Source organism: Ammospiza caudacuta, chromosome Z (genome assembly GCF_027887145.1).
Source record: "Ammospiza caudacuta isolate bAmmCau1 chromosome Z, bAmmCau1.pri, whole genome shotgun sequence".
In the NCBI taxonomy this organism is placed as follows: domain Eukaryota; kingdom Metazoa; phylum Chordata; class Aves; order Passeriformes; family Passerellidae; genus Ammospiza; species Ammospiza caudacuta.
This window is the reverse complement of record NC_080632.1, coordinates 12,928,577-12,993,387: the sequence shown is the minus strand read 5'-3', so window position 1 is coordinate 12,993,387 and position 64,811 is coordinate 12,928,577. Positions and strand designations below refer to the sequence as shown.

The following is a 64,811-nucleotide window of genomic DNA, read 5'->3' as shown; positions in this document are numbered from 1 at the left end:
GGAACTTTTGACTGTGCATCAGCCAAGAGGAACAAGGAAGATTACATGGTGAGCTGAATTCAAATACGTCAATATGTTTTGGAATGTTAAATACTTAATTTACACAATATATCATCATTAGTTGGCTAATCTTTAAAGTTACATCTGAAGAAAGAAAAAGGATTTCTTCCCATGGCTGGCTGGCCAAGATTGTCTTTCTGTCTAACACATCGAAGATCAAAAATTTAAGAAACAGTAGTTCATAGAATGCTATCAAAGTGTGTTCAAAACCATCCAGGTCTTTAAAAGCTAACTGCACAGATATTACAATAATTCTTCCCACAAAACACAAAGCAAGGTGGAAATACTTCAAATGTAGCTTGACTTGAACTGGCATAACGTGCATTAAAATTATGTTAGTAATCCTAAAAGTGAAACTGTAAAATGGTTGAACTCTACTGCTACCAGTGACATAGACTGTCTTCAAATTCATCTGTTGAGCAGACTCTCAAAAGTACTCTAGGAGGTGTTGGTCTTCAGTGCTGGGTGTTGTGGCACCTATCAATATCTTGGGTTTTATTCTTAAATTACCTTGATCCAGAATATAAAATTAATTCATAATATACTGTAACTCCAGCTGTAACTATTCCCTGTCATCCGATTCTACCTAACCGTCCATAATTACAGAACTTAGGAACCATCAATCTGCCCCTTTACTGGCCACTTCTGTGTTTATTTTATTTCCAAAAGAATCACTATGCAATTCCTCATACAGGGAGGGGGAACTTAGCATCCATCATGTTAGAATGATTCACAGGAGAGAAAAAGGAATAATTACAGGCAAATTTGAAAGAGCACTTTCCACTAATTCTCATGATTCAAGGACTTTCTGAATGGCTAATTTCCAGAATAGAAGTAGGCAAAGAAACCCATACAAAAATTCTAATCTAAGTGATAAGTAAAATACACATCAAAACAAGAGGCCAGATCAAAAAACAGTCCTTAATTAGATCACAAGCTAAGTTTGTCAATTTTTCAATCGCTAAAAAACTAATTTTACGTCAACTCACAAAATTCAATCACAGATAAATTGTTTATCTCTAGTCTTTTCTTGCCCTTCCATTTCCATTGCCTATTTCTTTAATTTTAGCTCGCATATGAATATCCTAGGATAGGTCTGCCTACACTGCTTTGTGTACTCTTCTTTCTTAATAAGAGAAAAAAAAATTTGGATTATTTTATACACCTCTCCTTTGTTAATCATTTCCTCACTGATCTGGGATGGGAGAGGGGGAAGGGAAGGAATGACTTCACCCGTAAAGTCCAAAGATTACTAACAAGTTACAATTTGCAATTACTATCATTGATTCAACTATGGAAGACAAGAATTTAAAAAAAAGGAAGAATTGTTCTAGCAGGTAACAAGTAACATTCTGAACAACCTGAAAATTTAGCTTCTAACCAGTTAAAATATTAGCTTTTTTCCCCCACATTTGTAATAGACTCATATTTTGCCACAAATTAAGATTATTACATAGCCTGTTGTACTCTAAAGTGAAAGGAGAGAAAAAAATTTAACCCCAATGGGGTTTTTTTTCTTTTTTTTTTCCTTGAGACAATAATTTCACTGTACACATAAATTTAGTAGATGTTGCCTGTTCTCTTAGATGTACAAGACCTACCAGCCAGCAGCTCATCTCCACAGTTTGAAAGAAACTGACATATTTGGGGCATGAACTCCACAGAAGCTGAAACAAACTCCCATATGAGGCTTTCAGATGGAAATAACCTAGGAGAGGTAGAACAAAGAATAATTGATAGGAAAGCAGAATATTCTGTTTTAAAAGGGATAGTGATGAAAGAATTACAGACTTACTGTACACTGAACATCAGCTTAAGAAAGAAATAACAATGTCTTCAATTTGAGTCACTTTATGTTATTTACACTTAATTTAAAAAGGATGATGGACATGATGAATAGAAGAATTTGTTGCAAATATCTGCATTCTATTTTAACCTAAAAGGTAAACGAGAATTCAGTAGCATCTTGTCTTTCATACAGTATTCCAAATGCAGTTCATCATTTTGCAAACATTTACTTTTTGCTTATGCTAGTGATTCTTCAGCGGTACATTGGCTTGTAGTTTTAATGAAATGCAAGCTTAAATCTAGTACAATAGCTAGTAGTGAGGTCAACAGAGGAAAGAGTTCAGTAATACCTCCATTCACTCGGGTTGAGAAATTTTTCTGCTAATATGGATGTTAATCACATGAGGAAAGACGGTAACCAGATCTCCAATCTTCACAACGCAGGGGAAGAAAAACAAAATAAATTTCCATATCACAGGATATTTTGAGTTGAAAGAGACCCACAAAGATCATGAAGTCCAAGTCTTAAATGAATCACCCATCTGGAACTTGAACCCAGAGCCTTGGCATTATCAGATAATTGAGCCAATCTCAGGATCATTAACGGCTTCTTGAAACAGCAAGAGTTTTATGCTAGCCAAATGTAACAGCTGATCTGGATATTCTCCTCAAGCTAACCTTGTGATGGAAAAAAACCCCTAGAATCTTTTGTATTAGCAATCAACCCTGTGTGACAGTGAACTCCAGATATGCCATTATCCTTTTGTTCCCCAAAAGGCTTCTGGTTTTGAGAAAAACTTGCACAACTCATTCTTGTTTTCAGTTGACTGGTATGGACGGCCAAACTAATCCTGGCTAGCAGACTTGCTTATTCTCTTGTCACAAGAGAAGAAAAGTGATCCATCATTCAAATGAATTCTAACCCTGATGGAAGCAAAAAGATATCAACAGCTAAGAAAGCTGGACACTTAGAGAAAAAAGAAAAATTAAAGAAAAAAGAAAAGAAAATCATGAAAGGATATGTTTACCTATTTTGACCTTGCCATGTCCAAACTGAGTCTTTTAGTTGTGGAAATATCAATTTCAGTGTAAGCAGTATATATTGTGAGCAGTAAGTTTAATACTGAGCTGTTGGTCAATTTTAATGAGCAGCAAGTAAGCCAGCATTAAGTACACTGTAACACTTTACAGTCTTATGCCTAGATCAGTTTCTTCGTCATAGATCTCCTGCATACTTGAGCTCTTCAAAAGGCAGTTTTAAGATCAATGACAGAACAAACACTGATGCATAAGGTATTATTCACTTAAGGCTTTGGCATTTAACCGTTTAAAAAGAAGCTTAATTTAGGCTTGATAAATTTTGGTGAGGGTTTTTGTGTTCTAGTTCCCTTGAAAACTCCTTGAAATACTGAGTTAAGAGAGGTAAGTAGAGAAACAATAGCAAATACTAATCAAGTTTACACTAACTTTATTGTAAAAATAGAGTATGACCTTCCAGTCGAATCGAGGTTTCCATTCTGTTCAGAAATGGTATTATGTGCTTTTATATTTGACCCCAAACAATACAAATTCATGTGTTCATCCTGCAGTCTTATGATTAGCTGAAAGTAACTGCTTCTCATGCTTTTTTATGTGAGTATATTTGCCTAAAATTTGTTAACATTAATACTAATATATCAACAAGCTCAGTATGTCATTAAAATGACAGGACATCACATCTTACATTAATATTGTGTATTTCAGAAAAATGTTTACGTGCTCTGATTTCATGCAAAAGGTATAACCAGTCCCTTCAAATATATTTTCTACTGAAGAAAATCCAAACAGAATACTAGCTCTTACAACTATCAAACAGTCAGCTAAATTACTCACTTTTTTCCCTCAACTATTACCAGAATTACTGCAAGATGTTTTTTTTCATTTTTGTATCCTGAGATGACAACTGAATACAGCTGATGCAGTGTGTCAGTCCAGTAAGATCAAAATCAGTATTTGACCAAGCAGGTGATTTTAATTCTGCAGAAGCTTTGTAAAAACTTGAAGAAGATTTCAGTTTACATGTCTGTTGCCCAAGCATGTCTTTTGACCCTCTGAATACTAACACAGTAGAATTCGCCAAGGCAGTGATAACTTCAAGTGAAAAGAACATCGAAGAGATTTAGAATTAAAAACCGGAACAGTTTACCATGGGTAATTGTTTGTGCATCTTTAATACCTTCTCCATCACTCTTTGCAAAATGCTGGGTTTGCGCTGGATACATCTTAATTTGCTCTAGACAGTACTCCTAAGAACACCAGCAAGTATCAACAGACACAAGCACACAGTGTTTAACATTTCACAAGGTACATCCCTTTATTATTGTAATCACAAAAACATGATTTTGTACAGGAATGTTTAAGTGAACATTAACCAATGCAATTAAATTTGTTTCATAAAGATCAGGTAAACATACTACAGAACATTGTGTTGTAGAGAACAAAAATATCAGCTTTCTGGCCTTGCAGTGCACGTTTTAGTGCAAGGATTAAGACACAATAGTGTTCAATTCAGCAATGTATTGCAGAACATCATGCCACAGTCCACTTCAAAGAGGGTCAGGACATGCAGCTTGTTAATAAAATGCTGTGGTATATAAAAAAAGCCACATGTTAATTCATAAAATATATAGTGGTTTATTTAGATGATTTAAAGTGATTTCACTGTGGAATTTAGTTTTAGCCAGGACAAACATCCAGAGTGTCTTCTCATTTGGAATATTCTTCTTTTACGCAATGGCTTTGGCTTCAGGTAGGAATGCCTCCCAGTATTTTATTAGCTTGAAGGAAAGGGAAAATCACTCATTAGGTACTAAATGTTGAAAACCACAATGCATACCTACCTCCTCTTGCAGTAAACTTGCCTCCACGAGACAAAGTTAGAATGTAGGTACTTATTCATTAATATTTTTACATAGTGCAAGAAAAAACACAAGTATTAGGTACACAAATCTCCTCATAACTATGGATATGTTGCCACATGTTGAACACAATGTTATAGAATAAAATGCTACAGATTTTTTTGAAAGATCAGCCACTTCTTCTTACCACTGAAGACACTGTTTTTCAGGTTTTTTAAATTAAACAAAGCTGGAGGGTTCTATTCCTGCCATGAGCAGAAAAAAGAGCCTGGACTTTTTCTAGTAACAAGACCCACTTCTCAGACACTGAAAACTGTTTTAATACTTTCCGATATTCAATATTTAATACTTTCCAATATTCAATATCCAATAATATTTTATATTTTTAAAAAAGAGCAATAAACATTTAAGAATCCAAGTCTCTTCAGTAAGTGTAAGTACATATTGACTACAATTTACTCCAATCTCAAAGTAAAAGTACTAATTCAGTTTGAAAAGATAACATGATAACCCTCTGCTTGCCCATATCCCTAAGGGAACTTCTCTGTTGCTTCATGGAATTACAGTTCTGCATGGGTTGGGAAACTGCAATCATTCACCAATACAGCACAGACTAGTAGCTCTTAATGTTTTAGAAACAGCTGAGCTTAAAGCCCATATTTTTCTAACTAAAATAATACAGCATGTATTATTTATTAACTTGTACAAAGCTTAAAATTTATCTTACCTGCTGTTGTGTTTGCACTAACGACTCTAAGTACTCGATAATAACAGTTTTAAAGTCTTTCACTCGTTCCTTCTGTTAATAAATAAATTATGGTGTATTAACTTCTTAACAAATTTTACTTATATTGTTAATATTATGTACAGTAGAACTGTCATTTACTTGGAAAAAATTATACATGCCTCAAATCTTCCCACTTCCTTGCGAATGGTTTTGGAGATCTGTTCAAAATCTTTTTCCCCTTGCTGAACTTTTGTCTCCCACTGGCAAAGGAAAGACATACAGAGGTAAGATTTTGTGTTGTCCATTCAGTCTACCTGTAATTTTTTTAGCACACTGATAGTCACTTAAGAGCTAAAAGGACCTATTTGATTGTTTTGGCCTATTTAAAAGAAAATCTTACAGTAACAATTTCAGCTTTGTGTTTTAGAATGTCATCAGATCAGTTACAACAAAGGTATCTTTAAGCCAATGCTATCTTGTAGATAAAATGTTAAAATATCTTAGTACAGCTATTAAGAACATTTAAAAAATATTACTTAGAAAACAAAATGGATCTGGAAGGCTTTACTTACTATTCCCTTTATAAACTTCATACAAAGGAACCTAAACCTGTCCAATCAAGCTTGAAAGAGTCTCAAGTTAGTTCCCCATACTTTCCTAATTCCAGAAGAGATGAGTAAACCTTCATCTCTGCCTCTGGTCAGGTATTTGATTATTGCTATCATATTTCTGTTGCAAATGACAAGCCTCTGAGGATGTGCTCATCTGCTTTCCAAAGCACAAGCCATCTTTTTCAGTGGCAACTGTTTTCACAGAAAGCTGGACTAGAAACATTACTGCAGGTAAGAAGATCACTAGAGGAAAATTCAGAAGAAGAGATGTTTGTTATGGGTTTATGCCATATTGGGAACATTGTATTCCTGTAACAATATATGACACCAGATTGCTTCTCCTGGTTTCTGTGAAAAGAACCCAGCTAGACAAGAAGAATCAACAGCATCTATGTGGCCCTGTAACTGCTTTTACACATCTATTTGCATTGTTAAGTTGGTTGCGTAGATAAACGGAGAGCCCCACGGCAGGCGAGCAGTTCTTTGAAATGCAACTGTATCTGTTCATCTCAACATATTAACTGAGAACAAATACATTCAGTAACATTCATCATCATCAGAAAAAAGTAGCAGGGAAGCAACATGCTTCCATGTATCATCTGGCTGTTAGCAATCCAGGGGTGCTACTTATTTCACAAAAACATTTTGTGATGCAGTGTCAAGTTTCTACTGTGGTATGAGATAAACATCATCTATGTTCCAATAAACATCTCCATATTTATATTTTTAGTATATATTTATTCACAGTTCCCTGACTGCCCTTTTAGATATACATTATGAAGCTTTTTAGTAAGTCATAATAAGTATCTTCTTGGAAGATCAGCCTGAACAGTTAGCTAGTAACTAAATAGTATAAAACACAGTTAAGGATTGCCCATACCTTCCTACCACTTCAAACAGAGGTGCCTGAGATTTCTGTGAAGGCTTCCATAGGCCTAATGAATTCTACATTTCAGTTTCATCATGCCCAGGTCCTATGTGAATTTTTACTGGGTAACAGTTTGCCATTTTATAGTATCTGACCCGAGAAATTTCTCATTCAATAAGGTATCTCTAGGACCATCCATTGTCCTTTTACCCACAAAAACCAACTGAGTCATGGATGATGCTCAAGCTGCTTAGGCTTCCACTTTGCAATTCTTCTGCCAGAGGGTCTACTATTACAGAATTCAGCAATTCTCAACACATTTCAGTTCCAGTGAGATTTTCAACTGGCACACTCAAACTGTGGGTTTACTAAAAATGTTCTCTAGTTATCCAATAATGCAGGAAAAATAATTCCTTGAGAAGAAAGTAATTGCTTTAATATCGGGACTGGGAAACAACCACTATTTCCCACTGCTACCAGTAATCAGGAAATTTACTGTGCATCAGTAGAGGCAATCAACAAGAATGTGGTCACGCAAGAGTAATTGCAGGTTTTCTCAGTAAACAAAGGACTTCTTTAAGGAAAAGAAAATCAAGTTAATAAGTAATTTAAATACTGTATGTGAAATATATCAAAGGGCAAAAAGAACAAAGGAGCATGTGGTTAGTGACCAATGACGAAGCCAAACAAAGCAACTGTGTAAAAGAGCTTGAAATCTGCAATAACATTCTTCCATTATTTAATGGGAGAGCACTAGAGCATACTCAGAATGCATTAGTGTTAAATAATTAAGTTGTCCTACCTCTTCAATTTCCTTAGTGAAGCATGATAGAAAAAGTGTATAAATTATGACACTTCAACATGTTAGATTTATTTTTTACTGAAATTACACCATATATACATGCACATATATATGGGTAGAAAAGCTGCATATTTAAGCAATCATAGGAATAGCTCTCTATTAGCTGTCTTTGCTGGATTTACCCAGTCAGCTTAGAAACCAAGAAATGCTCCTCTGCCTATCCAAGTGAGCTCTTAGCAGTTAAAAGCATCAACTTGTCCATGTTCCCTCCCTCCCATCTCCCAGACTGTAGAGACAGTATTAACTGTCTTACAGATCTTATAATGAGTAAAAATTGCACACATTTAGTGTTTTAAGTAAATTATTTTTTAAAATTTCAGTAAATATGGGAAACAGCAAGTAAGTGAATTGTAAACAAAAATGGCATAAAGCAGCATTAATGCAGAATGAATGAGCTGATGCAGAAAGTCTGACCTCCAAAATAATTGATAACATTACCTCTTTTATCTCATCTTTAGCTTGCTGTAATTTATCAGGTTTGTTGGCTAGTTGGAGCTTTGCTTCAGCTTCACGTTTTTTTTGTAAAGTGACCTGAGCATCTTGCCACTTCTGCCAGCATTTCATTCGATGGTCAAACACACCCTGTGAGAATAGACAAACTTCTTGAACAACTGGAATTGTTAGGCCTATCTAAATTCTCAGTAGGAAAAAAATAATTCTAGCATAAAGCTGAAACAAGTAGTATACTCAAAGAAACCTTAGCGTGTCTACCATGTATTGCATTTCACTTGACATCATGCTTGCACAGTTCAATACCTTCCACAAATGACAGGCTGTTCAAGAACCCTTTTCAGAGCAGACACTTCAGTGCTCCAAATCATTTTATTTCCCTCATTTTATCAAAGCACTACCAAAACAACCACTATAAAGTGCTCTATCATGCAAACAATTCTCTAACTGCAGATACTAGCAAACTGTTCATGCGTATGTATTACATGCATTTTTAGCAACACGTTTATGTTAGCACAGACTAAGGCAGCAGAAGTGAAGTACGCATATAAAAAAAAAAAAAAAAGAGAGAAACAAAGTCAAAAGAAAAACATATACTTCCAACAACGTGGTAAGTTCAAAGGTATTTCTGGAAGGAATTCACAGATACCTGTTCTTATGTCTAAACATAATCATGCTGTGCAGCATAGCTTACACTTAAATTGAATATTTTTTAAAATGAAATGTAGATCCACAAATTGAGGTTTTTTCTCATTTAAAGACATTACTGGCTATCTGTTAAATATAGAACACTAAATTATGTTCTCCTGTATTTATGTATGCTTACTGTAACACTAAGTCATCTGAAATAAACAGGTGCTGTAGGCTTAGACACAGTATACAGTAAAGTATCCCCAAATACTGTACAAAATCAGTATTGCTCAAAGTAGATTTCCATTTTTTCTGGATCTAACCACTTCATTCACTTCTTTGATCACAGCCATTTTTATCACTGGAATAACTCCTGAATGCTTTCACTTTACCCTGCTAGAACACCAGGCAAAAACTTAAGTGTGTTACATGAGCAAATGCACACATTAATTTACCCTAAAACTATATGCCGAGGAATGTGACTTTAAATGCTAAATCAGTATTTTTCCTAGTAGTACTCACTTTTACTGCAGCAATCAGACGAATGTAATCACCAAGCAGTTCTGAGAACACATAGAAATCAGCAAAAGCTTGTTCTTGATGCAACTGATCTATCTTTTCCTCAACCTCTGCAAGCTGAGACAAAGCTCTAGACAGAGCAGTGTGGTCCTCCGAGTTACCTAACATGGCAGCACTTTTAGCAAAGGCAGCGGTGTTGGCTGAAAGCTCTGAAACACAGAAGTAATGTTCAGCATGATTTAGTTAATTTATTATATTACTCTGCAGCATATATCAGTGGAGCAGAGGTTTACTTGACCAACTGAAATTAAGGTAAAGATCACAGTAAGATACACAAGGACATCACAATGAAACCACAATGAGGAGAAGTCACTTCAGTATTATCCAATTGCCTACTTCAGAGAAAATGCAAACTGACAAAACAAAAGCTAAGTCACCCACAGAGCAAATTTTCAGAACAATTTTAACACGTTTACAGCACAAATTTTCCATTTAGTTCAGCACAGAAACAAAACCAACCCTTTCACAAAATCACCACTCCCATGAGTGGAATTTACTTCTGTTGGGCTGTTTATTGACTTTAAGTAACTTTTACATGTGCATACTGTAATGCATTGTCACATTCTGACATGCCTTAAAATAAAAAACAACCAAAGCTCACATACTATCAGCATCTGTGGAAGTGAAGTTTTGGGCTTATTTATTAACAAATACTGGTGCAATTGTCTCAAATCCCATGTAAGTAATCCTGTACAAAGTTTAGTTCCATGAAAGACTTTTGAACAAATGTTTGGTCCAAATTACTTCAGGTTAGTTTGCAATTTTGCTGCTCCTGCAGAACCATCAGAACACCAGAAGTGATTGCAGAAGGAAGCTATCTTCAGATATTAAAAAACCTTTACAATTTGAACACAACTCTTAGAAAAAACACAATGATCCAACACTTCTCCAAATCTATAAGGTGTCAAATTAACCGTAAATAAAGATTTCCATTTTCCATTACTTCTTAAATACTCCTTAGCCTTGAAGATAGGTGGCTAAAGATATTCTTACTGCAGAGAGCAATTCTTGATTAGAATTATGAGAAAGCAACTTATGACATTTTCAAATATTTTGGAAGTATTCAAAGGTAGCAGCATATTTTAACATACTAAAATATTATCAGAAAGCACACTTAGGGTCTTCTTGAGCTACAGATTCATAACTGTGGTATGTTTAGGGTTTTTTCTCGTTTGGTTTGGTTTTTATTATGTTTGGGTTTTTTTAATAACCTGATAGAAATCCATCTCTGTCAAAGAGCAGCACAGGTTATTGCAACATAAGCTTACACGTTTTGCTTCTATCAAAAATGAGCAAACAAAAAGCTGATATTCTATGACTACTTATCTTCCCAGAAAAAGTCTACCTTAACAGTAGCTTGAGGGTATATCATTATGCAGACTAAATCAAGAATAAGATATTCCTGTGTAAGCACTTAAACTCAGTTAACAGAGCAATACTGAACCAAAAGATGTTTAAATGGATTTATGCAGCCACTTTTTGTTCAGAAAGAAATTACTCTTGCCATGAGACCTAAAGATAAATTTATGGATGTCTACTGTAGTAGAATCATTTGCTAGGTCTAATAATGACACTGTGCAAGGGAAAAAAATATGCTAGATCATTAGAGTGACTCTAGGAATGACAGATACCCTGGTTAAATTTAAAATTAAAGGCAGGTATACAAAAATACTAGAGCAGTTTAAAATAAAAGATACAAGTAGAAAATTTTTGTACTAAAATACATTGTGTAACTATTTTAGTTAAGAGTTCTGACATGCTCAGCTCTTGTTTCATCACCATTTCCTAAGGTTCATGTAAAAGTAAAGTTACCTTTTCTGTGGCAGACTAATGCTTCAACACTGGCATGAAGCTTCCTAAGTTGCTGATCCAGATTCTCAAATTGCTGCTGTTTTTCTTCAAACCACTGACAAAAGATGAAAGAGTCAAGCATTACAAATTAGATTACCAAAAATATTTCTGGTTCTAAAGAAGCAAATTATCCAGGTACTTCCAGGGTGGTCAACTGATACAGCTAAGAATTCAAGCCAATAAGGAAATTAATAACCCATTTTCTACTTCTACAGCTTTAAAATGCAATTGTTGAGGCTCATTAATTCATCTCATTATTCAAGCCGAAAAATCAGCTCTTACTGCATCCGATTCATTCATCTTGATTGTCATTTTGTTGACAGCGTCGGCAGCCTTGTTCACCATTCTCAATATTCCTGCTCCACTCAGAGCCTGGGTGTTAACTGCTCTCGGCAGCTGGAATTGAATGACAAATAAGGGCAAAGAGACTGGTTAAAAGGATGGAGGTTTAACTGGGCACAGGGGGGAAAGAAAAGGATATAGTGTTTTCTTTAGTCCTATGTGTTTCAATATAGTGGAATCTAATTTCTCAAATTTACTACTTCTACATTCTCAAGAGGAAAACTTAAAAATATAGACTATTTACTTTTCTTCTACATCTTTACATTTAAATGGAACAAACAAACCACTTGTCCAAAGCTGTTATGAACTAGCCAAATGTCCTAAATGGCCACCTATATGTTACAATAAACAAACTGCCACTACAGGAACAGAAAAGCTGAGATTTATAACAAATTAGACAAAGGAAATTCTGTTACACATTTAATTGTAATGCAGCACATGCACTTCATGCTGATAATAAAAGGTTGATGACTTTTTGCTTTTCAATATAAAGCTATAAACGTACCTCAAATATGTTATCTTCTTTGGTACTGAGACACACTCAGAATTAAATTAACAAACTTTAAATTTAATTGATATTATTATTCAGGCTAGATTGTATATGCTATACAAGGTGGTCCCTATGTCAGACCATTTACCCTTCATGTGATGTTTTGTCTGTCAGCAGCATTGACAAACCCACTGTAAGTTATCTATTGATGCTTTTGTCAGTAGGGAGGCCTCTGTGACTTATTAATATAACTAAGATACTGACATTAGCCAAAACACAGTTCAGTATTAGAGTGAAAACACTATGCACATTTATAAAGATATACATTGTATCTTTAACAATGTATTTAATATTGTGAAAGGTACCAGATGAATAGTACAGGCAACTGAAATCCTTATTTACAAAAATACCTAGCCTGGTGAGCAGTACTGCCAGCATTTTCACATTATCCTACCAATATACCTCAAGCTGAATTCCTAGATGTGAGAGAGCTGCTTCCAAGCCAGCTTGGAAGTTTAATTTTGGATCTTACTTAAAAAGCATCAGAACTGATAAGACTGAATCATTTGAGAAGTCACTATACAGCAAATCGCATTTTGTCACTAGCCTGTAGGTTTTACCAGAGCCTGAGGCACACCATTACCTAAGTAGCCTCTGCCATTCTAGTCATGAAGGGTATGGTCCAATTTGATTTCATATTAATTTAGAGGATTAGGTCTCAATATAAAGTGAATATATTGCTTGGTAGGATACCATATCTAGAAATAAATAAGAGAAGTTAAAGGAACTTTAATATAAAGTTCTAAAATACCTCCGAACTTTCCAAGAATTGTCTCAAATCTGGATCCTGTAGCAAGGTTGGGTGCTTTACTGTACGTTGTAGATACCTATGATTTTAAAAATTAAAACATCAGGTAGCAGAACAGATCTAATGTGCCTGACTGAATCTAATACAGTGCCATGCACTCCATACCACAATGTAACATACTAAAAGTTGGGTAGTGTTTCACAACACAGTTTGTTTACACCAGAAACTCCTTAAAGTGGGGCCTGTCATATCTATGTTGCACAGTGGGAAAACAATATGCTTCTTATTTTAAACAGCTGAGTGAGGACTCCTTTATTAACCTGCTTATTCCAGAAAAAAAAAAGAACTTGTTTAAACATTTTTGTGCACTGCAGTGGATAGTCTTTTTGATACAGGTAATTCTGGCTGATTTACTTTAGAATTATAGGGAATATTGGACAAGTTAGTTGATTCTAGTCTACATATAAACTATCTATGTGCTGGATAGACAAAAGTCTTCAATCCATTTAGTTCTCATACACGCACAAATACAATTCAATGTAACTCATTCCTTTTTTTCTTCCGCATATCTGCTTAGACCTCAAGCGTAATTTTTATCCACCCTCCACTAGGTATGTTTACCAGATCCTTATCTGTTTTTTTTCCTGAAGAAGGTAAGGATTGCAGTTAAACTATTTTACACATCAGATTGCTCAACATTTTTCCCTTGTTCCATACTCTGTATGAAGTACAAGTTAAGGTTAAGGTGGCAGTATACCAGGGACAGGACCCCTTCCTGACAAAGATACTTTGACAGTATCAGCTATATATCAGTGCTGGGTGACAGAGATGCAGTATCTCTTATGCCAAAATTCAGCAAGTCACATCAATCTCATCAATGCACATCATCAGAAGCCCATTTGACTTTCAAGTGATTGAAGGCCTCTTCACCTGCCTTTCTGCCCAACAGCTGATTTGCTATGGGATAAATACATTACTCTAAGTGTCTTAATTCTTTCAACCCAAAATGTCTATATAAGATTCTAATGGTAGTTTTATTTATGTACCTCTGCCATCTTAATTTTAAGCCTGAAACATGTCAGCTATAATCTTTTCTATGAATAGAGCTACTCTTCCTGTTATTAATGGGAATTAGTCAATTTCTACTAAAAAATTTGACAGTTCTATACAGTCCCCAGGATTCACTTAAGTACAGATCACCAGTGTTGCAATTACAGAACCCATGTAGTATACTGCAAGTAATTCTGAGCCTAAATAAATTTTAGTTAGACACACATTACCTTTCTAGAGCTGCTCTTCTTTTCTCCACAAATTCAGTAGATGAAGAATCTTCTTTGCCTACTTTAACCTTGGTCATGCCTTGAAGGAAACAGCATCATATTGATTTTATTTTATCACAGATAAATCATTAACATAACTGATGTGATTAGAATATAAGGCTCATCTAGCTTTACACATTTAAATCAAATTACAGTGAAAAACACTACATAGTGTGTTGATTAAAAAAATGAACTGCAAGGTGCACGGTTTTGTGAAAATAGCTCTGTGAAATACTCAATTTCCTGTGACATATTAGTTGCGACTAATAGTTAAGTAAAACTAGGTTAACTTGCATTTATGAAAACAATGTAAATGCTGCTCAGAGTTGTACTGGCAACTCACATCCAGAAAAAGAAAACAGTTAGCTATATAAAGCAGAATACAAAAATGTTCTCAGATTATAAGCCTATTCACTGGTAAGCTTGGTACCATTATTTTCCTTTACTATTTTTTCTTTTAAGTTCTAAAACTAATAGTTTTTTAATTAACTAATGCAAACTAACAAGTTCTGAAAATTCTGAACTGAATTGCAAGGAGAACAGAATCAGCAGAATAAAATGTATATAGCCTTACAGCGCTTTCTCTGATCAAGACAAGAGTGGCAACTAGTTATTGATGTGTCATGCCATAGGAAATAAATTCAACCTCAGCAACAGAAGAACTAAAACAGTCAGACTGAACTCACTATTTGTCATGCTAAAGATCTAAACTTGGAGTTTAGCAACCTGAGTCCAATCAAAAACACAGGACGTCAATAATTATTATTTTCTGAAAAACAAGGTATTTTATTATACAAATAATAAAAGGTATTTTAAGAAAAGGTATTGTATTATACAACCAAGATGTCTGTTTTCTAGCTCTAGTATTTTTCTTATCTGTTACTTTTGTGTCTCTTTAGCTAAAAGTTTTGAGATTCTGATGATGTACTCACTGTCAACAGTTCTCTAAGTTTCTCACCCAATCTCCCTTCTGGACACAAAAGTTTCACACAGTAACCCCTGGAGGAGATAAGCAGTAAAGGCCTTACAGGAACAAGACTGAACTCTTAACCTCTCAGCCTTAGTTTTTCCCTCCTCTGCAACATGATGAAAATAAATCTGATAAAGATTTTTTCCCAAAATTATTCTACACAGCATAATGTAATTAAATCCATACGTTTGTCAGTAAAATTGAGTATGTCTTCAAATAGAAGTGATTTAAGTATTCAAGGGAAGTTCGGGTAATTCACATGTCTCATCTTTTTACATTACAGTATTACTATACAATAATATTTTACTGCAGAAAGAAGGAAATCCTGGGGCTTAATAAAAAAGAGCCTTCATAGATGAACTTTGAACAGAAGTTCCTAGGGAGAAACTGAATACACAAACAAATGGCACAAATGAGGAATTCCTACCCTGTAAAAATGTCAGTTATTTCCAAATGTCTTGCCACATTTCTTTCTCTACTAATATAAGCCTATTTAAACACCAGTGCAAAGACTGTTTCTGTAGACCAAGCACTCTTCCTTCACAGGAAAAGATCCATGACATAACAGATTACTTTCTTCAAAAATGAAAATGTGATTTTCATACACTTATCTAAATAGTGAAGTACCTTAATGAATGCTAATTCCAGTTCACAATTGACCCATTTTTACCCTTTTGTTCCACAGTCAGTAATTGATGGACTTGAATTTGTAGCTAAGATCTAAAACTCCAGTCTCTACCACTCATCAGCACAATAAAACCAGAGCTTTAAACTCCAGGTGTTACCGACAGTGTAGCAGAATTAACAGACAAGGGACTTCTTCACAACACACACTGCTTAACACTGAATGTATGACATTATGTATTAAGACTTTAAACATAAACATGCATAATGTAAAGACTATAATCTTACTTTCAGTTGTTTCCTCAGCTCTCTGCTTTAAGATGCATTATTTCAAAACAGACCAGAATCAACTCCTCCTTTTCTCCAGAACTGGAAATGTACTGACTACATGAAGTTCAGCTTTAAAGAGGGAGTTTTATGATCTTTTGGAAATATTCTACAGCATCTGAGTTTTTCCAACCTACCTGTAGGTTAAAGTCTCTACACAAGGCTTTGAAGCAGCAGCCAGTGCTCGCTTGCACTGCAGTATGTCCCGCCATTTTACTGTCTTCCAGGTGCATCAATTTTTATGCTGTTTGGTTCAAGTGGTAGCTGAAATCCAGTCTAAGCTGAATTTGACTGTGATGCAAGCACTACGTTTTCATGTAAATGCGCACTGTCATAAATGCCTTAAATTTTGTATCATCCAAAAGACATGATCAGAAACCTCATAAGCCCTGTTAGCATTTGGAATTAAACTTATTTTTGTTACAGGAAAAACTGATTATTACAGAATTACCCATAAACTTGAAGAATTACCAAAAATTCAGGTCACACTTTCAGTCTCACAGGCTTAAAAACACAGTGCTTTTCTATAGAAGTAACATAACGAATTTTCCAAGCCTCTTGCTGCCTACATCTACTCAATCTGCCCACTCCTGCTTACATGAAAAACTGTTGCTCTGATTATCTTTACAGACTAAATTACTGAAAAGAAGTTCTGTCATTACCTACATATCAAACAACATTCTAGATTCGAGTCACTTATTTATATGAGTAACGCAAAATTCTTTAACAAGCTTTACTGTTTTAAATATTTACCTACTTTGAAAGAACCTCTCCTACTTAGAGATCACAAAACTGAAGACTCTTAATGCACCAGGCATGCTTCTTAGCTCATGGAGAAAGGATTTAAGGTGTTCAACTCAAAAGTAATTTTTTGCATTAAAACCCTGCAAAATTTATGAGAGGTTTTGCATTCACCACGACCAAAGAAACAAAAAGAAGTATCAGAGATCTGAAGCATGTATGAACCTCTATATATTGCAAGCAATCGATAACAGCTTAACTTAAAAATAAACTCTCTTTCATTCTTGTTTTGGTAGACTAATCAGCTCTTGAAGGCATCAGCAAAGAAAGAATCACAGGTAAGAAACACAAGGCCATGCATTAGGATATCCTTCTCATTATCAACACTACTCTGAATTTGGAAGAGGCCATTACATATCTTTCCAATTTAACATGAACTTTTAGAAAATACAGAACATGAAGAATATTTGGACCACCTGAGAAGTAAGCAGTATTTATGCAGAAGAGTATTTTGTATTCAGTACTTAAGTGTCACCTTATTGGAATTGCACTTACCTACAATACTTTTTTCTGGAGCTGGAGGCACAATATAACCAATATGCATGTATTTTGTTGCTAATTTGCTGTGCAGGCCAAGAAAATCACTGAATCTTCTTTTAACAGAGAATTCATTTTTGTGGAATATTGAAAGTGATGTCTTAAAAAAAAAATGTTGTAAATTACTGATTCATCTCAGCTACAATACAAAGTATTGACAAAAGTTTGTTGCACTACCTACCTTTGTTGTTACTCTGTATGCCATATAAGCATTCATGCCATCCCCTGTAAGAAAATTAAAATACTTAGGTAGTGTAATCCTGCCATATACTTTTCAGTCCAAAAAAATACATTAAAAGAGATTTCCATTTAGATACTAAAAATTGCCAAAGAAAAACTAAAGAGGAAATCATGCTTATATCTAGGAATAGTCTTCAAGGAATAAGACAGTCTACAATCTGAAGTTTTAGGCTCAAGGAACTTACCAACTTTCTCTGGGTCTGATACATTGATTTCTATATCAAACAAATCTCCATTTGCTTCCTCTTCAATCTAGGACAAAGACAGACCACATTTAACAAGGTAATGAACACCCATATTATCTATGGATACAAGGATAAGAATATAGAGGAAGGAGGAGAAAAAGTCTATGTTTGTGTAATTATGAAACATTTCCAGTTAATATACTTTCTAATGTTGATATACTTTCCAATGTTAATAAACTTTCTAACACTGACTGTGACTGCAACCAAAGTTTTTGGGGTAAACTTGGTAGTGCTAAGTTTACAGTTGGACTCAAATGATCCTAAGGGGGTTTTTTCCAAACTAAATGGTACTGTGATTTCAGTTTTAAGACCTACTGCAAAAGCTTTCAGTACAAGAGATTTAGGGGTCTGTTCATTGTATCACCTACAATGCCAGCAGACACTGTGGTTCACAACCACTCTCATTTACAATGCTTCCATGTGCCTGTAATCGAAGAACAGACATTCCTTTTCGGTAACAGTATCTGTAGCAGAAGAGCTTGGGAAGGAAAAAGCATCAGATAAAAAATTCTCTGATACTCGTCTGAGTTCCAGAATTTCATAATCCTTCATGTACTATACCTAAGTTTGATAAAAACAGATATCTTAAGAAATGCCATGGCAGAAGGGACAGAACCAGGGCTGAAGGGGGCAAAATCTGAATCAAATGCCATCATGTGGTATCTGGGGAAGCAGGCATCATTGAGTCATGGGTAGGGTCTTATATGCAAAGTTACTGTCTGGTAAGAGAACTCTTTAGAATGAATGGCACTCAGCAATGTTCATGCTTTGACTGGAACACCAAATGTAAACAGAAATGTTAAGAATGAGATTACCCTCAGCTGTTTGTTTGCATGCAGGATAACTCTAAAAACTGCTTGTTCAATTTCCCTGTTAGGAACAGCTTCAGAAATACAAGTTGAAACTGTAACAAGCTAGTTAGAATTATTTTAATTAACAACATTTCTTATGTATCAAGTTCACATCTTACTCCTACACACACTTTAAAAGTATCTGTTCTGAAGGAATAGAACTTCTTATTCCTAATAGTACATATCTCAAACGTAATCACCTCAAGAATGAATTCTCACAGTATTTCCATAAGTCAAATTCACACTAAACTCTTTTTGCAAAATAAACAGCAAGGTATAATGCCATGCACCAATATTTAGGAGCTGGCATTTTAAAACAAGGCAAAACTTAAAAATCCAAATGAAACATTCACATAGTTTAGAGTTTACAGCATACCTCTTCTCTGGATCTATCAAAAATCACTGGGGCTGTTACACTTTTCGATTCCATTCTGGGAGCTATTAATGCGGTAGGTGTTACAGGAGTGACTGCAGGAGTAGGTTCTGGTGAAAGTATTGGATCTCTCTCCGGACTGTCCAATGAAACTTCTTCTGTTGCTTCTAGATAAACGTATTGAGTTAGCAATAAATTTCCTGTGCAACACAGATGGATATGCATCACAAAGACAACAAACATGCATGATGACAAAATAAATAGCACCAATTTGTGCATGATAACGTTTTTCAATATCTAGCTAAAACCAGATATGGTTTTTGAACTTGTAGTACAGAATGGGTTAAATTAAGACCAGTATTGCCTTTTTTTTGAACACTGTTCAGTAAAGAGTATTTTAAAGCAGTCACAAGCTACAAATAATTTATTTCCATATGACATATTGTTATTTTTTTTATCACAGGAGCAAAGCTTTTTCATCACTTGTTTTGCACTCTGAACAATAGCTGATTTAGTCATATAGGATGGTAATTAAGCAGACTAAGCCATATAACAAATTTGGGAGTATAACAAACTCCCACCCCTGCCAAATACTCCACAAACTGTAAAGTAGCAGTATGAGCCAGTGAGGATTAAGATTATCTTTAGTCTACCTCCATGCTCTTTGGAGCTTAAAACAGCTCACTAGAAACTGAGTACTCCTTTAAACTATGGACAGTTCACCTACCTTTAAAGACAACACAAACCCCTGCTCTACAAATCTCACCGGCGACTGTGAGATTCTGGCCACTGACAAACTACACATTTTCTGGGTATACAGAAGTTCCTGTTCTAGCTCAAATAAACAAACAATGTTGTGTTCTCACTAGACATGCATATTCAAGAATTCCAGTTTCTTACAAGATAACATGGACCACAGAATAGTCATTTGATACCAAAACTGACTTTCCAATAGACCTCAAGTCCTTTCACAAACTAGACTTTTGTGGGTAGTACTTACCTAACAGGTAAAAAGGCAATAAACCAAAGCAGACACTCATTCTGCCTTGAGGCTAACAAAGTTTACTGTCATCATTTTATTTTGGAGCATATCACACAGAATTGCTGAGTTTGGAAAGGACTTTTGAAATCATCTAACCTCCCTGTTCAAGCAGGGCTCTAGCTAGAGCAGGCTCAAATGGATCACATGAGCATCTCCAAGGAGAAGAATCCACCCCTTCCTTGGATAACCTGTGCCAGTGTTTGACCACCCTAACCAACAAGAGGAAAAAAACCCAAAGCCAGCATCATCCCCTCACGCCCCTCAAAGACAAACAAACAAAACCGTAAGATTTGTCTTATATATTATCTGGTTTTCAGTGTGTAGCCATTGCCTCCTGTTCTGGCAGCAGGCACTACTGAGAAGTCCGGCTCCCCTTTCTCCATTCCCTACTATAGAGTACTCATACTCAATATATGATCCTCCCCACCCCAAGACCCTATTCCAGGATGAACAGCACTAGCTTTCTCAATCTCATCTCTTATGCCATAAATTTTGTCCTCAATCATCTTCATGGCCCTGCACTGGACTCCCTCCCATCTGTCCATGTCTCCCTCGTACTGGATAGCTCAAACCTGGACTCAGCACCCCAGGTGTGGCTTCAGCAGGGCTGAGCCAAGTGGAACGATCAATTCCCCCAGCCTGCTGGCATTGCCTTTCCTAATTTCAAATTACATAGTATTTTCACAGTATTTTCAAACTAAAGTAAAACCCAAGCACCTCATTATATTTTCCATTTTTAATATGAATGAAGAATCTACAGCCATTCTTTGAAAACAATTATTTTCATAGCATTGCTTTATTCTTACTGCTAAATCTTAAAAAACATAAGTATCTGCTAATGCTTCCTTTCCTCAAATGCCACAGGAAGGACACTGAGTCTTAATTTAATAAGGAATTTTAATTCAGAACCTAAGATCAGGTGGGAAGTCATACTGAGGCAGTTGCAAAAGAGCTTTTAGATTGGCAGAATAGGAACATTTCAACAAGAGGCAGTTCTCTCCTTTGGTAGCTAACAGCATGCAACATACATGTTATATAAATGAATATTTCACAGAAACATTTCTTGGAAAAATATGCACATACATACGTAACAATGTATACTATATACATGATGAAATGTAAAATACAAAATATTTCTAAAATAAAGCAATTGCACTTCAGTTCTTCCTTTTTTCTATCACTAGCTGTATTTCAGCACATTCAGGAAACAAATCATTAACCACCACTTTCTACTTCTCTATATCTTCAAATTTTAGGTTAATAAAACAAGTCATTAAACAATTCAATCATTAGCTGAGAACACAATCCTCTTACTGTAAAGTATAACTTCCTGAAAAAACTAAATTTAATGTAAGAAAGCAGCAGTGCTATCAGATTAATCAGAAGCACACTTCTTCTCCAGGCTTTTTCAGACTTGCATCCACATACCCTCAGTATCACAAAGTGATCTAGGTTGTGCATCAAATTAATTCCAAGCAGGATTAGCAAATTTTTAAAGCTGCTGCCTGGTGCTTCTTTTTTATTTTCCTGAAGGTATTTACCCACAGAAAATAGTATCTGTTTGTTTGATAGCAGTAAGTCAGTTATTTAAGGAAGAATTGGGAATTTATGCCTTTCTCCCTCTTGTTACTTCTCACCCCAGGTTTGGCACGCCACCAGACACTATGCAAATCTAGAAGCGTGACATGGAAAAGATATGGGGAGGGGCATGATGGGACTCAGTTGGACAGGGAGAAAGTTTTTTTAAAACAAAAATATTTAAGGATTCTGAAAGGAAAAAGAAGCATTAGCTTTATATAAAACAGCAGGCTCTTCAAGCTATTTTACCCCCCTCAGAAAAGCAGTCTTAGAGTACATGAGCTGAAGATCTATTTCTCATGAAATAGAGATGAACTCTGGCATTTATGCTTCTTACATGTCCCTTTACTTTGAGTAATCAGGTGACGAAGTCTGATTAAAAGGTTTTACTGAATAATTCTTCTGCTTGTTTTACGGGTGTGCTTTTTCTCCCCATGGAAACATTAATATGGTAGGCTTCACAGTAGAAACTATGGCACTTCCAGAAACAGTTGTTTAATCTATTAATTTTAGATCTTCACCTGAAAACTTAGTATGAAGTTGTGTTTTTGTGGTGTAGTTTATTGTTGGTTTTCGGTTTGAGAGGTTTTGTGCGCTTGTGTGGGGTTTGTTTGATTTTTAAAATATTCAGTATCTTTATTAGCATGAAAAATGAAATCTAGATGTCTTCTTTTCCAGGACAGTTCTCAGGAGCTTAAGTTCCCACTTAAAGAGGCAAGCAACTGCTCTGTCCAACTTTGGGGAGGAAAATAATGAGATCCAACACTTAATATCAGTTATGGGAGTTACCAGAACATATTAGGAACTCCCACCAACCTAATAGTGTAGACTGCTAGACATAAATACATGCTTTACAATCTATAAACAGTCTTTGTTAGGGATCACTGTCAAGTTGCTTAGCTCCAAAAGAACATGAAAGCATTCTGCTGTAGGACACAACTACATATGCTTAATTAACGTTTTACAGCCAACCACAAGTTTCTATCAAAACTCAAGCACAGGCCTTAATCTCAGCATTATACAGAGCTCATTTCTTTATTTTTCACCAGCAGGTTTTGTGAAATACCGTCTTAGAAAATGCAAGTTTGCAATTCTTCACTAGCAGCTACCTTTGGCCACATGTTATTTTCACTAGTCACACTTTCAAATGTCAGATCATTCTGATATAGCTTGAACAATTAAACTGGTTTATTATCTTTGAAAGTTTGTCCATGTTAACATATAAATCTGGAAGTAAACTTAAGCAGAAGCTGTTATGTAGAACAGAGGACAAGGTATTAAAAATGGCTTCTCTGGGCACTGCAATATTTCAGAGACTTTATTGAACTGAATTGACTGTAAGAACTACTACACCTAAGTCATAGCCCATTGTCCTTATTTTTATATCAGAGGTATTAAACACAGCCTTAATGAGAACAAGAATAGTTTTAATGCAACAGCGACACACTAATACAACCACCTTATGACTTCAAAACTGTAGGTTCACACGCTTTTGTGCATTTATTTTTTGCAAAATAACTGAACAAGCAGATTCTAAAGAGCAGCAAGGCATTTGCACAAACTCTTCATAGCAGACACATTATATGACAACGGTCTGACAGACACCATCAGCTAGAAGCTTTTCTGTTCAGATGTGCCTGAAGAACCTGTCTTGTCCGGATCGGAGAATTATCACTTCCTTTCCTGTCTCATATGCCAAGAAAAAAACCCTAAAGGGTAAAAACCACAAACCAAACAACACAAAACCCCACTAAACAAAAAAACAACCCAATGAAAACAAACATCACCCCAGCCCCTAGAACAGTGGCTTTTCCTCAGGACACAATAGCTAGACACTTCCATAACATGATCCATTCCCAAACACATTTCTGGCCTGAATAAACAAAATAACAGTAATCTTTTACCCAACAGAAGAGAGGAAAAATTATAGTTTTCCACCTTTTTGAAGAAGGTGACAAAAAACTGATAATACTTTACAGATGAGCTCACCATCTAGTGCTTTTCTATAAGCCCCAGATATAAAAAGCACAGACAACTGTGTCCTTCATGGGCAGTCCATGGCACATTTGTGCAGCTATGCATTGAATTTTGGGTCAACATTTTTGAAGACTAGTTCAATACGCAGCTCTTTATGTACAATAGCAGTTTATTGACCACCAAGCTTTAAGATGCATCTCCAAATTCCTTAAGACACACCTAATACTGCCTCATTTGAAGCACTGACCATTAAGGTCTCTGCATGTAAGAGCTCTACGAGGTAAGATAAAGTAATTCTTCTGGCCAAATAATCAACATAGTGACTTTTATTCTGAGGGTGAAAGTTTAAGTGGGTTTAGCAGGACAGTTTGCTTTGTTACAGAACGAAGAACCACAACAAAGCAGAAAAATTTACTCATCTCCAATGACAGCAGGAAAACTAATTTCTTCAATGTTTGAGACCCTGTTTTAATAGTTCAGTTATAAGTTGCCAGAGTAAAGGTAACGAATATCTATATTGCACATATTATTTTGCAGCTGCCACAGAAACACAATAGCAAAGACATTTCAAGCATAATAAAAAAAGCCTAAACCATTTCCCAGGATTCTGTCCTGCATTAAAGCCACAGAGAAAATTTGTACTGCTTCACCTTCTTTTCCATTATGCTGCAATATGAGGTGGAACAATGGAAAAGTTTTATTATGTCTACAATAGCTACAGAGGCATACCATCACAATTTTTAAAAGTCTGAAAAACTATAATTGTTTCTGACCCTGAAGAATGGCAATCACTCCTCTCAGGAGCCACAAACATGATTTCTTTTAACTGGATTTTAAAGCATCTACTAATTCAATATGAAGGAACAACAGAAGCTACAAAGCTGTGGAGCTTCATATTTTTCTTCTCTTCACTTCAGTGTTCCTCTAAGATGTGCCAAGTTAAGATTCTTTGGAAAAGAATCTTAATGAATTGTCAAAGAAAAACTCTGTCACAATCATTTCAAAATTAAATTGTGCTCTCCTAGAAAGCCAGACTTTTGCAAGCATGTTGGGAGCAAGAAATTAGCTATCTCATCTTGCCCTTCTCATGCTGTTTCTATACTGTCTAGCTAAACAGTCCTAAGAAAGAAAAGAATAGTTTTACTTGTGAGTGCACAGCACTGAAACACAAATTCAACAGTTTTTTCGCAATGGCATTTCAGAATAGCAGTGACACAAACACTGAAGTTCATTACTTGAGTTCAACAGCTTTAAACAAACTTTTTGCTTAGAACAGGAAACTGTGAAAAACATCGTATTTTATCTCATGCTACATAAATCACATTTGTTTTTTCCTCTGTTTGAGAGTACTAGACTCTGTACTATAAATTGAACCTCAAAAGACCAGTCTCAGCTGAGGTAGAAGTGAAGTACTAGATGCCTTCAGTTCAGTGCTGCAAGTGCTCAGAGAATGTCCTACATGGCAAAACCCAAACTCATTAAATCAATTCCTTGTGTTATTCTCACAGCATTCATTTCAGTTAAAACAATCTGGCTACAAACATTTGTTCCTTATGTCTGACTCCCCTCAATATTTACTCCAGTCTCCCTTTTTCTTTTCTTAATATTATCCAAAGGAGAATTGGCTTTCTTAAAATATCCACTCCAGATGGCTCTGTGGTTATAAAAAGCTGGCTTTATATACTGAAGCTAAATAACCAAATTACGTACTAGTACTAGAAAGCTAAATTGCTAAAGCACTTTTGGTCTTTGTAAGCTATAAGGCAAAACAAATGCAGAAAAAGAGTAAGATCACCCCTCTATCCTTCATTCCTTTTTTCTTTTAAGACACTTTCAGAGGGGTACCAAACTTGTCAATATATTCTAACAGTGTCATGAAGAAACAACTTCAAATACATGGAAATACAAATTATGGAAGTTGAGAACAAATGTAACGGGCATGTCAATATATGCATTTATACAAAATAACACAGAACTAAAGGTTATAAAGTTTCTTTTGGAATGACACATCAGGTAACCAATGAGGATGAGATTACTGTATTCAAAGCAGACTGTCAGCTGACTAATGCAACATGAAGTAATAGGGAAAATGATAGTATTGAGATGTAACATTCAGAACCATCTTATGCACATAATATATTTCAAATATTCCAGCTACTTTCTTGGATAGTTAATGTTCCTACAACTGTAATTGACAGCAACAATAACCCATGTTAGGATAGTTCAAAACCGACACCGAAGTAGCTACTGATTTATGAACTTTTAGAAATGTTCTGTCTTTTAACATATCATTTTTCAGAACTTTCATATCTTTTTCTAAAGCATGCAATACTGTCAACTGTCAGAGACACAATCATGCACGATAGGACTTGTCCCTTCTGCCAGTTTGTTACCTTTCCACTAAAACAAGAGTAGTAAGAAGGAAATAGTTGCAATACAATCTGAATTATCTCTCTCTTTATAACTGGAAAAACGGCTGGGACAGTTTATGCAAGACTATTAAGTAGAAAACAAGAAAGTAACTTAAGTCATGCATTTCCACACCAACAGATTTGAACATTTTGAATCACAAAATTATAAAGACTATTCTTACTAACAGCAGCAGTTAGTGTCCAGCTTAACATCCACACTACACACTGGCAGTACACATGACAGAGAAACTTATAAACAAACTCAACTAGCCACATTTTTCACAAGAAAAGACCTCTACAACACTCTCAAACTACTTTTAAGGTTTCAATCCTCCCTCTCAGAAAAGCACATTTCCTTCAGTCCAAGGGTGAAATGGTTTGTGCAGGCATGCTAGAAGAAAATAGTCATTACCAGCAAAGAGATCTTCTCTGTCACCATCCAGCATGATTTCTGCTGGCTTTGGACCATTGGAGTTTGTGCTGAGGTCTTCGGCAGGAAGACTTGCTGGCTCTGGAGATGAAGGACTTGACTGTGTTTAAAAAAAAAAGAAAAAAAGTGAAATGATTATAAGAGAACAAGTTGCCATGTGTCAGTATATAAGAATTATTGCAACACTGTTTCATTGCAAAGAAACAAAAGATTTACAGAAAGGGAACTCTGTCAGCTATTTCCATTTCCCATTCCTAGCACAGCAACAATGAATACAAGACATGAGCAAGTCAACAGCTATTAATTTCTTTCTTTGAGAGAAAAAACAGTCAACAGTTTCTTCAGGTTTATTAATATGAAACAAAAGCTACTACAGAATGACCTAGAATAAGTTTTTAGTGATGCTAAATGTAACTTGATTATTAGGTTTCTCCTGGAAAGGCTTGGATTTAAATCTGGATTTGTACATAGCCAAAAATCAATATGGAAATCTCCAAGTGCTCTGTGATTGAAAAGAACATATTAATGCCATCCAAATAATTAAAGGCTGTTTGGAGCTGTAAGAAATTTTGTTAGCTTTGCAACAGGATTACTGCCACTGAGGATCAGAGGATCACACTGTATTGTACATAGAAGCTGGGCTTACCACAGACACAATTTTTTAATTCACTAAAGACTAGAACTTGCCCTGTTGAAGACACTAAGGAAAACTAAAGCAATATTGAAACTAGGCCACAAATGAGTATGTGTTACACCTCATAGCTGAAGGTTTTAAGCAATTTCACAACTGAGAAGTAGCATATTTCAGAAGAAATGGTCTGTCTCTCCAGCCAGTGCTGCGTAGAAGTGCAAGTTCAAAACCTTGCATTCCAACTAGAACAGAAAAGCATGGAAATGCTTGATTTCTCAATGATTGAGGTTCAAAAAGGTTAAAGTTTTATCAGCAAAAGCAGTTCTTCCCTGAAACATGGTAGGTACTCATTCCAAACCAGTTTTGCTGCTATTTAGCTTTGAACAGCAATCCACTTACATTTTGATAGACTGGAGTTATAGGACACAGTGGGAGTCTCCCACTGCCACAGATGCAGAATGCATGTAGGTTTGTGCTTGTCAAGTCACTGTCACAAAAAACAGCCATAGGGAAGAAAAGCCCTCCTGAACCTATACAGCACATCAGCAGAGAGCTTTCTGCTTTATCACTTAATTATGCTGTTGCTTAATGAATGGTGGAAGAGAGCCCTTGGAGAATGCTTATACCTTCAAGCTATTCCCTCAGTCTATCCTCTGAGTTTTAGTGGAAATAGCTATTTCAGTTACTAATGGTTATTTTTGACTATACCTGGCTTCTAATCACAAATCTATTCTATCAGACACAAAATTCACTTTGAACACTTAAATCTGATCAACCCAAGGAAAATATCTGCATGCCTATAGTTACAAATTAACCAAAGGTCAATACAGAGGTATTCCCACTTTAAAGAGAGATACAGATTCCTCTAGGAATAGCTATAAATACATGACACCAAGTCCCTTTCTGTTACTGAGCTAGGAAAGGACCTGTACAATGGCACAGAAAAAGCCAATATTTCTGCACTGCATACCAGGCTTCATAGGTGTAGTTAGTAGAGCAGTTACAGGCAGCTCTCTTCAAACTTCTTATGGGAATATTTGCAAACAGCAAGGGCTCAAACAGACCTTATGGGCACCTCAGAAACCTGCAGAGGAAAGCTGACCAGATGGATATCCCAAACCTTGTAAAACCATGCTCAGCAAAGCTGTGGTGAACAAGGACAGAGAGGATATCCAGAGTTAGAACACTTGTTACACTTCTCTCTTCCTGAAGATGGCCAAGCACAGGCCTGCCCATGGAAGAGGTGAATAACTGCAACTTTTATTCCACCCATCAAATTCTCCTCCTCTCTGTCTACTGGTCTTCTCGTTTTTACCCTTGCAATTTTTCTCTCCCAGGTCAGGGGGAGTCATGAATGCCAGACAGAAATAAACTTCAACAAGCTGACAGGTGATAAGGTCCCTACTGGTCTATTAATCTTTCTGTGGCTCTTTGGTCCTTTTAAACAGCTGTGTTCTCAGACAAGATTAATTAAGAATAGAACTAAATATATTCACTAAGAGTTGTGACTTTATAAGAAAAAATGTGTAGAAGCATCTTAAAAATTATTCATGGTCTGAACACTGCATTAGCTTAAGAGTTTTGCAATGAAGTATAGTTTCTTCTCTTCAAAATGGGCATACTTCTCAGAGAACTACAAAAACCCAGCAAGGCACTGCTCTTATGTATGAAAAACTGAGTCAATAATTTCTAATAACCTGATTATTTTGCACAGCCAGTGGGTCAGAAAGTGCCTCTCAAAAACCAAAGAAGCACCCATGCCTGTGAACAATATATTAAGCTGTTTCAGTTGCAGTCTTCTATGGATCAGAGCCAGAAGACAGGACCCCAGCTTTGCTTTTTTATGTCTACAAAATACAGCTAAAATGGCCAATGAAAAATGCCTGTCAAAGGAGTCAGCAGTCAGTGCAGTGAAAATCTCTTTATCAGACAAGACATGGAGATGAGACTAACAAAAACCTCATGGCACAGACAAATAGCATAGCCATTTAGAAACTTCAAATTTACTCGATGCCAAGGATTCACAAACTGTCATAAACACATCCATTTCCTGAAATGTGCACAGCTGTGAAATTTCTGAACAACTCCTGAGCTGAAGGTTTGGTGAAGCTTCCAATAACCAAGATACTCAATAGCCAGGACATGCAGGTATCCAGGACAGTCAGGATCCTGCCATGTTTTTCTTGAAAGCAAGTTTCTGGTAAGATGCCCATGGGCCCATTTACAACATCAGTAACAAACTCTATTTTCTGTTCTTTTATTGTTCCTTACATCTGGAGGCAATAACCAAGTATTTCACAGCTCTGACTTATGAAGAAACAAGAACAAATTCTTGCATTTTCGGCTGGTTGAAATTATAGCTCTAGACATTTGGACATCCTCCTTTCTCTTAATAGCAGGGTACCCCCAAACTAGTTCTGCTTGCATGAGCCCCTCCTCGCTTCCCTCAGTCAAAACACAGAGGGCTGACAGAAGGTGGCCATCATCATATTCTAGTTGTTCAGGTTAACCCAGCTCACTGTCTGAAACAGTGTTACAGGAGCTCACAAATCACAGCATGGGCAGAGACAACACACTCAACGGCAGGACAGTCTCATTTGCACCAGAAAGGAAGATGACACAAGCAGCCACATTGGAATGAATTTCCACATACTTCCATTACAGTCTGGATTTAACATCAAGCAACAAGACACACATTTTCATTGGAATTACATCAATTAATCTTGGATACAGACTTAGCTTTCTGCAAAGGTATAATACAGTATTGAAGGACTTAGTGCTTTTCTCTCTGATATTCCAATGGGAGCTTTACTGCTTCCACAGTAACGGCCACTGTTAAACTGAATGGATATTATTAAAGCCATCTAGACCTCTGTGGCTATCTAGTGTTTTGCCTTATGCACAAAAACCAAATAGATACTGCAGATCTTTGACAAGAACAGATCAACTGGCAATGAGATTATTACACACTCTGCCCTAAATTACAGCCCTTGATAAATTACCACATCTACTGCTTACTAATTATTTTCAAGTTTCTCCATATATTTTTCCATTTAAAAAACCCAAAAACACCAATAAACAGGAGTATGGGAGTGAAAATGTAGGTTTGAATGAGGCAGCCTAGGTTCCTCTGTTCACATGGCAACTTCATGAAAGACAGACCGGCAGTACAGAGATAAGAGAGAAGTTTAGGCAAAGTGAAATAAGAAATGGTGCAATATATAAACAAGAAAGATGACAAAGACTGGTGCATGAAGGAGGAAGAAGGTAGAACTGGTGAAAAGAGAGTAACAGTGACCATTTTTTCAGAAAATCTAATGTATATCTTACACATCTGTCACCAAATTTGAGTTTCATGCAGTTGTTTGTGGACCCTTCTAATGGGAGTAGAGTACACAAACAGCAAATTAGCAGTTTGTTGATTAAACTTTAATATGGAGTGATTCTTCTCATAATACACAATTAACTTCCAGAATTTCTTGTGGTGCAAATCTTGGACACTCTTTTTAAAAAAACAAAACCCAACAATGGCCAAAAACCAAAACAAAACCAAAAACAAACCTCAAAAAAACCCACATCATGAAAAATACAAAAAAAAAAAAAAAAAAAAAAAAAAAAACCCAACCAAAAACCAAAAAACACCCAAACAAAACCCCACCAAAATCCATGCACTCGAAATTTTAGCAAGTAGGTAAAAGTCTACCTAAATGTCAGAAAGATATTGAGCTACAAAAACCTGTTACCTAGGAGAGCACTGCAGATGCCAACCAGCACACATGCGTAATAACCAGCAATATCACATGGAACTCACCACTGATTATCACTGTAAAAGCAATTTTGGCTTAAACCATTTACATAATTCATCCCAGCTGTTCTCACTAATGAAAGCTACTCTGGCAGTTGAAGGGAAATCTCTCAGTAACCCTGTATGTAAGAGAGGCTGTGGTCCAGACTCACAATCCAGTTGGCACAATGAAAGCAAAATAATCATTCTCAATCTGCTACTCACTGTGGATACCTGACAGTAAAATGAGCATCCCATCAGCTCAGACAACCTAGTTCCCAGTTCACTGGTGTCCAAAGACCATAGGAAGGAAGAGTTCTCATTCTCTGCCATACAGCAAATTTTCAAGTCCTAAAATGTGTTTCCACTACACCTCAGAAATCCCAGGTGTTACAGCTCAGCGAGATCTTTCTACTATTTAATTTTCTACAATTGAGAGAGTTCAATTCAACACATTAACTTTTTTGCAACATGCACAGAGAAAATATTTTCCATTTGAAGCCACTTAAGTAACTAAGCCTCTCTGTACTTAAATGCTACATATTTGCCATTCACACTGTACAATGAATGTATACTTTGTCAAAAGCAACTTAGCCTGTGTTTTCCAAATGGAGACTTTGTTAATATGGAAGCTATTTGAAAGATGCATTAGAAAACACACAGTTTTTCCTCTGCACAATCAAATTATAGACAGGAAAGGCTGAGCACACATTTTGTGAACTGCAAAGAGAATGAAAGCAAGATAAAATAGGAAGGAAGTGAAATTAATCATGCTAAAAGCAAATAGCTCCAAGATAAAGCAGTTGGGAACCCTTTCAAAGTACCAAAGCCCTCATGTAAGTTGGGTTTGGACCTCAGTGTCCCTTGCCACACTCTCACTTCTGGTATCAGCAACCGTATGCATGATTAGCTACAAAAAGCACGACACCATTCTGTTGTTACTATACAACTCCCACTGCCATTTATAATCAGTTTGTCCATGAATATTTACCAGACTAAAGTAACACTCAAGACAAAAGTTTAACTAGGCCTACATCATCAGACAATCGCTCTTCTCTGGACTATGGTATTCTACACACTGAATCCTCCAATTTATATTCAAGCTAGTAAGAAGTCCAAAGTCAATTTTCATCACCTCTCTCTTCCAAATCTGCAGGAAAATCACAAGATTAAGGCAGTTCCCTAAATGCTGATGCCAGAAAAAGCTTACTGACACAGCTTTTAAAAGCTTCTCCTTAAGCAACAAGGCTTCCCCTTTCCCCTTAGAGACTCTATCCCAAACAGACTGTGTACACAAACAAAGCAGCAGAGCAAAATTGTCAGCAGTTGATACAAAGCCCATTTCTTTGCCAACGTCTGCAGTTAGAGGAGTTTCAGTAACTTTTTTATCTCATGGTAACTGTGATCTGGACACTAAATCTATCTTATCTCCTGCAGCTTTAGTTCCAGACCACATCAATAAAAACATTGTTTGTGTTACACTGCAGTCTTTCTCCGGGCACTGAAAAAGACTCCAGTAATACACACTGTGTCACACAGAGATGCACAGAAGTCTACTCATGCAATTCTTGTCAACTGCAGATTCACATAATTTCTTATTCCTTCAGTGCATTTTTCCCATAGATCTTTTTCTACCAATGCACAGATTATGCATCTATAAAAAGAAAGAAAAAAAAAGGAGCTTAACAAAAGGCAAGTGACTTTAACATACATTTAAAACCCTCTTTGTATACTGCAGGGTTTTTTGCTAAGGACAGACAACAGCCAGAGCAAAACCAGAGAAACATGCACCAATCCTATTTCTGTAAATGTCAGGGACAGAAAACTCTTCAGGAAAAGAGGAACAGAACAATTTTCTTCTTAGATGGCCATCTATGCACAGGAAGAATAAAGTTCTTCCAGAAGATACTGGCAAGACACGTAGGTGGAACGTGACCACAACAACGTGCCAAGAAGGCTCCCGCTATAACGAATGACACATAAGCGTTTCTCATGTCTCCTCCAGCTTCTTTCCCGGCAGGTCCCAGCAGCCGCCGCAGCACAGCACTGCGTCAGCTCCCTTGGAAAAAACCTCAGAGACAAATAAGTTTCTACAAGATCTGCAAACTGAAATGGAGTGAAGCCTCGGAAAGAGGCCAAACAAAGAAAATGGGTCGTTATTAATCCACTCTTAAGGCGGAGACACACACACCCACACTCACACCCACACCCACATACCCCAGCGAAATTGGAAAGAGGTAAGGTGAGAATATTCCCCTGATAGCAGAAGAAAAGGGTAAATGAAAGGAAAACGGAGGTACTTGGAGAAAAGAGGTTTGAGCTTCTCCTGGCAGCAGAACCCCCTTCTCTCCGTGACGGAAGCACCGAGGAGAAGAAGCAGAGGTGTGCGGTGGGGCCGCGACCTGGTGGAGGCCAGGTCGGCAAGGGCAGCGGCGGGGCGGGGGCCCGCGCAGGAGTGAGGGGGGCCTGGGCAGGAGCGAAGCACCGGCGGCGTGCCGGGGAGGGGAGGCTACGGGAGGGGAGGGCCCGGCGGGCGCCGGATCGGCCACGGCGCGCAGGACCTGCAGCCGAGGGCGACCTCTCCTCACCTCCAGGGTGGACACGGTGCTGGTGAAGAGGTCCTCGCCGTCCTCCAGCTCCTCGAGGTCGGCGGGCCGCGTCTCTCCCAGCGGCGGCGGCTCCCGCTCCGCCGCCATCTTCCCCTCCGGCCCGGCCCCCGCGCTCACGTGACTGCCCGCCGCCCCGCCGCACGTGACCGCGGCAGCCCGGCCGGGGAGGGGCCGGACAGTGTCCGTAGGGCCTGCGGCACCCCGACAGCCGCCACAGCCCCTGCCGCATCCCCACAGCCCCTGCCACATCCACAGCCCCTGCCACATCCATAGCCCCTGCCGCATCCATAGCCCCTGCGACACCCCGACAGCCGCCACAGCCCCTGCCGCATCCCCACAGCCCCTGCCACATCCACAGCCCCTGCCACATCCATAGCCCCTGCCGCATCCATAGCCCCTGCGACACCCCGACAGCCGCCACAGCCCCTGCCGCATCCACAGCCCCTGCCACATCCACAGCCCCTGCCACATCCATAGCCCCTGCCACATCCATAGCCCCTGCCACATCCATAGCCCCTGCGACACCCCGACAGCCGCCACAGCCCCTGCCACATCCACAGCCCCTGCCACATCCCCACAGCCCCTGCCACATCCATAGCCCCTGCGACACCCCGACAGCCGCCACAGCCCCTGCCACATCCACAGCCCCTGCCACATCCACAGCCCCTGCCACATCCCCACAGCCCCTGCCACATCCACACGGCCCCTGCCGCATCCCCACAGCCCCTGCCACATCCCCACAGCCCCTGCCACATCCACACAGCCCCTGCCACATCCACAGCCCCTGCCACATCCACACAGCCCCTGCCACATCCATAGCCCCTGCCACATCCATAGCCCCTGCCACATCCACACAGCCCCTGCCACATCCATAGCCCCTGCCACATCCATAGCCCCTGCGACACCCCGACAGCTGCCACAGCCCCTGCCACATCCCCACAGCCCCTGCCACATCCACACAGCCGCCACAGCCCCTGCCACATCCACACAGTCCCTGCCACATCCATAGTCCCTGCCACATCCACAGCCCCTGCGACATCCATAGCCCCTGCCACATCCTCACAGCCCCTGCGACATCCCCACAGCCGCCACAGCCTCTGCCACATCCAGAGCCCCTGCGATATCCATAGCCCCTACTACACCCCCGCAGCCGCCACAGCCCCTGCGACATCCCCACAGCCATCACAGCCCCTTGCCACATCCATAGCCCCTGCCACATCCCCACAGCCGCCACTGCCCCTGTGACACCCCCACAGCCGCCACAGCCCTTGCCACATCCATAGCCATCACAGCCCCTGCCACATCCATAGCCCCTGCCACACCCATAGCCATTACAGCCCCTGCCACATCCCCATGGCCATCACAGCCCCTGCCACAGCCGCAGCCCCTCATCAAACCCCTGCCACAGTCCCTGCCACATCCACAGGCCCTTCTCAAACCCGTGCCACAGCACCTGTCGCATCCACAGCACCTTAGTCTTCCCAAGAAGAGGTAAAGACACAGAATTCCTTAAGTTAGATTGTTTGGTTTGGGGCACTCATTAAGAAAGGTGTGTGAGAAGTTTAACTTCTTTGATTCAATAATGGGCTAAAGAGAACTGTGGACACAGAAACCTATTATAGGAGGGTTTTTTTTTATGTCAGAGGGGACAAGAAATAACCCAAAGATAACTACAGAACCTGGATTTTTAACTAATTGATATTCAGGGTTGAAAAACTGGATTAGTAAATATGTGTGGAAAAAGAACCAAAATTAGAGAAAAGTATTCAAAGAAATAAATTGGAAAATAATGACTGCTGCAGGAAAATTCAATAATGGGCTAAAGAGAACTGTGGACACAGAAACCTATTATAGGAGGGGTTTTTTTATGTCAGAGGGGACAAGAAATAACCCAAAGATAACTACAGAACCTGGATTTTTAACTAATTGATATTCAGGGTTGAAAAACTGGATTAGTAAATATGTGTGGAAAAAGAACCAAAATTAGAGAAAAGTATTCAAAGAAATAAATTGGAAAATAATGAATGCTGCAGGAAAATTTAGAGGGACTGCAAAAAGCCAATCACATATGAAATTGTGATATGTTACTGCAAAAAGCAAAACCCCAGTTTAAACCCAAGCCTTATCCTTGTCAGTGTAGATATTAATATGTATGTCATTTGACAAATACCTAAGAGCTACCTCATTCTACTAAGTGAAAATCTAAGAGGAAGGTACTCATGGATCCTAGTGGAAACTACAGCCACCCCTTCCTCTGCAGCCAATAAATCCACCTCTGTAATGCTGTGTGAGATGGATATGAATAAAGTTGCAAAGCTGCTGAACAGCAGAAGTAGAAATACCAAAGCTAAGTTTACATGTGGAGCTTGTGTATATGCCGCATGCCTACTTTAATTATCTGGTTATGTGATAAGATTTTACAGGAGCCTTCTTCCCAAGGAGCATTTACTACAGTCACAGTTTTCCCCTGTTTCCTAACTGTTCTGCATTCATTTATTATATGCATTCTCAAGTCTACACTGAAGACAAAAGGATTTGTCTTCTCACATCCATCCATTTCTCTGAGGTCTGTCAGGGCCTGTTTCACAGACATTGATGAATTTTATCTTGCGGGTATGATGCCCATTACACAGGCACTGAGCAGACATGGAAAAAATTTAGCCTAAACTATTTACTGACCTGGATGCCCTAATTGAGATCACAAGGATTTGTGGGTTTTTATTTGCTAGAATACCTAACATTTCAACAGTTTTCACCTAGGCAGGAAGCCCCAGTATCACAGTACTATCCTTACCCCCACCCATTTTCAGGAGCAGCCTTTTATTTCTTTCCTTCTCTATTGTGTCACTTTCTTCCCTTTATTAACCCTTGTCAGGTCCCAAACTTTCTTGATTAGCCTTGGGAGCCATTGAGAACCCTCTGAAAAAGGTAATTTCTGGTTTTGGCCCACCAGCCAATAGTTCCTCCAAATCAATACACCTGCTGCATGAAACTGTCACCGTACCACTCCTTCTTCTGCCCCCAGCATCTGTGGCCTCTGCAAGCCTCCGTAGCCCAGCACTTTAGAGGACATATAGAAGTCAAAAATGTACTCTGCATAAACACTCCTGGGAGCTCTTACACAATAAAAAGCTTCATTGTTTTTTTCCCGCAGAATCAGGTTTCACTCAGGAGTATAATACCCTAGGTTTTAAATTGTTTTTAAAATGAACAGTGTAACAGGGTTAGGGCTCCATATAATTTCCCTGGTTCAGCTCACAGAGGTGCTGAAGCCTTGAGATAGTTACAAGAAGTAATCTGGGTTTAGGCATTATACTTTTTACTACCTTCTGCCCATCTGTAAAAAATGATTAAATTAGATGCAAAATAAAGATGAATATGCTCTAAGCAATGTGAATCAAGGTTTGCAATCAAATATGTCAGATTTTTAGTGTCTTATTTCACTGACTCTATTTTAAGATTGTACTGGTACAATAGCCACTGTAATGTTGTGTTATTTTAGTAACTGAAATATCTATAGTGAAATAGTGAATATAGATAGTGAAACTGAAAGAAAAACATGACTCATGACTTAGAAATAGCTGTTTTGGGAGAGAGAGTGATAGAATTATGCAAGTTCAAGGTCAGCCTGTGTGGTTTGGATCTGGAGGGAGCCACAGGAGATCACCTAGTCTGTTTGCTGGAAAATGTTTGTAACCTTTTCTTCAACAACTCCAGTGATGAACACTCCAAAACTTCTGCAGCAAAACTGCTTTAATGCTTTGCTCTCTAGGATCAGAAAAGCAATTCCATCACTATCCTACCAGTCAAACATCTTCAAACACATATCAAGTCTAATTTTGCAGCAGCATGACACTGGCCTTGTTCAGTTTGTGACCATATTCAGGACAGCTATTGGCCTCACTTTATGTAGGAAGTGATTATTCAGACTGGATAAAATCTCTCCCTCCTGAATTTTGTATTTTTACCAACATTTACTCCAGTTTGTTTTGATGATTTTAAATTCTTTAACTGTGCTACTACTGTTTCGTGGCACTCGTAAATGCAGCATGCATTTTCCACTTTCTATTTCTGTTGAGAATATTTAATTGTATCAGGCCTATGTTAGATCACTTCATTCATCTTTCATTCAATTCATCCTTCCAAAAAAATTGTGATCACCGAAAAATAGCTTTTGACTTTGTTTTCTGCACTGGTTTTGTACCTACTCTATAATAGATTAACATATATTGTTTCATAAGCTTTCTTATGAAGCAGTCATAAAAGATAAATGTTCTAGAAATACCAAAGGAATGTTTCCTCACTGAGATTTTTCAAGAAAATGGCTAAATACGATGGGGGAACAACAACCACCAGAGCGCATAGAATTAGAGGAAATACATTTTTTGAGATTTTGTTTTTCCCTTTTATAAAATATATTAAAAGGAATATTGTGTTCTTGTATATTGACTGCACTCACTCACAGCAGTAGAGACTTTCTGTGAGTCAGCCTTCCTAAGAAAAATCACAAAGCACAAGTATTTACCAAATCTGTATGTTTGATTTTGTGCCCACTAATCCTTTCAGACAAATAAACTTTACACTTCGAATTATGATGACTGTTCTTTTGTTCTGTCTTTCCATCTCAGTATTTAATTGCGTATCTTAAAAAAAACAAACCTTTTCTGTCACCTTTTTTTGCCAGTGAGTGGTCAGTGTTCTCATATATTACAGAAAAATATTTTTAATGTATGTGAAAGAAACCAGTTCTTCTATCAGTTAGATATTTCATTTGCCTTTGGAGTAGTGGCATGTTCTGCCCTCTAACAAATAATGGAATGAGAATTTCTATTCCCTAGTTCATCTAATGTTCCAGTACACTTAAATATAGAGCTCTACTGGCACTAGCTGGGTATGTTTACCCTGTTAGAATGATGTAGAAGTACTTTTTTTTGAAGATTCTTAAGCACTAACAGCAGGTGAGAACTAAGCACTGGTTACTGTTACATATGCTGACCTGCTATTTAGATTTTCCTCCACTGTTTATTATTTACAAGAGAGAGTTTTGAATTTATTTTGCACTGCTAATCTTAGGTAATCCAGGTCATTGCAACTTAATAAAAGACAGAGTAGCCTCTGAGATCCTGATTTGCTTTGGGCTTCAGAGTCCTGCTGCTTGACAACTGTCAAATTTCATGGGTTGTGTTCTGATACAGGAGTCATGCTCGAGACAAATACCAGGATGTTGTTAGCAACATTTTACCTGATGTTTACCTGATGTCTCAGACTAACCTGAGACATCTCTTGCCAAAGTAGAAAATGTGTTTTAAAAGATCCAGAATGGATGGAGATGGGACAATACTTGAAAAAAGCATAATATGCAGCTGCCTGAAGTTAACACTTCTTCAGTGATCTGCTTTTGTCCACAGAGAGAAGCATAGTCTTAATCACATTAAAGGAAACTATGGGTTCCTAAGTGCCAAGTAATTCTGGCATATTCTGAGTTGGAAGAGACCCACAAGGATCATCAAGTGCAACTCCTAAGTAAATGTCCTGTGTGGGTATTGAACCCACAACTTGGTGTTACTAGCACCATGCTCTGACCAACTGTTAATCTCATCTCCCTGACCTAGTTTGTCCAGTTACAGCCCAGTTAAATTTTGTGCCATGTAATTTCAAACCTGTGGTGCATGACTAACTAAATTTCATACATTTCTATAACTATAAACTGTCTATAACTGTCTTGACCTGCTTTCCTGCTTTCAGAGAATGTAGCAAAATACTGTAAAATGTGCAGCTTGTCCAATGTAGGGCATGATCATTTGCAGCATTTTATTTATCAGCTTTAACTCATTTTATCAAGGATAAATTTTACAAGGTTTTTTATGTCAAATCACTGAAGTCAACATACATTTTTTACCATTCTCTGACTTGCTAGGACTTTCAGTTAGATATAAGAATATTAGAAGCCACCAATCTCTTCAAAGATTCATGTACAATCTTAGCTGTCATCCAAATGATGTTTGTATCCCCTAATTCTGGTTGCTATTCTTTGACACCATTTTTTTTAGAGCTATCTCTTCATATTTATGCTGTGAGTTGTCTTAATTCTTTCATCCAAAACTGAATGACACAAGAAAAAAGGAACAGTGAGGGAAGGAGTCTGGACCTTCCATACAATGTCAGAGACAAGTCACTGCACAGTATCAGTTGGTGCTGTCCCTGAGTGGCACATCAAAAGTTACCATTGGGAAATTCCTCCAGATAGAGAAGAGGTTTCATGTAAGGGAGGCCTTGATCTGAGCAATTTTTCTAGATCTTTGGAATTTTTCTGTAATGGATTCATGTTTCTTAAACTGTGGAACATTTTCTTTTCCTCAAATGGGAGACAGGGTCAGAGGCGATCCTCTTTTCTGCAGCTAATTTCTGGTACTACACTAGGAAATGCCCAGTGCCTCCTAACTCTTGCTGCCACCACTTCACCAGTGATGAATGTAACATTGCCATTCAATTTCATCTAATTTAATCTAGTGAGAGCTTTGTGGTCATAACCATAATGAAAACAGTTTCAAGGGGAAAACACCAAATCAAACCAAAACTACCAACAACAAACAAAGCAACAATTCATTTCCAAGTGTCTATTTGTAGGAGAATTTTTAAAAAAATTACCTGCTGAAAGCACACACTTTGAGAAAAAATTTCTGTAACCAGATCTACATCTCATTGTTTCTCTATCAGCCAGCAGTACTATCTCCATCTAGCGCAGGACTTACTAAGATGAGAGTTTAAAATGATTTTGTGTTATCACTTGATAGATGAAGAAGGTCTGTACTGTCTTTCTCTTTCAAAGTGTTATGATTCCTGTGCCGATCTTAGTTTAGAAGATTTGAGTAAGGCAGAATGTGAATGAAGTGGAAGATTTTTGCATATTTTTTCTTCATTGGACAATCATGGAAGAAGTCTAAGGGTAGAGAAGGTGGCAGTGTGGAAGAAAATGAGATTCGCATTTTTGATATGCAGAAAATGAGATATGCAATTTTTGATATGCAGCAAAAACCAGTATTATAACCACTCCAGCTCACTGCTGTAAACCTTGGCAGAACTGTGCTGTTCCATCAGGTCTGCAATCTGTGGGAAGGAAGCTTATTTCCCTGCTTGCTTGGCACAAAGTACGGGCTGCTATAAACATGTACACCAGCCTACTGGTGTTCTATGGGATCACAGTAATGGGGCCTTGATCCATCACAAGGGGACTGAGAGTTTTCAGGTGTTACCATCAGAATATATGCAAGTTTTACTGATGACAGTCTTTTTCTAAAAGATCTGTGTCCTCAAAATATTAAACTATAGTGCTGGTTAATTAATTAATTCATTCATAAAATGTATGTGGAAGGCAAAGGTGACATTGCTAATATGTCTTTGGAATATATAAGGAATAATATTTGTTATTTATATTCCAGATGGTGGACACAATGTATTTTGTATATTCTCTGGCCTTTGAAGTCATTGCTAGGGAGTTGCCAAGAGGATTTCCAAAGAGATTGTGGAAGGTCAGCTTTTTGGCTTCCAGGTGTTCCCTTGCTGCAATTACCCATGTACAAAATAAGGGAGTCGTTGCATCAGGTCTTATATAGGTTTTTAGTGCTTTTATATAGTTTGTCCCTCTCAGACTGCTGAGTGTGGTTTATTTGAGGTAATTCACCTAGATTTTAAAGCAGAAAGTAAGAGAATGGAAATCTGCTCTCTGAAACCACAGCTGGAATTTTAAGAACATGCATATCCAACACTTCTTTCCAAAATCCTGCACTTCAGCTCTCCCTTAGGTTTTTCATACGCATTTGGGTACAGTTCACATCAAATAACTTCAGGATAAAAGGTAGCAATCTAATGAAAGCTATTCCACTTAATTTGGGCTGTGGCAGGAGATAATAAAAATAAATAGATGATTTCTCAGGCATCCTATCTGTCTTTAACTCCTACACTAGGAGCAATTTAATGATGAGTGCCTATTTTCATTGCCAAGAGAGGAAGTTTATACTTATGTAGAGGCTTGACTTTAGACCAACTGTGATTAGGTGAGAAAATCCCATTCTGCAAAACATATGCACATAATCTAAATTATAAATTCTCCGAGTTGATGAGCCTTAATCTTAAATTTAGCTTTCTGGCTGATTATAGTATTTAGCATTATAAAAATTATAAAGTGACTGCAGAATTAACTTGAGAAAAAATAGTATTAATAATACTCCAAATAGTCCAAAATTAGCCTGAGAAAAAATTTCTACACTCCGTCCAGACGCACTGGTACACGTCTCCCGCTGCTTTAAAAGAACGAGAGCCCTAAAATAAAAGAAAACAAAATACACACTCCAACTTACAAATATCTCTCAAAATGTTTGCATTTGCATGGATTATGAGAGCTAGGAACAAGAAAGATTTGTTTCAAATATTTCCAGTCATTTTTTTTCACAATATAGCCTCCAGTCCACAGAGACTTTTTTTCCCCACTTTTTGGACATACACGATAAAGGCACGTGAAAACAATTTTGCATTGAAAATTGCACAGTGGATATGCCTGGACCAGAATTTGCTTTATTTCAAGTTTCACAGCCCAAATGCAGCTGTAATTTGCATCATTTACAATTTTGCTGTAAACTGACTTGGGGCATCTGTCTACGTTATAGCCAAACCAGGCAAAAGATAAGTAGGAAAAATGGAAATCTTCCAGCATAATTGATTTCCACCAAATAGCACTGTCTCTGGTTGTTATAACAATTAGTTTATCAATTTAATGTTGATTATGGCTTTCCCATTGAGGAATAGGAAAGCTTGCAAAACAGCAATGCAGAAGAATCTGGCACTGTTGCCACTAGAGCTGATACTGTATCTAATACATATATTTACTTTTCTTTAAGATATTTTCAGACATGTTAAGCAAAAATCTGGTTTTGCAAGACAATTCTCCTTTGACAAATTTTATTTCGCTCTGCTCTGGCTAATTTTATCCCCTGGAGGCATAAATCTGGGCTTTGAAAAATCTATTTCCTTCAAGCTTTTAATTCAAGTGATAACAGATGCTAAAGACAGAATAAGAAAAAAAAATATTAATCTCTCAAAAGTGTAGAGAAAGTGATCAACATAGTTTCTAAAGTTAATAAACATATTTTCAAATTTCTTCATAAGAAAACAGCTTCAAGAGCTCGGTGAAGTAATAAGTTAGGAGGAATCCATTGATGAATAGATGGGAACTTAAGTAAAAAAGCATTGAAATTAAATTGATATCTTAGAAGGGATTTTTTAAATGCTTGGCCTGCATAAACTACAAATTTAGCTACAGAGAGGGTGTGTGGCTTTCTAATAATCTATCTATTTTACATTGCATCCTACAGTATATTTTATTTGTCTTGATTAATTTTGTGTTGCATATATCAAAAAACAGGACACCAAGCCTCTCATTTCAATAACAGAGGTTACAAATATGATTTGGCAATAAGATAATTAATGAAATCACTGAATCTGCTTAGAAATAATTTTTGTGTAAACTGAAAGTGGTACTAATAAAATTCAGCATGACTATTCCAGAGTAGCCCATAGTGGGACTGTTTTAACTTCAACCCTTAAAAAACCCAGCATCACCATAAGGAAGCTCATTTTATCTTAGGTTTATTTTCACTTTCAGATAAAGACAGATAGTAAAGAGCTTTTGCTTACCTGTTTTTAAGCATGATATTGAATTTCCTTTAATGTAAGTATCCTCAGTTTTATGTTTCCCTTTTACTTAGGAAATACACACCTTCAAAGAGGAGTCCCAATTTACTCTAGATCACCCTCCCTATCTCTTGTACCTCTTTTAAATGACCAAGCAGGGAACTTATAGAAAGTGTCACCTTATCTTTGGTCCTTTTCTTGGGTAGCTGAGGTAGATGTCTACTCTGGCACAAGCTACATTTTAGCCTTTTTAGCTTTGATCTTTTACAAAAATATGCATTTTTTACAAAAATACCCACATGGAAAAATCCACTATAAATCAATACTTTCACTCAAGAGAGTGAAAGGATGTGGAGGTAAATATATATCACTGCATATAGATGAAGTACTTATATATAATGTATAGTCTATATTTGTGATAAAGTACTTATACATAGTGTATAGTCTATATTTGTGATGTATACAGAGTATATATATTTTCTCTATATATTCTCTCATTTGAGTACTAGATATGTACACACTCTCAAAATACTCAAAATATCTATATATATACTCTTCTGGTATACAAAATATAATTCTATCAATGTATATCTATCGCTGTGTATTATATATATATATATATATATATATATATATATATATATATATATATATATATATATATATATATATGTATATATATAATTCAAAAGATAATTAAATTAAATAATCATTAATTAAAACAAAAAAAGCTTATTGTGGAGATCACCAAGTTGTCTTCCTGGCGTTGCTAGTGTTGTACTGGCACAATAATATAAAGATAGTGGACTGATGTCTCAGTTCCTCCTTTTTTTGCAGTTGTAAGGTTAAAATGGAAGAAGGAAGAGCAGCCTCCCACTTCCTGCCTGATTCTAGGAATATAGATCTGAAACAGCTGACATGCTGATTTCTCCAGAACAACAAACACAACCAGTCCATGGAACTAATTATTTTAATGCATTTGAAATCCTTGAAGATTTGGAATACTTTCCTCCAAGAAACATGCAACTTTCTCTTCACAGGTCTACTGAGTTTCTGCAAAATATGTGCTGTTTTGAAGCCTTTTTTCTTCAAGAGATGCTGAGATCTGTGGTGTCACAAACCTGTTTCCCCAGCTGCTCACCTGGAGCTGCCTCTGGCCACTTGCCTCAGTGGACCTGCCTGATGTGCCAGTGGGAGTGATCACTTTTGGAAGCCATCAGGTGAATGGTCAAACAAATAAGATCTACACACTGGGAATCACTTTGTGGCAACCAGCAGTTCAAGGTATGGTTTGGGAGCAGTACCTTCTCTGGGCAAATATGTCACCTTGCTCAGCTTAAGTTTGGCCCAGGTTCTTCTGTGATAGCAGAGGATGCGCTTGTGCTCTGGGTTTTTTTGCCCTCTCCTATGGGAGGTTAATTCCTGGCTGAACCAGATAGCTGAGAGACATAGTTAGAAATTATTTTGGTAGGCCAGGCAGGATCCAGCTGGGTTTGCACTCCAAAAAGCCTGACTGATTTTGTCTCAGGTAGTCACTTGCACTTGGTATCAGAGACACAGGACTAAAAGTATCATATAAGTAATATCATCAGTAATGAATAAGTAATATCATATAGTTCATAAGTAATATCATAAGTAATATAATATCACAAGTAATGAATAGCACATGTGCATAGACATGAAGAAAACATGATAGTTTTGGAACAATTGTTAAGAATCAAGATTCATGTTTAGAGACTATTTATTACATCATACCTAATGATTGAACTATTTTTCAGTTGCAGCACCTTTAGATCTTTAAAAATTAAATATATATGGCTCACTACTAAAATCTGGATCTAGACATAGTTGTTGAAATTTTCAGAAAGGCTTGGACATTCATGTGGTGTAGTGTCACTCCCCACAAAACCAACTTAAATATTTATAATATTAATTAGTCTTCAAGTTTTAAAATATAAATGATCCAGTTGTTGAAATTTGGAAGATTTACCATGCATTAATTTTGGAGTACAATTTTTTAGTGGTTAGGATAAGACCATAACTTTGTTTGTTGTGGCTGTTGTTCTGATCCTACTTAGAAAGGCAATATATACAACTCTGATTTGCATAGACATGCAGTGGCATCATGCTATTTTTATCTAAAAACTTGCTTAGCATACCCAGGGTCTTCCAGGTACCTGTTTTCTAGTGACATCAAAAGGATTGTTTGTGCACACTTGTGCGGATTCAACATTAGTTTCTTTGACTTTACCTAAACACTCCAGAGAGTTCATGAAAGTGCATATGCTGGCAGCAGCACCTGCTGGGAAGGGGCCTGTCTCCATAAAGTTCCACTCGGGGCTCTCAGTGCAGCAGGACCCACAAGCAGAGCAAGCAGTGCCTTCTCTGTGTTGTCTGGAGAAGTCCTGTCTCCTGCCCAGAAAACAGGGCTGGTTACATTGAGCAGAAAAGGATGAAGCACAGTCCGTGCAGGCACAGGACATGGTGTGCCCCCTCAGGAGACAGTGCTGGTCCCTGTGTGTTGGTCTTCCAGGAAGAGACTTCAGGACAGTCTGTGTGATCCTCACCATCACTGCTGTCCCTGACAATACATTTACAGGGGTATAAATCTGTTAGGTATTATTACTTCATTTTCTGATAGTGGTATGTGCCCCAGCATTTGCTGTCATCCATCCAGTCCATGTGCCAGGATGACTTCTATGTGCCTATTCATCAAGGAAGGGCTGGAAAAGCAATTCTGGCACATACTTCTCTTGCAGCAGGCTGCTGCTGTATCAGGGCTTGTCCAGAGGCCACAATGTCTGTAGAAATAATGTTGGCTGGAGGGACTGGAAGAAATGCAAGTGCACTTCTGGCACCAGTGCTTTTGCACAGGTGTTCAGGCAGCAGGAACCTATCAAGAGAGATGTTTGCTGTGCTCTGCAACCTGGTACAGGTTGTCAGGTCCAGGCACAGACTGCTCATGAGATGAGAAGAAAAGATGAGGAAGGCTGAGCATTTCACAAAGAACTGGATCCTACCCCTGCTCAGCACTCGCTTCTGTCCAAGCTCCAAGAAAAGATGTAGCAGGACCCCTTCAACTCACTGGGCACAGATAGGTGGATGGGGGTTGAAGAGGAATGATGTATCTTGAGGTACTGTGAATTCTTGAGCCTGTACTTATGGCATACTGAGGATACAGCTGGAGCATTCAGGAGATGCCTTGAAAGCTGCCAATAAGAACATAGGAAGGTGTATAAAAATATGGTTATTCACTTAGTTTTTTGCATATCCAATGTGGGATTCAGGGTAGAATTTAAAAATATATAATACATCTTTCTATATGATCTAAAAAACTTATGTATGCTGAGATAAGACCATTATCAGTGTAACCTACTTGAATATTACATGGATGACTCAATTTTTTAGAGGCTAGGGTCATAAATTTGTACTTAAGTCTTTTAAAATATAGGAAATTATAGTAATCTCTGATGTTCTGATGGATAGAATACTTAAATGCTGACATTGTGCTACTTATTAGATCCAAGTATCAGAATATTCAAATAAAGTTGAATGAAAAATGTTAGTGGATTTGTAATTATGACTTCAGAATGATGAGAATGCATTAGGGGTTTTCTGGTTTAGAGAGTAAATGTTGTTTCAAAGTCACTTCTCTTAAAAGATTCTGAACGTAAACCATCAGCATTAGGACATTCCCATACTATGTTTTAACCAGAATATAAAAAAAATAAAGAAAATGCTAACTTGGACTAGTGACCTTTTTGTTCTCTTATAACAGCTCTAAGCTATTGCCCACAATACATTTCTTTTTGCCAAGTCTGTATGTTGACATGGAACCTATTACTTTAGATGAGAATGTTACTTCTGGAAAAATTCATTGGTCTCAATCAAAGGATTTTATATTATTCTCTCTCAAGGAAAAACAATGTGTTGGCTTTCATTTTTATCAGACAATTATGTCAAAACTGGCATAAGCAGCAGGTTACTTCATTAATTCAGTAATTTAAGATACATCAACTTGCTTTTCTAACAGAGGTGTTTACATTACACTTGGTAACACAGTTTGTATTCAGAACATACTTCAAGGTTGCCACTCACGTTATTATATTTTGTATTCTCAAACTTCTCTGTAAAATCTATGGTCTGAAATTGTGAAACAGAGCATATTTTGTCCTACATGTGGCACTAGGTGGACTCCATCTGCTGATAAATTCCAACCTGAACAGTACAGGGTTTACCATCTCTCAATGTTGATCAAGTAGCTGCACTGGCAGAGAACTATGTGCACTAAAACTTGCTGTAAAAATAATGTGACTGGAGCCTGTCTTTGTCCCTCTTTACAAAGTGGGTAACAAAAGTCACAAAGATGAACTTCTGTGCACCCCTTAGGTAAAAAATACTTCTCACATTGTCTGTCCCAGATGATGAGGAATATACGAATGAAAAAGGAGTAAAAATAACTTGCAATATTGAAAAAATACAAATCAAAGCCATTGCATGTTACTGAACCAAAACTAAGTAGTTTTTTTCTTTAGAAAAACCATTTCCCTTGATAGCTATGGGTAATTACCATAATATGCATTCTCAAAGACACAACAGCTTCCCAGAAAATCTATCTGAAACTGTTGGGAAGTGGTCATCCCATCCATCTACCACAATAGAGAGTCAAGAAGCCATATCAAAAAGGAATGGTCAACACTTGACCACAAGATGATATAAAGTAAATAGCACAGGTCTTGGCTGGTCCTTCAAATGTGATTTAGTTGATGAAACAGGTTCAGGTTTAATAATTTTATACTTACGCTATAGACAAGTGAAAAACAAATTCTTAAAAGTAAGAACTTGAAAATTGTCTGCTAGAATTTTTAAAAAAGTATCAGTCAGAAAGAAAATATTAAATAAATTTTGCGTATAAATGCAAAACGAGAACTAACCCATAATAAAACAAAATGTCATCTGCAGTTTCATTAAAAACAGCAGCATTTTACATAAGGCATGAGGAACAGATTTTTTTCCTTTTTAAATATTTAATATTCAAACCCCAGGCCAAGAATACTTTGTTTCTGCAGAGGACAGCAAAAAAGATCTACATCAACTAAAAGTACTTCAAAGAACAACAACAAAAAAGACAAAAATTAAATTACATAATCTCTGAGGAAAAACCCAGGAAGCAATGAAAGATGTGATACTAAGGTAATACATGAGAAGTTTTAAAAAATGGTAACAAAAAATGGTAAAAAAAGTGATGGTGAAAAATTTTACATTTCCCTCACAATGTTGCAAGAAGTAAAGTCTTATTTGCATATGGGAAAGTTTGGGACAGATAATAAGAAAACTTCCTAATATGTGCAGTGTTGATGAAATGTGAACCAACTCTTTCAAGAGATATTGTACAGTATTTTGGACATGTTTTTCATGACTATCTGGGTACATGTGGCCTTAGAATAGGGAGTGGATTGAGTCACTTTCTTCATTCTGGGTGGCAAGATGCCATGTTCTAATGCTAGACCTACACAACTAGGGTACCTTTCTCCAGGGTATGCTCAGTTTTAGACTGTAGGTCCAAATGCAAGAGCATCTGATTTCTCTCATTACGTTGGAGATAACCACATTTTATGGATTGTTGAAAAGTGCTTATCAAGAGACACAGAATTAAACTGTCTTTTTTTCTTGCCTCAGAGTTTTCATAAGAAAGGTGACTATTCGGTAATGCTTGTTGTAAAACTTACTTGTTATGTTTGGCATCTTCTGCCACTGAATGGTACCAGGGAGTCTGGATCTGTTGTTTTTCCTCCTTCAGCCACACTCCACATTTTTTTTTCAACTTTATTTATATCTGAGAAAGAAGCCGCAGGGGATTTGTTTAAAAGGGAAGCATCCAACAGAAAGAGGTGTTCCAGTTCACGTGAAGCAAATAGTAATCCTGAAACATAAACCAAAATCACTTAGATCATTCTGTCACAATATAAATCCTGCACAGTATTTTCTTAAGAATTCTTTAAAGAATGATCTTGTCTCTTTCATTTGTTCAGCATGATCAGTTACTTTTCTCAGTTTGGTATCTGTCTCTGATAACATTCTGCCTTATCATGGGATTGTAGGAGATGGAGTTGGAATGGACCTCAAAAAATTTCTGGTTCATCACACTGCTTTATGTACATCTGTCTCCTATCTGACAATATGAACAGATCAATTTTTAAAATGTACAATTTATTTTAAAATTCTGATTATTGAAAAAAGACCAATATGAAAATTAGAGAGAGAAGTCCTTAACAGCACCTGGGACACTATGGTGATCCTCCCTGTCTGCCTTCCAGCATTCTGCTCTGTTAAATGTGTATCTTGTTTTCCTTTTACTCCTTATGCTGTTTTACAGATTATTTTCCTAGAATTGTTGTTTTCTAGCTTCTGTCTTTCTTTTACCCTTATTTTCTGTTATTTTCACAGATGATGGTACAAAGAGAACTCAGTGAAATGAGTGTCCATAGAAGGGCTGTCAGAAGAACAGTATCTTTTCACTGAAAAGAATAGAAATGCAATAAGCACAGAAATGGTGCTGGTAATTTTTGGTATTCATCTTGAGACATTCCCAGTCCATCTTTCCCTACTCTGATTGAATTTATGTTGTGGTCTGGACACAATGATTATCCAGTGTTGTGTACAAGCAGCTCATTCCCTCCCTCACTTCTTTGGCAACTGCTTGTGGTTTCCTCTGGACATCAGGTTCCCTTCTCTACTGTTTTGGGATGAATCTGATGCCAGTAGCATGATTGAAAGCCAGGCCAAAAGTGATGGCTGACCACCCACCCTTGTACTTATAGGAATCTAATGTGTTGGGGAAAAGCTCTAGGGAAAAGTCCAGCCTGTTTCTTGGAAGGTTCTAATATGCAATGTAAACCTGAAGGTAGGAAATAACTTTGCAAACGAGAATAGTTAGTAATATTATTGAAAAATGCCTGGAGAATAGCATCATACTATTCGACTCTCCATGATGATGAAGTACAGGCGACCCATGATTTGTCAGAACTGTTTAGTTATGCTAAATTTGGATTTCAAGAATATAAATTTTTGCAGAGTTTTTTGCAATCAATTTTCAACCTCCTTTGTGATTCTTTTTCCTTCATGTCTTCCTTTCTTCCAGTAACTGTTGCTATATCTGCATTGTTCTGCAGCCAGTGCCAGGTTTGTGGCCAGCTGGAAAAACCAGTAACACCCTCTGCTGCAGCTGGACTGCTGTTCATTCAAGTACTGCTCTGGAATAGATACCCAATGTTAGCAGCTGGATTGTGAACCTCTGTTTTATAAATTCTGATTAAAATGAAGAACAATAAAAAATTGCGCACAGAGGGAATGTTAAGTGTGTGTTTTTAGAAAATAACTCAATAGGCTTGGACCTTTTTGTTTAATCTTATGCTTTCTTTGCAAGAAAAAGAATTTAAAAAGTTGAAAAGTCTGTTGAATTTCGGAAAGTTTTTTACCTGATAGCAAAGACCCCTTTTCCCTGAAAATAGGGAAGAAAAGAGATCTTAGTGCACATACAGTGCTATAATGCCTATGTCTTGTAATATGACATTTTCTTATATAAATGGAAGATTTGTTGATTTGCAGCTGTTGCTGTTGATTGACTGAGCAGTTTTTTTGGGTGGGAACAATCCATTTCAGTGTGGAATCTGGGAAACACTGACAAAATATTGGTAATTATGCAAATTACTTTTTTTTTCTGAGGCAAGAAAAATGAGCTGCAGCAAAAGGAAACTCCAATAGTTCCATCAAGAAAGCACGTACATCCTTGCAGATGACAAATTAAAAAAAAAAAATTGTATTTCTGTGATTAAAAAATTCGCACGAATTCTATTTTTGGGAGCTGTTAGCCAGCTTTGATGCAGGAAAAGGAATCTTTCTTACCAGCTTTATATGTCTTCACAGCATGCACAGAAGGTCTAATATATATGACCTGAAACAGAGTTGAAGAGAAGTGCTGGAGCCTAAGGCTTCACCAATGAAACCGATAAACTGGTTCACCAGAAGACAGCTAGGAATTGAATTTTAGTGAGTTTTCCTCTAAGAAGCACTCTAAGAGTTGACATGGACTATACTTCAGGACATTTACACCAGCAGTAAATTCAGTAGTGCATTTAGTTTGTTGATAATAAAGTTCAGTTTGGAGATCAGCTCCATCATTTTCTCATTTGCCACTATAGGAAAGTAGATAAACTTGATACACTTTATGTTGTGCAAATAGTAAAAATCTTAAAGACTTCCTTAACTGATGGCCTAAAAGCTATGAAAAAAACTCTTACATTATAATTCCCCTCTTATATTATAATAACAGGAAGTCAAAAAATCAATGTCAGATTTGGATTTCATGAGCTGATTTTCCCCAGCCATATTACATCAATTTCAATTTGTTTTTCCAGCTCCTCGAGCATGATATCTCTTTGGATAACTTTAAGTGTTATGAAATACAGAAGGGACTCAGGAGAAATCTATAGGCTGAGTTCTGCCGTGAGATATGGTGATGTGAGAACCATTTCTTAAAGTGTCTGGATCCCAGCTCAGTGGGGATTCAGAAGGGCTTGGATGGCTTTACTACTACTGAAGATTGTTTCCTTTTGCTCCTGTAAAACCATCATAAGGTGTTATTGTTTACCAGCATCCCAAATGCCTGGGAGTAAATGTTGCAAATACTGGGAGCATACACATAATTTTTCTTACCTTGTGTGCCTTTGCCTTCTGCAGCTGTATCCAGGTCTTTAAGTACTCTCTATAGTATTTTTTCTTTTTTTCATGAAAGAGAATCTTAAATCTTTCTCCTACCCTTTGATTTATAAAAGTACTACAGAGGTGAATATTTTGCTTTCATCTCATTTAAGAGGAAAAATTCTTTGTCTACATTTTGCACTATGAAATTTTTTGACCTCAAAGCAAGAGATCAGGCAAGCACATGTAAAACATACTGATGCTCTATAAAACATAAAGAGAAAAGAGTGACAAATGGAGATCTGATTAGCCAAAATGAAATAATGTGTGGTTTTCTTGGGGAAATAATAGTGAGCACTGTCTGTATAATTATTAGGAGAATTAAAGAAAAAAATTATTTTTTATATATATACTTTGTTCCAGTATAGCTGTATATATTTTATATCCAGTATAGATATTTTCCACAGGAATACTTAGAACATACTGATTGAATACACATTCTGATCCTCAGCAACTATGTGCATTAAGAGTTAGTGACTTTTTGCAAATAAACCCATTAACAAAATTAATCCATGTTTACTACCTACAGTGTACCTATTTTATATGAACAGATCTCTTAGGTGTCCTATTTATGCAATGTGTGCTATGAATTAAAAAAAAAAAAAAGGCAGTGCATACATGCTGGTTTATGGCACATGGCTTGAGAGCAGCACATTTATCATGTCGCTAGATGGTCACCTGCCAAAATTTGCCCACATCCTCTTATCTGCTTATGTGTCAACAATATGCTTATCCTGGTTGTCTAGAGTTCAATGAAATCAGTCAAGTTTCCAGGGAGTATGGCACAGTTTGTCTGCTATGAGAAGACTGAAAGGGAATTTGAGTGCAGTGAAAGGAGGTGAATGTATACTTTTAAACTTTCTAAGACATTCAAGCCTTCAAGCCTTTTAATGTCAACAAAATACCCTAATTACTTAAACAAAAGGACCTGGAGATAAGAGAAGAACTCAGACACTGGGTAGCATCTAAAACATGGAGCTGCCTAACAAGGTTAATATTTTTTATGTGTGCTCCATCTTACTCAGTATAAATATCTTATCTATAGTAATGTTGTTTGTCACAAAACTAATGAATCTGTTAAAACTCAGGAAAACCATGTGATACATGAAACTGCTAAGACATATTTAATAAAGCCTGTACATTCCAATAATGAGAAACTCTGATGCACTAAGATGTTCCAAAAATGCTATCTGAAAAAAATCCTGGATGCTATTTTTCTGCCAGACCAGGCTGATAAATGCTGTGATGCATCATGCCAGGACAAGTAGTATTTGGAACAGCTCTGGGAGATGTCCTCGTGGCCTTCTACTCTGGGCAAGCACAGGCAAGGTCAGCAAGGTCCCTGTGGTGTCTGGAGACCACCGACATGCTGGATAGTGCTCTGGACAGATTCAGCAGGGAGCAGTTGAGTTGGGTCAGTGTAAACACCTGCACTCTATCTGACCTGCTAACTTCTGAAGAGGAATTTCTCCTAATTGGTCTTTATAAAGAAAACTAATGTTAAGGCAGGGGGGGAAAAAGCTCATATTGGTCAGATAGTGGGTAAGAACCTCAGTCTGACCCAGCTGCGTCTTGTCTGTGACAAAGAAAAGTGAAATGAATTGCAAGGTCATTGCACCCTGCCTGTATCAGACTGTCTTTCATACTCAATAAATGATGTGTGATTACAGTAAGCAGTTACCTTTGAGGGAGTATATTTGGCAAAGCCTCTCCCCTCTCTCTTCAACACGGGTACCATGGCTTTGTGCCATAGTATCCTCCTACCTGTCAAAAGCCTTCAGTTTGAATGCACTGACTGCTTCCAAGTGAGGGGTAAGCCTGGTGTAAGGCAGCCACTGCTGGAATGCTCATAGCGGTGCAGTCTCTGGGCAGAGAGGCAGAGAGGTGGTCACTGCACCCATACTCACAGGGGTCATTCTAATATCTTTAGGACAGCCTTCTCAAACACAGGGAGGTGGTTTAGGAACTAACAGGTTATTTTGTCTAGATGTCTGGTTCATAGAGAATACAGAAAAGCAATTGTCTCCTTTATTTATTTTTCCATTTTTCCCACTGCAAAACGACTCAGTTAATGTATGGAGGGTTTTTTTTTCATTTGTTTTGATTCTCTTTTTCTTGTTTTTTTTTGTTTTTTTTCCATAGGGGTTGATTTTTTGTCATGTTTTAAGTTTTTTGTATCTAAGGGTTGATTTTTCTCATTGCTTTCCCTGAAAAGCTCAACACTTGAATTTCTTTTACAGGTAGCATAAACTGAAGACAGATTTTGTTTGCTTCCCTTTGCTAAACTTCTCTTGTTAAAAATGACTGATGACTATTTATCCTTTCTTTTGTGCTTTGTACAGATATCAAATCCCATGCTTTGAGAAAAGAATATAGAAGGGATCATGGATTCATCATCATTTATCATGCACTTCATTGTTCATGTGTGTGCCTGCACTGCAAACCAACACTGCAGATAAATTCGTTTGTCTCTTTGCAGTGAGCTGTAATTAGAGTTCTGACTGGCTGGAAAGTGACAATTCATTACACTGCAAAACTACAGAGCTAGACTAACTTTTTCTGGAGGCTTTTCAAAAGCACCATTTGCACTTTCTGGCATGCACTGAATAATAATGACACAGCGCAATGGCTTCTTAATATTTTGCAACGGAATAGCAAATATGAGCCCATGTCATCCACTGGGAGCCCACTGGGCTAGGTCATGTATAAACACCATTTCTTTTGGCTCCATCTGAAAGAAGTTATGACCAAGTGAGAAAGACTAAGCCTGGGAGAACATGTGTCCTATTCAGTCTTTATTTCCTCACCCCAGAGCAGACGGCTTCCTAAAGGCACAGGCGGAGTGCCTCCACATAAGCAGCATCTGGCAGCAGAGAGACAGCGCAGTAACTCTGGTGCTGGCCTCTCTTTGGCTGATGGCACACAACGATGGGCACTGTTTGTGCCCATAATCTTTGGCTATCATCTCCATCTCTTAGATATGCCAAAAGCTCAGTCAGCCTCAGAAGATAACAGAAGAGAAAACATTTAAGTGCCTGATCCAAAACTCCAAAATGTATGGGTGACTTAAATGAGAGTTCCAGTTCCTTTGAAACACAAAGGTGTTCTTCAGACACAGCCAAGAATTTAGAACTTTCTATCTAGTCCTTAAAATAATACGGATAACCTTCCAAGACTGTTCTGTTTATAGCAGATGCAAATTTCTGTTCCCTTGTCTGCGAACATCTTGAAGCAGGAATTCTTCTAGGTCAAATGAATTACTTAGCAGCCTTTAATCTGAGGTGTGTTTTTCCCTGTAATAATGTCGGATTTTTATCTTTTAGGCTGGAATATGCTGTTCTTTTAAGAGGAGTCAGTTTTCTTTAAAATTTGAACAAAATCGAGGCATGTTTTTAAAGGAGAATAAAAGAAAATTGCATGTCTGCTGCTAAAGAAAAAAGAAAAACACAGGAGGTTTTTTTTTTTACCATCTTTAGTACTGAAGCCTAAAAATGTAGAAAATGTGCATCTGGATTAGGAATGTCTTTGAAATTCCAGTAATAATTTTTAATGCTCAGATAAAATTCTGATAAGATTCTGTTTTGATCAATAGGGTTATCACATTAAATAAATCTGTGTATATGTGAAACACAGCTGCTAGGGAGTATTATTTAATTCTGTTTTCCTTGTGGTCCTTGTTTATATAGATACATTGAATGAGTTTTGAATCATATTAAAAATCAACAGAGGGAAGTTTTGGTTCTCAATGGGTAAGAACTTGTGTCTATGTCTAAATGACTGAAGGGATGTAAAGTTTAAATCAGGTTATTTAGCACAATGGAAGATGGAGAGTTGTGCTGCAAAAAGTCTCATCTTTCTCCCTTTACCCTTTTTTTGGCCATTAATTCTGTATACTGCAGCACTGGCCCCTTGACACCGTCCAGAGGTGTTCTTTGATGTCACCAAGTCCTTTGGAAAAATATTTTTTTAATGTTTCTGTTACTGTTTTAATGTTTCATGTGTACCAGGCCTACTGTACAATTTTGTTAGCCTCTTCCATTTGTTTATCTTGCCTATTGTTTCTTTACCTGAATTCTTTCCTTTAGATATCTAAAGGTAGTGGACGTCCTTCTGTGCTGTACTCATCGTTGGCCAAAAGAGCTGTGAGTTGTTCCTGTGACTGGGCACCCAAAGTAGTAAGGGATACCTATGTGGAAGTTTTGCTGTGACCCATGTGGAAGATTGTTGCAGAAGCTTCTATCAGAAGGACTGCTGTGCTACACTGTGGAAGTGACTCATTCCTTCTTGAAAATTATTAAAAGGATTATCAAAACTAATCTGCCACCAACTTTAAAACTTGAAAAAAGGGGCTTGCAAGGAAACTCACACGGTGAGTGCTGTGATTTCTGCTGGAGGAGAGAAATGCTATATTTGCACTCCAATTGAGTGTTAAGATTAAAACAGTTTACCAATTAAAATGAAATACAATATAATACCAATACTAATGATAGTCATAGTAGTAGTAAAGAAAAGTCAAGAGAAAGAGGAATAAAAGTCAAGAGAAGGTGATGCACAATACAATGTTTACCACGTGCTGACTGATGTCCAGACTGTTCCTGAGCTGTAGAATCACAGAATCAGCTAGGTTGGAAAAGACCTTTGACATCATCAAGTCTAACCCAAGACTTAAAACTCCCTTATCAACTAAACCATGGCACTGAGTGCAACATCCATTCTTTTTTTAAACACCTCCAGGGACAGTGAGTCTACCACCTCCCCGGGCAGCCCATTCCAGCGCTTAGCCATGCTTTCTGCAGAGAATTGTTTTCTAATGTCTAGCCTGAATTTCTCCTGGCACAGCTTAAGACTATGAGCTTAAGATCAGCAGCTCCTGGCTGACTCCCCACAGTTTAAGTACTGGACAAGGCATTCTATGGTACGGAATATCTTTCTGGCCATCTCAGATCAGGTGTCCTGGTTATGCTTCCTCCCAGCTTCTTATGCTCAGTGCCAAAGCAGGGGACACTAAAAAGTGCTTAATTTAGGGTAACCACTACTTACCAATGACTGAAACATTATTGACACATTTCTCATACTAAATCCAAGACTCAGCACTGTACCAGCCACTAGGAAGAAAATTAACTCAATCCCAGACAAAACAAGGACACATTCCTTGGTGGTGCAATGCATATGCATAAAAATCTGTTTATGATTTAAAAATTACAAAACTCACTCAAATAGAAAATTCAATGTTAAAGGTGCCACAAATAGAGCAAGTGATTCCTCAAATACTACTGATATAAGGAATCTCTATGTCACTGACTGATTCTTGCCACAGAAGAGTAGCAATCAGGCTTAAATTTTATTTGCAGATGACAGAGATAGGAGGAATTAAAAATCTCTATTTCCTTTGTTATGGTAGGAAAACCAGCAAAATCTAGACATTCAAAGTTCAGTAGCTTTACCAGTTTTCCACTGAGCCTGATCAGAATGAGTTCCTCATTCTTAATTTTGCTGGTTTTAGTGACTTGCTCTGTAGCTGGATTTCACATGCAGCATCACATAATGTTACTTTGTGCTGACTCTGCAGTAGAGCTCATTCCTATCCCTCAAGGACAACACCAGCTGTGCAGCTGCAACACAGGCTCGAGCACAGTCCCATGAGGAATGCTTAGCTGATAAATCACAGTATTTGGCAGTGGTTTAAACTAACACCCTTGCACTGAAGCAGGGTGCTAACACTAAGATGGTAAGGCACTGTTCAGGGAGAGCTCCGGGAGTTCTTTTTGCCACTCTTGAACTTCCAGGTGCCTGTGCAAAGGATTGCAACCTGCTGGAGTTGCAGCCCCAACCGGTTTGCACTCCCACAGTCAGGGCTGTAGGCTTGGTTTCACAAACAGCTCTAATCTTAGCCTCTTTTTGGACAGCTTTATCGCAGCTTAATTACAGTTCACACACATGCGGTGCATGTTAAATACCAGACCATGTTGACTGATCAGCTGCAGCCTTAGCAGATCAAGGAGCCAACATTACTTTAAATAAACTTCCTATGTCATGGAGTTGGTGCTGTTGTTTATATTTTTCAGTGAATATGCCCTTCTTGTTGCTATTGCAATTCAGCAGTCACAGAGAAATCTTTCTACTTTTAGGGAGAAATATTAAATAGACTTTACCAACTAGAAAATTGAATCAATTCACTCATAGTTTATTAAATATTTTTTTTTCAGTGTGTTTTTTTAATTTGTGTGTCAAATTATCCTTGTTTTATCAACAGAAATACAAATTCTGGAGAAGGTACATATAACATGAAGTGCTTTGGGGTAGCACAAAATATGATATGAATGTGAGTAACAGGTTTGTCATCTTTATATTTTTCCAAAAATGATTTCTTTTTTTTTACTCTCACGAGACTTTGAAAAGCGTTGAAGGAAGTTCCTTAGATATTGAGTATCCTTTCCATTAATAGCCATAAGTAAGCATGAAAAAGCAGTTCTGAGTCACAAGAACTGGCTTTGGACTCAAAATATGTCTTGAACACACTGAGAGCTTAAATTTTTGTGTGGCTTCTAGACAGGCTTGTGCTAAAAGATAAGATTAACTTGCTTTAGATCTAAACATGACACTTTGCTGGGCATTCTATATTTGATTTTGGAAGATTTAGTACATTTAGTTCTTTGAAATACCAACTGATCCAAAAGAAAAAAAAAAAGATTTTAAGGTCAGATGTTAAAATTTTGACATATTAAGCATGAATATATTCATATCTCTACACTGAATTTAGGCATTTAAATTATTCAATTTGCAAGTTAATTCAAGAATTCTCATCCCACCTTTCATAACTCAAACTTTAAAAGTCCTAAAGTTATTCTTACCCCTGATTTTCACAGCCCAAAATAGTTTTTTTCCAACTTAATTTAAATAGTAATCTCTTTCTCAAAGACCCTGTTCTGTTCAAGTACAACTGTGCAGTCAAATGAAGGTATGGCTGTAATTTGTGGTAGTTTTTCCACACCAGCCTCATAGAGCAAGCACTGATAACAATAACAATCATGGCATCAGGGCAGTCTTCAGATTTTTCAGAAAAGAAGCTCTCCAGGGACCCTTAGTTAAATTAAAAGCAGTATACTGGGATATGGTACAGCTGCACTTTAAGAGGCAGGCATATCTTTCCTTTCTCATCAAAATTACCAAGAAGGTTAGGAGCACAAATCTTTATTGACCAGTGGTAAAATTTGTTATACTAACTCATTGAGGCACTTCATATGTCTTCTTCTAACTTATCTTCACAGGCTATACATACCAAAAATATTATTCTTCTGTTCAATCAATCAATCAATCAGCAAATGAGGTTGTTTGAGCTAATGGTGAACTAACAATAGACTAATACTTCTCTCTGGAAGAATATGCTTCAGCTTTGTAATAATAATTGTTCTTTTGCTCTGAATTTGATAAGTAGGTAAAATATACTACATGATATCATGCTCTAAGAAAATACCATTAACTACTTCTGTATTGATAGGGGTGGTTATTAACAAGAATTTTCTGCAGTCATCTTTCTTGCTGCATTTTGTTCTGCTGTTATAAGAGCCAGTAAATAAGTGTGTGGCATTTGCAGCAGTACAGCAGTAAGTGTAGATCTCTGCTGTTACAAACTATAGTACATAGCCATTATTTTTAATCTAAGGGGAGCTTGGATCTGTATGTATGCATGTATACTGTATTAATCTCAAAATAACTTCTCCAAAGCAGCCCAGCTTGCCTTCTTTTACTTACATGTTCTTTATGGCTCTGAGTTCTGTTTTGTGCTGGTTCAAGATATAATAATATTATGTTAAATTCACTTCCTTCTGAAGACTTGCAACAGCTTTCAAAGCCTGACATAAAAGCATTTATTTAAAAAACACTCAGATACTGCTGATCTAATGTCCAGAGAGGTTGAGTAGCATAGCTGTAGGAATCCCCTGTTGCAAAGGAATAATAATGTAGAAAATCATGGCAAAACCAGTATTTTGAGCCTTAAAAAATATCTCCAGGTATAAGACATAGGCTGCAGACATGCAGAATATTCTTAGAGGAACTTGCAAATACCATTTTACACTATGCACCTAAATGAAATAGGATTTCACATTTCATTTAAGACCTGAGGTTTTTGTCTAGAAGATGCAGAAAAATCAATCTGAATTAACTTTTAAAATAGATTGGCTAAACCATTTTAAGTTTCTGCGTAGCCAACTCTCATTTAGAATGTATTAATTTACTTTGGAAGTAAATGTAGTTAGATTGAATTAGGGCCACTTTAATTTTGAATGAGAATGTGCACTTAATGCAGTTAAGGTAATCACAACTTTAAATTCACACCTTTAGTTAATTTGTATTAGTTTTCTTGAATGTTCCCAGACATATAAACTCTAAATCTCACTGAAGTCAATAAACATTTCTTCAGATGTGCATTGTTACGTATCCAGATAGAACAGAGCAAGCAAGACAGCCTAAAGGAACATGTCCTGACAGCCAATAATGCTGCGGACACGAGGTGAAGGTAGAGTTTCCTATCTAGCAACAACTATGGTGAAAGCAACTGTATCTTGTGAGTGGTATGTTCCAGTACCTGAATGCTGAAAACATTTAAAATCACCTACTGTCAACATTTCATTACAGCTGTGATAGCCAAATTTTTGATAGGCAAATAATATTATCAAAATTGACTGCAGTGGGTTGCTCCCCCTTGTCAGGCAACATCACCCATAACAACTGGGAGGGATTTAATGAACCGTGGGTGTTGATTGCACATGCCAAATTTCCTTCTTTCCCTGCAAACTGCGCGTCTTAATGACCTGGTTTGCTGTAGGCCTGATGGCCACCCGCTGGCGGCTGTGTCTGCACCGCGCACAGCTCGCTCCTTTCAGGAGCTGCAAATGGAAAAGCCTGAAAGAGCATTTATTTGAGATACTGAAAAAGCACTGGGAGATGTGAAAGAAGAAGACAGGGGCAATACAGTCTCTAATAGGTCCCATTTTTACTCTTGCAGCGCAGATTAAAACTTACATGACAACAATCCACGCACCAAGTAAACTACAGGATTTCTGCCCAGAGTCTCTGCCCAGAGGTAACAAAACTCAATGGCTGCATGACTGAGAAATGCCAAGGTAGGAACATGAAGCAAATCACTTGGCAGTAGCTGCATAGGGATAGCAGACTGTGCTGAGAAGTGAGAGAAAGCAGATGTCTGGCCATCAGGGCTTGTTTGATTGAAATTTGCTTTTACGCATGCAAATTGAAAATATGGTAGCACTGTGAATCTCAAAATTTAAACATTAAAACAGGATGGCTTGCAGTGAATTTAACTTATTTCACTAAGAGGAAAAGTTATCAAAATACTGTTAAAAAAATTACTAAGCTGCAGACCCTGCTGTCACTGATTTTTTTGGAAGAAAAGTTGAAGGTAAAAGCAATTCTCATTAAAGTATTTTTAGCCCAGCTAATCTGCTTCAGTTGGGCTTCATTTTACTTTTAAAGGTTGTCATTTTAAAAAGTTGCATGGAAATAGTCAAAATTCCTCCTTCCAACACACGCATCAGATTTGTAATGAGGAGAGATTTTTTAAACTGTATTAGCTTCTGTCCTAATCTTGCATAATATGAAATAAAAATCCTAACATTTATATTTTTAACAAATACAAACCACCTGACAATTTCATCTTAACATTAAAGTGTGCACCTACAGTTAATGAAAATTCATAGCAGGTTACCATATTAATAAAAAATAACATTCTAAAGCCACACTTAGACATTTAAATATAAAACAGTCTTCTTTTAGAAGAGCAGCATCATTATATTTGTAAATAAAAAAATCACAATGTTTTGTATCCATGGGCCTATGCATAATTTTTTTAAGTACACCAAGCTTGCTCATACACATAAGTTATTAGTGAGAGATAGGAAAAGAAAGAAAATATAGCTGATAGAAAGAGGCGTGAATATACAGAATGCAAGGCATGACAGATTAATTTTTTTGCACTTGTAAGATTTTTCAATTTCTACTAAGGTGTCATTTTAATTACGCTTGGAAACTAACAAATGTCAAACCAATAACAAATTTCTCTCAGCAGCAAGAAACAGACTGGGGACATGAACTGCAGCTTGCTCTTGAGTTTTTCAAATCTGTGATCCTATTTTATAGCTCTAGCCTAGTTAAAAGTGTCTTGTAAGCCATCAGAAGTTTTGTGTTTACGGGAGTATGAGCTCCAGTCAGCGCTGAGCCCATGGCATCCTTTCAAGGTGTGCGTCCCACTCTCTTCCATGGAAACTGGCCGATAGAATTGATCCTCCTGGGTTTCCGTTCAGCAGTGGAAATGAAATAGATTATTATAAAGATTTCCCCTGATTTGACTAAATGTTCTTTATACCACCCTCTTCTTGTGAGCAGTTTATCAAAAGAAAATGTTCAGCAATCTTTTAATTCAAAAGCTGCATCTCAAAGTTGAGGAAACTTCATGTACTCCAGGGCAAATCATAATGAAAATTTGAGGTTTAGAACCATCATTTTAATGGCAAAGTACTTATTTTACCCTTCCCTATTTCATTTAAGCCATGGGCTTTCTATTATGATTATTTATGGTTATCATTTTGGCTGCTCTGAGCAGCAGTGTCTTGGCTTACTTGTCTTCTCTGCTCAGAATGAAAAATGAAGTTTGAAAGAATGTTCATTACCTTCACGGCATGTGTTGACTGTGCTGATTCTTCATCTGCCAGACTGCATAAGCTGGCTTCTGGCTCATCTGGAGACCTCTGGAACTAAAAGTAATTGATCAAATTAATTCTAATATAATCCCACACAGACCCTGCTACCACTGCAGCTTGTTAACCTTATATGCAAACTGTTTATTTAAACTATCTGGATGACATCATGAAAACTACCTTCAATACATCAAAAAAGTATGAAATAAAAGCCCATTTTAATATTTTTTTCAAAGATATGACTTGTGTTATGCCACATTTTCTCTAAAAACAGAATTTGCAACCTTAGCACTTACAGAATTAATTTCAATTCAGTTGGCCTTACTTCCCAAATAACTGGATTTTCACCAGCTCTTTAAAAATCTGAACACAACTTTCAAATGATCAAGTTTATCACAGTAGCTTTGTACAGAGTGTGAAGTAGCAGTAGAAGGATCCAGGCAGTGATTTTCTGAACTGCGCATGGTTTTCTGAACTGTGCCCTCCCTCTTATGTGATATAATCACAGAATGGCCTGGGCTCAAAGGCACCTGAAAGTTCATCTAGTTCTAGCCTTGGTGCCATGAGAAGGATGGTGATTCTTATTCTTGTATTTTGTGGATTTTTACATCTAAGTCAACTCCCTGATAGGTCCATATCCCACCTCACAGACTCCAGTCCATTCACTACTTCCCTACAGCAGCTACAACTTCTGGTTTGGCAAAACATTCCAGCAGTTCTAATAGACCCCTTTGCAATTGTTTCCACCACCCTCTGTATTTCCTACTTTCATGCTGGCTGCTGGAGGCAGGGTGCTGTGGACACCAGCAATAAATGGTGCCCTTTGCAATGACCTGCCATAATGTGTCTGATGACTCTGTTACAGCACAACATATAATCTGGTACAAAAGTAACTATTCATAAACCATCAGAAATGCCAAGAGTACCTAAGACAACAGAAAATGATTCTCATAACAAAACAAGAGGGAGGACGTAAGTGTGCATGCACATGATTGGGAGTGATTTATAGGTACAGAATCCTCCCCACTGATTTGGGATCCCAGCTTCAGCTAGACACAACATGGTGAATTAAAGGTGGCACAGCAGTCTCAGCTTGAAGATTTCCTATCATTTATCACTTTGGCCAAAGCGCTTAGCCGTGATGAAGTCATGTACATATATATATATATATATATATATATATATATATAATATAATTACTTTGTATAATATTGGAAAAACCCAAAAAGCAATTTTTAAATGCCATAAATGTATTAAGAAGATCATCAAAGTATAAAGTATGGTCTTTCAATCATTTGCTTTCATCACTAGTGCTTAGTGGGGTAGCAGCTAAGAACATGTTAGATCTTACAGTACTACCGCAGGGTAAATATTTAAAGCTTTCTAAACACGGTTTCTGAACGGGCACAATGAAGATTATCATGAGAGCACTCCTAGGAGGATAATATATTATAACCCTGCCCTGTGATTATTTTTCTGCTTAAAGAGCAAAATTGTCCTTTGCAGGTAAGCCAGGCTCATTCTCATAGGCTTTCATGACAGCTTTTTAAATTCTCTTGCCTCTAGCCCAGTAGGTAGTTTTCCCAAAACACCACAGATGCAGCAGAAAGGATGTAACACTCATTAAAGTTCATTTCTTGTAGAATTGCTCAATGCTATATACCACAATCTGTATCTACTTAGGGCTAAAGGACAACTTTTCATTTTAAGTTTTTTTAGCAAATACTGAAATGCAGCCTTTTTACAAACATGGGATTTCTTTTTCAGATTTAGGATAAATCTTACAGTCAAAATGAGTGCTAAAATTCTGAAACTATACTTCTTGTGTGACACATAGGAGTTCTCAGTTCAAGCCCACACTCTACATTACTTCTCCTGCAGTAACGGAGGAGTACAGTTCCACACTTTTAACAGCAAAGAAAGGTAACATAATGATT

The 64,811-nt window shown here is 37.4% G+C and overlaps 1 protein-coding gene across 1 annotated transcript; it reads right to left on the bottom strand.

Annotated features, from left to right (window-relative positions):
* Positions 1–4,219: 4,219 nt before the first annotated feature.
* Positions 4,220–33,814, bottom strand: SNX2 (sorting nexin 2). The gene is made up of 15 exons (XM_058823229.1): positions 33,692–33,814; positions 26,671–26,788; positions 19,254–19,417; positions 17,967–18,033; positions 17,723–17,766; positions 17,500–17,641; positions 14,244–14,322; positions 12,967–13,042; positions 11,606–11,719; positions 11,285–11,378; positions 9,416–9,621; positions 8,252–8,395; positions 5,652–5,732; positions 5,473–5,544; positions 4,220–4,664 (listed from the first exon to the last, which is right to left on the bottom strand). The coding sequence occupies exons 1-15, from the start codon at positions 33,797–33,799 to the stop codon at positions 4,614–4,616; spliced, it is 1,560 nt and encodes a 519-aa protein (XP_058679212.1). The 5' UTR covers positions 33,800–33,814; the 3' UTR covers positions 4,220–4,613.
* Between the last annotated feature and the right edge of the window lie 30,997 nt (positions 33,815–64,811).

What these genes read in the sequence shown, in the direction of transcription:
- SNX2 (XM_058823229.1), bottom strand. Translation starts at nt 33,799, where the DNA reads ATGGCGGCGGAGCGGGAGCCGCCGCCGCTGGGAGAGACGCGGCCCGCC. An exon ending in TTGATAGATCCAGAGAAGAG is followed by an intron (nt 18,034 to 19,253) that starts GTATGCTGTAAA and finishes TCTTTGTCCTAG; the next exon opens with ATTGAAGAGGAAGCAAATGG. An exon ending in AATTCTTGGAAAGTTCGGAG is followed by an intron (nt 11,720 to 12,966) that starts GTATTTTAGAAC and finishes ATTCAATTCCAG; the next exon opens with CTGCCGAGAGCAGTTAACAC.